Genomic DNA, 72089 nt, shown 5'->3' with positions numbered 1-72089 from the left:
CAGTATCAGTTCAGTCGCTCAGTCATGTCTGAATCTTTGCAACACCAAGGACTGCAGCACGCCAGGCCTCCCAGCATCACCAACTCCCGGAGTTTATTCAAACTCATGTCCATTGAGTCGGTGATGCCATCCAGCTATCTCATCCTCCGTTATCCCCTTTTCCTCCCTCCTTCAATCTTTATAAGCATTAGGGTCTTTTCAAATGAGTCAGTTCTTCGTATCAGGTGGTCAAAGTATTGGAGTTTCAGCTGCAACATCAGTCCTTCCAATGAATATTTAGGAGTGATTTCCTTTAGGAGGGACTGGTTGGATCTCCTTATAGTCCAAGGGACTCCAAGAGTCTTCTCCAACACCACAGTTCAAAAGCATCAATTCTTTGGCACTCAGCTTTCTTTATAGTCCAACTCTCACATCTATGCATGACTACTGGGAAAACCATAGCCTTGACTAGATGGACCTTTGTTGGCAAAGTAATGTCTCTGCTTTTTAATATGCTGTCTAGGATGGTCATAACTTTTCTTCCAAGAAGTAAGTGTCTTTTAATTTCATGGCTGCAGGCACCATCTGGAGTAATTTTGGAGCCCAAAAAAGTAAAGTCTGCCACTGTTTGCGCTGTTGCCATGAAGTGATGGAACTGGATGTCATGATCTTTGATTTCTGAATGTTGAGCTTTAAGCCAACTTTTTCACTATCCTCCTTCACTTTCATCAAGAGGCTTTTTAGTTCTTCTTCACTTTCTGCCGTAAGGGTGGTGTCATCTGCATATCTGAGGTTATTGACATTTCTCCGGGCAATCTTGTTTCCAGCTTGTGCTCCATCTAGCCCAGCATTTCTCATGATGTACTCTGCATATAAGTTAAATAAGCAGCGTGACAATATACAGCCTTGACATACTCCCTTTCCTATTTGGAACCAGTCTGTTGTTCCATGTCCAGTTCTAACTGTTGCTTCCTGACCTCCATACAGATTTCTCAAGAGGCATGTCAGATGGTCTGGTATTCCCATCTCTTTCAGAATTTTCCACAATTTGTTGTGATCCACACAGTTAAAAGCTTTGGCATAGTCAAAAAAGTAGAAATAGATATTTCTCTGGAACAGTCTTGCTATTTCGATGATCCAGCACATGTTGGCAATTTGATCTCTGTTTCCTCTGCCTTTTTTAAATCCAGCATGAACATCTGGGAGTTCATAGTTCAAGTATTGATGAAGCCTGTCTTGGAGAATTTTGAGCATTACTTTACTAGAATGTGAGAGGAGTGCAATTGTGCAGTAGTTTGAGCATTCTTTGGCATTGCCTTTCTTTGGGTATGGAATGAAAACTGACCTTTTCCAGTCCTGTGGCCACTGCTGAGTTTTCCAAATGTGCTGGCATATTGAGTGCAGCACTTTCACAGCATCATCTTTTAGGACTTGAAATAGCTCAACTAGGGTTCCATCACCTCCACTAGCTTTGTTTGTAGTGATACTTCCTAAGGCCCACTTGACTTCACATTCCAGGATGTCTGGCTCTAGGTGAGTGATCACACCATCGTGATTATCTGGGTCATGAAGATCTTTTTGTACAGTTCTTTTGTGTATTCTTGCCATCTCTTCTTAATATCTTCTGCTTCTGTTAGGGTCGTACAATCTGTCCTTTACTGAGCCCATCTTTGCATGAAATGTTCTGTTGGTATCTATAATTTTCTTGAAGAGATCTCTAGTCTTTCCCATTCTATTGTTTTCCTGTTTCTTTGCACTGGTCACTGAGGAAGCCTTTCTTATCTGTCCTTGCTATTCTTTTGAACACTGCATTCAAATGGGTATATCTTTCCTTTTTCCTTTGCTTTTTGCTCTTCTTCGTTTCACAGCTGTTTGTAAGGCCTCTGCAGACAACCATTTTGCTTTTTTAATTTCTTTTTCTTGGGGATGTTCTTGATCCCTGTCTCCTGTACAATGTCACAAACCTCCATCCATAGTTCATCATGCACTCTTTCTATCAGATCTAGTCCTTTAAATCTATTTCTCACTTCCACTGTATAATTGTAAGGGATTTGATTTAGGTCATACCTGAATGGTCTAGTGGTTTTTCCTACTTTCTTCAGTTTAAGTCTGAATTTGGCAAAAAGGAGTTCATGATCTGAGCCACAGTCAGCTCCCAGTCCTGTTTTTGCTGACTGCATAGACTTCTCCATCTTTGGCTGCAAAGAATATAATCAATCTGATTTCAGTGTTGACCATTTGGTGATGTCCATGTGTAGAGTTCTCTTGTGTTGTTGGAAGAGGGTGTTTGCTATGGCCAGTGTGTTCTCTTGAGAAAACTCTATTAGCCTTTGCCCTGCTTCATTCTGTACTTCAGTGTCAAATTTGCCTGTTACTCCAGGTGTTTCTTGACTTCCTACTTTTGCATTCCAGACCCCTATAATAAAAAGGACATCTTTTGGGGGTGTTAGTTCTAGAAGGTCTTGTAGGTCTTCATAGAGTTGTTCTACTTCAGCTACTTCAACATTACTGATTGGGGCATAGACTTGGATTACAGTGATATTGAATGGTTTGCCTTGGAAATGAACAGAGATCATTCTGTCGTTTCTGAGATTGCATCCAAGTACTGCATTCTGGACTCTTTTGTTGACTATAATGGCTACTCCATTTCTTCTGAGGGATTCCTTCCCACAGTAGTAGACATAATGGTCATCTGAGTTAAATTCACCCATTCCAGTCCATTTTAGTTTGCTGATTCCTAAAATGTCAATGTTCACTCTTGTCATCTCCTGTTTGCCACTTCCAATTGGCCTTGATTCATGGACCTAACACTCCAAGTTCCTATGCAATGTTGCTCTTTACAGCATCGGACTTTACTTCCATCACCAGTCACATCCGCAACTGAGTGTCGTTTTCGCTTTGGCTCCATCCCTTCATTCTTTCTGCAGTTGTGTCTCCACTGCTCTCCAGCAGCATATTGGGCACCTACCGACCTGAGGGATTCATCTTTTCATGTCCTATCTTTTTGCCTTTTCATACTGTTCATGGGGTTCTCAAGGCAAGAATACTGAAGTGGTTTGCCATTCCCTTCTCCAGTGGCCCACGCTGGAAAGAGTAGTAGACAAACAAAAAAGATGTCAAGGTCTCCAATGTTCCCACTTATAATCTTCCACCCCTTATTCTGAAATGTAAGAATTTCACTATCTGAGCCTTTCTATCTGGGATAAGTAAGATTAACAATGGATTCAATGTTGATAATCCTATGGAACCTATTCTTTGCTGCATATAGATACCCATTTTCACTTGCTTGCTCATAATAGTTCAAATAACATCATTTAAATTCCTTAGAGATAGCTTAACACCCTTTATGGTCAAGAACATTAGTCTAGCTTCTAAGCTGTTCCTGTCGCATTTCTTGTACACCACCTCCATCAGAGTAAGGCTACTCTTTGGGGAATAAAAGTAGGAGCTATCTATCTTAGTAGTCTCACTTCAGGATGTTAGATTTGACATTACTAAAAATGCTGGCCTGCAAATAATTTCATCAGTACTATCTAGATACCATATGTATGCATTATGCAATATATGCAAAATGTGTTTTTCCCTTTCTGACTTACTTCACTCTGTATAATAGGCTCTAGGTTAATCCACCTCATTAGAATTGACTGAAATGCATTTCTTTTTATGGCTGAGTAATATTCCACTGTATATATGTACCACAGCTTCTTTATCCATTCATCTGTCAGTGTACCTCTAGGTTGCTTCCATGTTCTAGCTATTGTAAATAGTGCTGCAATGAACATTGGGGTACATGTATTTTGTACAATTTTGGTTTCCCCATGGTATGTGCCTAGTGGGATTTCTGGGTCATATGGTGGTTTTTAAAGGAATTTTAAATTTTAAAGGAATTTTAAAGGTGGTCATATTCTTAGTTTTTAAAGGAATCTCCATACTGTCTTCTATAGTGGCTATATCAATTTACGTTCCCACCAACAGTACAAGAGGGTTCCCTTTTCTACGATTCTCATTTTTAAGAGTTAGGCATGGGGTATGTAGCTGGGAAGGGGAATGAATGTAATAAGATCATTTAGAGGGAAAAAACCCAGTAAACAAGCACAATATTTCTTTTACTTCATCCCAACCAGAATTAAATAGCAAGAAACAAACTGCAGTTAATATTATCTTAAAATTATAACCAATATTTTAGTATGATAACTTGAGTAAATATTACTACTTTTTAAAAAACAGTATAACAAGTGACATAAATTACTTTGTAACTTTCTCAAGGTCACACAATAGGTCATAAAGTCGATACTCAAATCCAGGTATTATGAATCTCAATTTTGTGTACTTGCTACTGCACTGCTGACTTTCTAACACTATTAGTAGCTTCTGTTCAGGGCATAATGGTCAAAATGCACATTAATAGATGGCTGTAAGTATATGTTAAAAGGTGGGTTTAATTAAATGTAGCATTTACACAGTATACTCTGGTCTATATAATCATAGCACTCTATGCATACATCTCTTAATGTACTTCTTATGTTTAACTATATCTTTGTGAGATATTTTTCTCACATACTGTGAACTTCTCCATGTAGCAATTGTATCTTATTCTGGCACTTTTCATAGAGGCTTTCACAGTGCAAATGCTTAAGAAATATTTGTTAGACTGCTTGAATTGTAATTGTCATGGCATGTGTATATAGACACATCCAAGGACTAGTTATGGAATCAGAAGACTTACAGAATAATTTTAACTTTCATTTTGAGTAATGATATTGCCTTCTTTCCCATAAAATGAACTATGTTCATGAGTTGAGTTGAATATTTGTACATTTTCAGGTTTAGAAATTATGACACATAGACTTTGCTTTAAATGCATTTATATACAAAGTTCAGGCAGTTTTTGGCATCTTAGTCTTTGTTCTGGGCCAGAAATATTTCACACATTAAATGTAGAAAAGTCATTAAGCTGTAAATACTAAGGAATTAAAACACCTCTCTCAGATTTTCAGAAATGACCAAAAAACATATGGTAATATTCTATTTGATAAAAATATTTGAACAGTTGTTTTTTCATATGCCATAATATCTTGGTTGCTGAAAGAGACCTTTGTCTTTATGGAGTTTATAAATTCATTGAGGTACATGGACTCAGATGTTACAAAACCCTGTGTAATATAGTGCCCAAAGGCACTAATCAATGTAATCTAGCACCCAAAGCTACAAATATAAATTCTATAGAAAGTCAAAGACACAAGATATTTTCATGGTGTTGAGAAATCAGGGAGAATTTTTTGAAATTTAAAAGGAAAATAAAAGGAGTATAAATTGTATAAGAATATATATGGATGGAGGGAAAAAAAGACATGTTTTAAGTAGAAATCCAGCAGTAGTAAGGAGTACAGACAAAACATGGAAATAGAAATGAATATCTACAAAAGAAAATAAGGACTTTGAACTTGTTAGGCTGGAAGATTATGTAAGAAGTTTAGCTGGAGATATAGTTATGCAGAAACCATGAGGGCAGTTTGTAGACATCCTCAGAACCTGGCCAAGATTTTCGGTTTAAATCCTTGAGATGTTTGTCTTTTTGTAGCCAGATCACAAGCTCAGCTCATAGGCTTGCTCTGTAGACCAGAGAGGAAAGGAAAGAGGAGGCCGTGATCATGATTCTCAGGCCTCCCAATATGAGAGAAGGTGCATGAATTTTTCCCAAAGGATATTAGGCTTCACTGAGAAATGGGGAATTGAAGGCAGACAGCTAACAATTAACAACCATCCACTAAAATGACAATCTGCTTATATTCCTTTCAAGTATAAGGAGCCAAATATATGACAATCACAATGGAGGAAGTTCTAGTGTCCCCAGTCTCTCACCCCGCCAGTGTTAGAGGCACTGCAAGTTAGCATTTAAAGACTGTGTTTTTAATTAAGAAGATGACTTAATTACTAAAAGACAGTAATTTGAAATATTTATCTACAATCTGATGGAAATTCTCAGGATAATAAGGGATATTTGTAATAACCCCAAATCATTGGTTGTTATTTAAAGGTATGACATTGTCCAGCACCACAACTGGCCAATCAGAAGTAAGCTGCAGCCATCAATCTATGAAAGGACAAGCAGCTCCGAGATCACTCCTTAAAATATAGTTTGCATTATTGTGGGTGAAAAAAGGTGACTTTTTTTTAATTTAATGATATGATCAAAAATCAATTATGGAAATATTTAAGAAAAAGGACCAGAGTGTTTGCAACTTAAAAATCCAAAACACTCTGGGCAAGGAACACATAAACAAATATGTATAAACAAGTGATAGATGTTGCTAGAAGCATCCTCCAAATCCTCTTTAAGAATTAATTACTTTGGAAAGTGAAGCATACAATTAGAATGAGATAGAGTTAAATGATCTCTATCTCTTAAATTTAAGCTTAAAAAGATGAAGACAAATGTAAAATATTCTATCGATTGATACAAAATAATGGGTTCTATTGAAGATATAAATAGTACATTTTATAATATGTTAACAGTTATAATTTGTTGCTTTTATTGGAGAAGGTCATTGAGAAGACATAATGCTGATTGACATGAGAGCTGGTCACAGGCAGTAGGAGGTTCCTCACCTCCCTCCCCTGCTCTATCTATTGTTCCCACAGTAGGAGTAGCCTTGAGAGAGCAATGTGGTGTTGAGACCCTCTGGACTGTGTACATGACTGAACCCAATTAAGACCTCCATACAGATTTTTAAGATTCTGGCAGGCAGGTGCTGGGATCTGCTTGTTTTGTGGCCATACCAGACAAACTGTGTATTTAAATTCTCTTGCTTATTAATCCTGCCACCTGTTAGTCTGAAGTGGTCTGCCTCTTTCTCCAATCTCTCCTTGCCCTCAGTGTACAAAGGCCAATTTCAGATTTCACCAGGGAAACTCTCAAGGTTTTGAATGACTTCTTTGTAATAGAAGGAGAAAATAGGGCTTTTGCAGCATTCTTGACCACTGATTACAGTATTTTTAAAGATATTTTATATGAAGATAAACTGATTATTCAATCTCTTGATGGTCAGATGAGTACGATGACAGAGGAATCTCTGCAGTTAGATTTGTGACTTCAAATCCCAACTATGCCACTTATTAATAGAGAAGAGTTGGGAATGTTACTTAACCACTTTGTGAAAAATAGAAACTTTTCTGATACTCAATGCTAGAGTTAAGGTGTTGTTTATTTTTATTATATTTTGTGTGTGTCTTTGTGTATGTCAGGGGAAAGTGCAAATGAAATAAGGCATGTGAAATGTTAGGTACAATGCCTTGCAAATAAAAAGTGTTAAAATAACTATAACCATTGAAAAATATTTTCAACAGCCTATGAATTCATAAATGTGCCTGGTATAAATTAGAAAAAAAAAATTGGACAAATGGTCATAAGGAACGAGATATATGACAATCACAATGGAGGAAATTCTGGTGTGCCCACTCTTTCACCAAGCCAGCGTTAGAAGCACTGCAAGTTACGTCATCATTCTCTGGAATATCTCTTCTCCAAAGGTCTGCCCCCTTGATTATCTCAAGGTGACAAAATAATCATAAGTTTCCCAAAAACAATTGTTTGAATATATGCCTTTTCTAAACAAGTTTGTAAGAAAATGAAGTGGGAACTTTAAAACAACTTACTTCATGATACACAAATATAAGATTGCTTTGTTGGAAAGGATCCTGGTCAAAGTTTTCAAATTCAGTGTTACATTGTCAAATGTCTTTAATGAAGAAAAACCTTGTCCAAAACAAATGGTAGACAACCGGATATGTGAAAATTATTCACATATTCATATAATTCACATATTTACAGCTAGATATTAACTCATTATTATTAATTAACTCACTAATATTAAATTAACTCAGGTTGCTGGGAGAAATATCAATAACCTCAGATACGCAGATCACACCACCCTTACGGCAGAAAGCAAAGAACTAAAGAGCCTCTTGATGAAAGTGAAAGTGGAGAGTGAAAATGTTGGCTTAAAACTCAACATTCAGAAAACTAAGATCATGGCATCTGGTCCCATCACATCATGGCAAATAGATGGGAAAGCAATGGAAACAGTGACAGACTTTATTTTAGGGGGGCTCTGAAATCACTGCCGATGCTCAATGCAATCATGACATTAACAGACGCTTGCTCCTTGGAAGAAAAGTTATGACCAACCTAGACAGCATATTTAAAAGCACAGACATTACTTTCCCAACAAAAGTCCATCTAGTCAAAGCTATGTTTTTTTTCCAGTAATCATGTATGGATGTGAGAGTTGGACCATAAAGAAAGCTGAGTGCCAAAGAATTGATGCTTTTGAACTGTGGTGTTGGAGAAGACTCTTGAGAGTCCCTTGGACTGCAAGGAGATCCAACCAGTCCATCCTAAAGGAAGTCAGTCCTGAAAATTCACTGGAAGGACTGATGTTAAAGCTGAAACACCAATGCTTTGTTCACCTGATGTGAAGAAGTGACTCATTTGATAAGACCCTGATGGTGGGAGGATAAGGGGATGACAGAGCATGAGCTGGTTGGATGGCATCACTGACTCAATGGACATGAGTTTGAATAAATTCCAGGAGTTGGTGATGGACAGGGAGGCCTGGCATGCTGCAGTCCATGGGGTTACAAAGAGTCGGACACAGAGCAACTGAACTGAACCGATTAGCTCATTGTTTAATCTTGATGACATGAGCAATTAGTTTAGTAAATTTTTTCTTGCATTTTTGGATCATTCTCTATCAACAACTACAAGGCACAAGGTGCATTTCTTTTGTGCTTAACAAAATTATGACAGTGAAATAAATTTGGATAGTTGAATATACCACTATTGTCTTTAAGCCTATGAGTTACCTAACACTCTTTATGTGTGATGATAATTAAAGCACCAGCAATGATAGAGTAAAAATCATCAATTCACCTTCATCACTAAATATGTCCCTAAGAGGCAAAATCAAACTGATTAGTGGATCAGACATTTTTAGTTTATTTACTTCACAAGTAATATTATGCCAAATCACTTCATTAGATATCTCTCTTGGTAGTGCTCCAACTAACTTCAAAAATTATAATGTTTCATTGAATCCAATGTTTATATGAGTCTCTTTTCACAAACATTATAAAATTAAGCAAAGATAAGAAATTCCTGGATATTGGACTTGTTAGGCCATTTCAGCACTCTTCAATTAAGTCTTTTTCTTTCTCCAGAATGAATGCACTGGAAGCTGCATCACATCTAATGCTGAAGAAGAAAAGTAGAATGTGTTTACTTCTTGCAAGTAGGTCAAAATTTAAGTTAATATAAGCACTGTTAATTGAATTGTTTCCTGGACTCACTAGCTCCTGACATTACGGTTAAATTGAATTTTTTAAAGGAATTTTTAATAATTTTGTTTATTGGCTCTGCTGGGTCTGCAGTGCTACCTGGGCTTTTCTCTAGTTGTGGCGCTTGGGCTTCTCATCGCAGTGGCTTCCCTTGTGGACCATGGTCTCAAGGTTGTGTGGGCTTCAGTAGCTGAACGCAAGGGCTCAGTACCTGAGGTTCCTGGGCTCTAGAACACAGTCTCTATAGTTGTGATCCATGGGCTTAGCTGCTTCTTGGCACGTGGGATCTTCCCCGACCAGGGAATGAACCCATGTCTCCTGCTTTGGCAGGCTAATTCTTTACCACTGAGCCACCAGGGTAGCCCTAAATTGAATTTTGATGAATGCCCAGTGTTTGATGACAGAGGGTCTTTCCCATTCTGAGCACATCACAGAGTGTCTCTAGTTGCTTCTGAGGTTCTTCAGAGTGTTATGTCACTGTGTTCAGCAGCATGTCCCATACATCATTCTTCCCTGAACACTTGTTTAAGCTGACATGTCATTGCCTCTAGTGATGAGAATGCCATCATGTAAACACCACTGTCACCTCTTATGATCACCATGGACTAATTTATCATTGCAAATCAGACATGGAAATAGTTTTTTTTTTCTTTTATGGTCCAACTAACTCCAGACTCAACATTCAACAATATTTTACTAGAGCTTCTGTGATAATGGATGAAAGAAGAGGAGAGCACTCGAGAAAGTTCCCTATTGCTCTATAAGGGCATGTTCAAAAGTCACAGTTCATCCTCAGCGTCACCTAGAAAATAATACTCTGCTAAGTCTCTCCTCTGCCCCTGTGTACTTGGGACCAGGTCTTTTACCACTGAGGATATACCAAATCTATTTGGTCTTTTGTCTTCAGACTCAAGGGACATGACCCAGAAAGTGTTTTTTTTGTTTTTTTTTTTCCAGTCTAAAGTCCAACATCCATTGTTTAACTTCTATCCAAGATACACAGTGTCTTAGAATATTTGACAGAGTTATACTCATTACCATGCAGGGAAGTTTCATGGTCCATGAATGGGAGTGAAGTTTTATATTTCTTAGTGTCAGGAGATAAGAAGATGCTATTAATGTTTCAAAGACTCAACGATGTCAAGTACAGCATTTCTGTCATTCTTTCAGATGCTTTCTCATGGTGGTTGAATAGCTATCTCAGTTACAGAAATATAATTACGTTGAAATCATGAAGTTGCAGGGAATGGAGCCTCTGTTTCTTCTATGAGCAGAGTAAACACATCTCCTGAAGAATCTTTCTGCTACACTTCCACTTATGTCCTATGGCCCTAAACAGCACCATGTGGCCAATCCTAATTTGAATAAATGGAAAGTCACAATCAAGAGGCAGGTTTGCTGGGAATGAGTGTTGAGCAACACAATAGTGTATGAAGAAAACAACAACATGCGTAGAACTTCAATAGCCCAGTGCATGACGAGTTAGAGTCTGCCAGGTCCAGAATTCTAGTCTTGTTTACTATCCTTCTGCCAAGGTGAGGTGAGCATCGATCGCCATAGTCTTCATGTCCCACCTCACAATCTAAGCAATCACTTTAGCAAGAACACACACACCTACATACGCAGTCCTATACATGTAAAAGCATAATTTTCAGGCAAAGTAAAATCTAAATTTTAAAAGACACATTAAAAAAAAAAAAAAAAACAAGAGGCACATAATCTACAGAGACATAACTGACTACAAAGAGAATTGTTTCTTCTTTTATGTTGCCAAGAATGGATTAGCTCCTTGGTGCCACAATTTCACAAACACTGCCATTTCAAAAGAATGTTTGCAGCTTTATAGCTAAAAGCTACATTAAGATGATTATAACAACACAGGAGAACAGCCGTCTTCAGAGTTGAATTCATATCTCTAACTTTTTTGGCACCAAAACTTCTAATACAAGCTAGCATGCTTCTTTACTATTTACTTTGTTTCTGTCCATCATGGTTTTAAATACTGATACTAAATTTCAGGGAGAAAACCAGGTTGTATTATAAAATTAAATTCAGACTTATTGTCCTTTAAAACTAGAAGAGAAGACAATAAAATTGAGGTCTTGCAGTATGCACTTTTAATGCAAACTCCCTAAACCACTGTGGAGTACATTTTCTTTTTCCCCAGGCTGAGGAAAATTTCAGAAAAAGATTTTAAACAATTTGTGATAAAATGCTTTCAAAGTGAACCTAACACCGCAGACTTACAACAGAATTTGTAGATCTTCTTTCACTTGAGGAGCAGATAGGAAGGGAAAGCATATATTGGAAGAGGTCAGTAGATAAAATAAACAGAAGTGAGAATGTAAACTTGAAGATAAAGGAGGAAATATGGAGAGGAGAAGTGAAGATGGAAATAGGACTGGGGTTGTCCACAAGAGAGCAAATTCCTTTCTTTTGGAGAAATGAGACATATGATCTCCTAGGATTGTGCAAAGAATTGAGGACAAACAGTCCCCAAACACAGCCATGACTGGGGTCTATGATGATGCAAAGACTGCACAGCTGTGGAAAGGTTGCAGTGCACTGAATAGTAATAAGTGAACAAAAATTGCCCAACAAAGCACAAGACTTCTGTTTAGGAGTACTATGGAATGCAACAGGAAACTGAAAGTAGCAGATAGTAAATGGGGAATAAGCCAAAGTTGAATATAAGAGAAGTAAAAGCATGGGGAGCAGCATCCCACACACCTAAGAAGTGTTTGCATGGTTGATGATACAGTCAGTTAAAGAGATTAGATTGGAAAATGTGAGAACCAAGTCAGGATTGAACCTATTATGCTGATAAGGGCTTGCTGTGAGGGTGTTGCCTTGGCAAAGTCATTACTCATACCTGTTTGTTCATCTCTACTGTGGATATAGGAAATCCACTGATATGTATCCACACAATCATTACTTTTATGGCCATACATGCTTATCAGAGCCTGATAATGAAACAATCTGTTGTATAGAATGCTAAAGACAGAATGGTCTTTGTAGCTTCAGTAATGAGAAGTTTTCAAACAGCAGGAGGTACTTAAGGTAAAATTTATCACATCAAATGATCCAAGGGAAAGGACATTTAAAATATAGAAAAGAATGTGTGAGGCTGTAGGGCCATAGACTTTCTACTCAGTTAGGGTGGAAGTTCTGTTGAGGATACGTGGCAAATAAAGACAGAAAGATGTGTGATGATGGATAGGAAAGAGTCACATGAGGCTCAGTTGGGTAAACCAGACCAGAGAACAGAACAATTGAATCATCAAGGCTGATTGTAAATGTAAGTCTGAACAGGTAAATACATCCTTCCTTGAGCTTCTTGGTATACATTTTATTTTACTTTTTATTTTGAGTGTCACCATAATATTATTATTAACCTGTACGTATTATACTACTAGAATATGTCTTGGGTGTGGAATCCAGTGATGATATAAAATGATTATTTCTCTCCTCAAATGATTTACATTGCATCTTTCACCATAAGTAAATTATTGTACATGAATAATACTTCTCTGGTGGCTCAGATGGTAAAGAATCTGCCTGCAATGTGGGAGACCCAAGTTTGATCCCTGGGTTGGGAAGATCCTCTGGAGAAGGGAATGGCAACCTATTCCAGTATTCTTGCCTGGAAAATTCCATGGACAGAGGAGCCTGGAGGTCTACAGTTCATGCGGTCACAAAGAGTTGAACGGACTTAACGACTAACACTTTCATTTTTAAAAGAAAACAGAGCAAAACAAATATAAGGCAATAAGCAAACTCTTTTTTTTTTTCCAGAAGAAAGCTGTACCAGAACATTGGGGGTGGGGGGCAGGGAATGAAAAGGAAAAGATTCTGGGTCTATATAGTAAAAGCCTTAACTTATTTCTAGGACAAATGAATAAAAGAAGTTACCTCATGCAAAGAGTTGACTCATTGGAAAAAACTCTTATGCTTGGAGGGATTGGGGGCAGGAGGAGAAGGGGGCGACAGAGGATGAGATGGCTGGATGGCATCACTGACTCCATGGACATGAATTTGAGTGAACTCCGGGAGTTGGTGATGGACAGGGAGGCCTGACGTGCTGCAATTCAAGGGGTTACAAAGAGTCGGACGCGACTGAGCAACTGAACTGAACCGAACCTATCTTGAAACACATCTGAAAGTTTTAGATGTCAAAAGTAAGGAAAGAACTCTGAACACATCCAAGCAAGAAAAATAAATTACCCACAAAGAACTAGGTTAGTAAAAGACTTCAGTAAAACAATAAATTTCATAAGACAAAGAAATAATGTCTATAGAGCTTTAAGGGGCAAAATATTTTAACCCAATAATTATATAGCTATAAAGTCACCTTTTCTGAAAAGTTAAAAGTTTTGATTAGGCAAGTTGTGGAAGGGAAGGACTGATAGTAAATGTAGATATGCATTAAACATGAAAAGATCATATGCCAAAACCATGTACTACATGTAAGAAACTGCTGATATTAATAAACTCAAAGGTGAAAATCCATTTGCTCGTTCAGTAGAAATTTAATGAATACATACTATACGTTGGATAATTTTATTGTACATATATATATATATATATATATATATATATATATATATACACCAGCCCTTTCGTTCCTCTTTTTATATGTTTTTTCCTCCCCCTGGGCCTGCCCTATGTAAATTGGGCTTAGCCAGGAGTGCTGTTTGTTCTACCTGAAGTCCTCACTCTGGTCCTTGTCTTTTAGACACAGCCATTTTGGACTCCTATTTCCTATTCTACCTACCTAACATATATATATCTTGGTGTTGCATGGTTGAGCCAGAAATGTTTGATTGATTAATATATAATTCATAAGTTATTACATATTTATTCTAATTTTCTTGCTCCATTATAGCAAAATCAATCATATGCTTATTATCAAGATTTTTACATAATCTGTGTTCTATTGATAATAATGTCAAATTAATCTTCCTTGACTTTGTAATTCTCTGATAATTTTTAAAACTTAATTTAGAGAAACTTTGGACTACTAGAGTAGAGGCAAATAGAATTATGAACAAAATTCTTAAATAAAACTTGGAAATGAACCAGAGTTTTTACATGGAGTTTTTAAACATTAAAATGAGGTTGCATAAAGTAAATTATTTTTATCATAGCATATGTTATAAAAATGGTAATTTTATCACATAAACTATTGCCATTTATATAACAACTTTTACAGCCTTGTGAAGCAACATCAAGATATCAAAACCAATGTAAGTATAGATATCATGTTTCATGCATGCTAAATCTGGAACAACATAGATTTTAAGAGTAACATGAATTGTTTAATATTGTAAAATAGTCCTCAAGCACCATATGCAAATATTGAAACATCACATTAATTCTTGAGTACCCCTGAAATTATAAATTAGAAGAGAAAGACACAAGGATAGTCAACACTTCAGTAAAATGATACTTCATTTTGTGTAAAAATGTATTGCATTCATGTAATTTCAGAGGAAGAATTTGAGTTAATTAATATGATTCATTATGAGTTAATGAATCAATCTCTACCCAAAGGTTTTCATCACTCAAATTTTTCCATATTCCAAAGCAATGTCTTTTACCCATGAAGGTAAAAATACAATCCATACATCGTCACAGTCCTGGGATGCAGTTGCCTTTTTCTCAAGGATGTAGAGCAAGAGTTATAGAGAAGCATTTTTCTGGGTCTTGCAACTCTAGTAGTCATGACAGAGTAAACTGATGCTAGTCTCTACCACTAGACTATAAAGCTCTGCGCAGTAAGACCTATTTTGTTCACTGCGTCAGCATCATCCATTGATCCAGGTAAGGGAGGCCTCTGCTTTGTGCTCTGTACATCATTGTGTGTCTATTGCTTAAAACAAGTCTGACATGTAGTTGTTACTCTTTGCATATTTATTAAGTGAATAAACAAAGAGGGAACCAAAGGTCAAAACAAAAAAGACATCTTAATTCTCTCTGAGAAATCCAAGCAGTTACCATAGAATGTCACAGGAGGTAGATGGACCAAGGGCAAGTCCTTTAAATGCAATTAACTGTGATATAAATAACTCTTTAATCATGGAAGATGCATCCTGTTTCCTCTCTTGAAATGCATATTGCTAGTTACAATGGATTCTAAGAAGAATATGGATGGATTAATGACCATTAGTTTTAAAGGAAAACAAAAGAAAGATAACCTTCCATTCAAAGTCAGACCATAGATTGGGAAAAGCCATCAGGTTGATTTGTAATATAATCTGTGTGATTTACAATTCACCATAATCTGAACTCTGCAATTTTATAACCATTCATCTGCAAATCTGTAGCTTCTTCTATTGCACTTCAATTTGTACCTCTCAAAAATCATTTTTTTTTAAATTTAAACAACCTAAGGCTCACAAAGCTATTTTCTGCACATCTTCCTTTAACTGCCCCTGAGGCAGAAGAGAGTGCTCCTTTTTCCATTGTATTAGAGATATAGATACAACACAATACATAGCAACATGGATGACACTTGATCCATGTAATACTTTATCTCCCAATATTGGCCTGAAATGTAATGTTTTCATATTTATACCATTGTAATCCTTTTTCAATGTGTAAATATTCAATAGACTTTCATAAATTGGATTAGAAGACAATTGTGTGTAAATCCAGTATTCTTCAGAGGTGTTCTGATTAAAAGTAAGTCAGAACAAATGTCAGGATTCCAATAATATAAATATCCAAGACCTATGTAATTTTTGTAATGTAAGGAACTAAAAACCTCTAGAGGGAATGTATGTTTTGGTTGTAATAATTTAACCGTAAAATCTAGGGAGGAAGAGCCACTAAGGATTCAGCCCAAAACCCTTTTCTTAATAGATGTGGAAATGAGGTCAGAAAGGTAGGGAATAAGCTGAGATTCCTGGGATCCTGACCCTGTAATCCGTGGTCTTCCTATCCAACTTGGTCAAGTTATGTATGTGAATTACTGCCATGGCCCCAAGTTTTAACTTAGCTATGTAATAGTTTGATCTACTTTGGTTTTTTTCATATTCTGATTATATCCTCTAACTTTAATCGATTAAAATCATTGTCTTCAGATGCCTTCTTTAAGTTTTGCAACCACAGAACTTTCTTTGTTATTGTGACATGATCATGACATCCTACATTTTCTGGGAGAGTTATGGCATTGGACAATAGGATATCTTCAAAATCCATCAAAATTCAAAGGCTTTATTTTTGTTCATATTTTAAACTATTCTATTATGTCTAGTTATGAGGAGATTAAAAAACAAAAGGCACATTGCAAAATAGCTTGAAAGATTCAAAATAACCTACTGTTAATTATGTTAAAAATGCCAGGCCTTTGTTAGCATCTCATTAACATCTTATGGAAAGGAGAACAAGCTCTATTTGCTTTAATATAAAAGAATTTTAAAAATTAGATATGTGTTTTTGGCACCTTTAAAATAATAAATATTGATCATAATTAAATTCTCGCTACTACAGTCTTTAAATATTAACAAGTCTTAAATGAAGTAATGCTATATGCCAATAAACTCTTCTGTTATGTCTTAGAAATGAATAATTTCACAATAGAGCTTTAAATCAGTATACCTCAGAGTACTAGATCTGTTGGACAGCTGTTCTATGGGGTCATTATTTAATGTTCCATATAAATTTTTCCTTACACTCCTTCATTTCTAGCCTTGTTTCAGTCTCTATTCAGAGGTAGAACTTAAGTGAAAGTGAAAGTTGCTCAATCATGTCCAACTCTTTGCCACTCCATGGAGTATACAGTCCATGGTATTCTCCAGGCTAGAATACTGGAGTGGGTAGCCTTTCCCTTCTCCCCAGGATCTTCCCAATTCAAGGATCAAACCCAGATCTCTCTCATTGCAGGCAGATTCTTTAACAGCTGAGCCACAATATGTAGGAAAAATAAACACGCTGAAAGAAATTTCTCTATGGAAATTTTCAGTATGTAATGCCCTCAGGAAGCAACAGTTAGAACTGGACATGGAATAACAAACTGGTTCCAAATCCAGCAAGGAGTATGTCAAGGCTGTATATTGTCACCCTGCTTATTTAACTTATATACAGAGTACATCATGAGAAATGCTGGGGTGTATGAAGCACAAGCTGGAATCAAGATTGCTGGGAGAAATGTCAATAACTTCAGATATGCAGATGACATCACTCTTATGGCAGAAAGTGAAGAAGAACTAGAGAGAGTCTTGATTGAAAATGAAAGAGGAGAGTGAAAAAGTTGGCTTAAAGCTCAACATTCAGAAAACCAAGATCATGGCATCCAAACCATCACTTCATGGAAAATAGATGGGGAAACAGTTGCTGACTTTATTGTTTGGGGCTCCAAAATCACTGCAGATGGTGACTGCAGCCATGAAATTAAAAGACGCTTACTCCTTGGAAAAAAAGCTATGACCAACCTAGACAGCATATTTAAAAGCAGAGACATTACTTTGCCAACAAAGGTCCGGCTAGTCAAGGCTATGGTTTTTCCAGTGGTCATGTATGGTTTTGAGAGTTGGACTATAAAGAAAGCTGAGCACCGAAGAATTGATGCTTTTGAACTGTGGTGTTGGAGAAGACTCCTGAGAGTCCCTTGGACTGCAAGGAGATCCAAAGGGAGATCAGTCCTGGGTGTTCATTGGAAGGACTGATGCTGAAGCTGAAACTCCAGTACTTTGGCCACCTGATGTGAAAAGCTGACTCATTTGAAAAGACCTTGATGCTGGGAAAGATTGAGGGCAGGAAAAGAAGGGGATGACAGAGGATGAGATGATTGGATGGCATCACTGACTCAATGGACATGAGTTTGGGTAAACTCTGGGAGCTGGTGATGGACAGGGAGGCCTGGCGTGCTAGGTCCATGAGGTCACAAAGAGTCAGACATGACTGAGCGACTGAACTGAACAAAATGGTAAAGTGATGAAACAAAAGAAAAGAAATAAGAAGAAAATCTGTTCTTTCTATCTGAGGATAACAATGACTAGCATAATTGAGGGGCTTCCTGTGGCTTCGTTAATAAAGAGCCTGCCTGCCAATGCAAGACAGACAAAATATGCAGTTTCAATCTCTGGGTGGGAAAGATGCCCTGGAGAAGGAAATGGCAACTTGTTCCAGTATCCTTGCCTGGGAAATCCCATGGACAGAGGACCCTGGAGGGCTGCACTCCACGGAATCACAAATAGCAGGACACGACTGAGCACACATGCACACACACAGATGCAGAGAACATAACTGAAACTAAAAAGAGGGCAAAGTCACTAAACAAATATTTGGTTCTCTAGAAAAAAATGATTACAATTTTCTGCTCTATTCGAATGTATACAACTTACATGGCATTTGTAATTTCTTCTGAAAAAGTATCTTATAAATAGCTCCTCAATTTTTAGTCATATGGAAATGACTGGTTATAAATCCTGAATTTATAACCTAATCTGCACTTGATAAGGTATAACAGAAATTTCACATGACGTTTTACCTACTGAAAATTTATTATTTTCCTTTGATTTAGTCATTCATTCATTCTTTCACTCATTCTCCAGAGAATTCTGTAAAGTATTGAAGACAGCTAATTTTGCTCTGTTTTTTTTTTATATTTACTCATGATCTGAATTCTTTCTCTTCAAACTCAAGAAAGATTTCAGTCTAAAAAAAGTTTTAGTAATCACTTAACAACTTTGTAAATTCATATTCTGCTAGCATATTTAGGTGCATATATAGAAACTAAAAACCAGAATTCAATTAATACATTTTTGCTTATTTACTTACTCAGTGTTAGCACAACTGTTATCTATTTTTATGAAGTTTTCTCCTCTAAGAACCTATGCGCTTAAAAAACCCTAAAAATATGTATTTTGTCCCAAGGAAAGTTTATCAATCAAGTAGGATTATACCATTTATATACTACTAAAAGTTTTAATTTTTGTGGTCATCCAAAATAACTGTTTTATCTTCAATATTTTAGCATTGTAGAGCTATCATTCCTTTTATTATTTGGGTAAAATAACTTGGGAAGTCTCCCACTTAAAACTATGGGACGTCAACCATCCTTCCCAGTATTTTCATGGATACTAGGGAGAATTTGCTCTTGTAACTTACCTATTATTTGATGCTTCTTATGAAGGAGCCTGGTAGGCTGCAGGTCATAAGAGTCGGACACGACTGAGCGACTTCACTTTCACTTTTCACTTTCATGCATTGGAGAAGGAAATGGCAACCCACTCCAGTGTTCTTGCCTGGAGAATCCCAGGGACAGGGGAGCCTGGTGGGCTGCCGTCGATGGGGTCACACAGAGTCAGACACGACTGAAGCAACTTAGCAGCAGCAGCAGCAGTCCTTATTTATTTTGGACTGTCTTGTAATTGGATCTGTGAGTTATTCTAGATATCTTGGTTCTCATTTGTATTTTTAATAGCCTTTTGGTGGTGTGATTCATACACCATACAATTCTCCCATTTCTTAGTTCTCTTTTTTAATTTATTTTTAATTGGAGGATAATTGCTTTACAATATTGTGTTGGTTTCTGCCACATATCAACATGAATCAGCCATAGGTAAACATATGTCTTAGTTCTCTCTTGATAATGAAAACACGAGAACAATTTTTTTCTCTTTCCCAAAGTCAGCAGTTTCTTGAAGTAAAATAGTCCGTTACACAAAGTGCTAAATACTTTAAAGTCACATGTAAGATGCCAATTTTCTTAAATATCTGTGGTTATTCCTGCTCTAGATTCATCCAAATTGGGGACTCCTCTTTTCTGGAAGTTCTAGCTTGCCATCCTATTAATATATGTGCCTTCACAGAGTCTTAATTCAACAAGTCTGTGAGTCCGTTTTCTTGTTGTTATATTCATTAATTTGTTGTGTTTTATAGATCCCACATATAAGTGATATCATACAACATTTTGGGGCTTCCCGGTAGCTCTGCTAGTAAAAAAAATCCACCTGCAATGCAGGAGACCCCAGTTCCATTCCTGGGTCAGGAAGATCCCCTGGAGAAGGGTTAGGCTACCCACTCCAGTATTCTTGGGCTTCCCTGGTGGCTCAGACAGTAAAGAACCCCCCAGCAATGCAGGGGACCTGGATTTGATCCCTGGGTTGGGAAAATCACCTGGAGAAGAGAACCCCTGGAGAAAGGAACAGCTACCCACTCCAGTGTTCTGGCCTGGAGAATTCCATGGACAGAGGAGCCTGGCAGCCCACAGTCTGGGGTTGCAAAGAGTTGGAGGTGATTGAGCGACTTTCATAATTTATACAGCATTTTTTTTTTCCTGTCTGACTTACTTCATTTGGCATAATACCCTCCAAGTCCATCCATGTTGCTACTAATGGCAAAACTTCATTTTTCTCTTGTGGTTGAGTGGTATTCCATTAGTGTGTGTGTGTGTGTGTGTGTGTGTATCCATTCATCTCTTGATGGACACAGGTTGCTTCCATATGTTGGCATTGTTAGTAATGCTCCTGTGAACATTGGATGTATGTATCTTTTCAGATTAGTGTTTTTTGCTTTTGGGTTTTTTTTTGGTTATATACCCAGGAGAGAAATTTTGGTGTTGTATGGCAGTTCTATATCAGTTTTTTTAGAAACCTCCGTACTGATTTCCATAGTGACTATACCAATTTACATTCCCATCAACAGTGTAGGAGGGTTCCCTTTTCTCCATATACTTACCAACATTTATTATTTGTGTTCTTTTTGATGAGAGTAATTCTGGCAGGTGTGAGGTGATCTCTCATTGTGGTTTTGATTTGCATTTCTCTGATTAGCTACGTTGAACATGTTTTCATGTGCCTGTTAGCCATCGGCAGGCAAATCCTCTTTGGAAAAATGTCTGAACAATTCTTCTGCCCATTTTTTTAAGCTAGGTTGTTTTTTATATTGAGTCGTATGAGCTGTTTACTTATTTTGAAGATTAACCCCTTATGGATCAAGTAATTTGGGAATAATTTCTTCCATGCAGTAGGTTATGTTCTTATTTTATCTATGGTTTCCTTTGCTGTGCAAAATTTTTTAAAGTCCCGCTTGTTTATTTTTCCTTTTATTTCCTGAAAGATCAAAAAAAAATATTTCTATGGTTTATGTCAAAGAATGCCCTGCCTATGTTTTCTCCTAGGAATTTCATGGTTTCTGATCTTACATTTAGGCCTTTGACCCATTTGATCTTATTCTTTAAATGTATGACCCAGCAATTAATTAATTACATTGCATTGTAGTATATTTCATCATGTAATTATTACTCAGTCTTTTATGCAACACTTATCACTCATCTTAATTTTTGAAATGGTATATACAGAACATTATTCATGTAAATGTAAACTTACGTGTATGTATCTCCAAATAGAATGAAAAAAAAAAAAGAAAAGTAAATTCCCTTACCGCTCCTAACACCATGGTAATGTATGTTTTATTTTAACTATCCAAATCTAATTTCTCTGAGCTGTCTCTCTCTATATATGTTGACTAATAAGTGAAAAAGATAGGATTTAGGAGTTATTGTTTTCATATAACCTGTTACTCCTACATCTGTAACAAAAAAATTGGTTTTTATGGTTATTGATATTTATATTTAACTCATTATAGTTTTACCCACTGTGCTAGCACATTGCAGTTAATCACAATGCATTTTAAGGATTTCATTTTTTTGTATACATCTCTGCATTATTACTGTTGTACTTGCTCTAGAGTTTACAGTATGCCTCTTAAACTTCACAGTCTACTCAGGATTAATTTTGGGCAATGTCTTAAAAATGTGAGCATTTTGTAACTGGTCTTATTTACCCTTGTCCTTTATCATCAATATTTTCTTTTTATATGTTAATTGAACTATAGAATTAGCTTAGTTTTCTTTGTATTTTTCTAGTTCAAAGTTTGATATTTTGTTTTAATAGATAAATTTATTTCACTAAATTTGAGAAATTTTTGAGCATAAATTTTTCTAGTATTTGCTCTTTATATTTTTGGCCCACTTCACCTTTGACTCCATGTAGTTCTATTAGACCTTTTGAGATTGTCTTTCAAGTTTCTGAAATACTGTTTCTACTATAATATTTTTCTCTGTTGTTCACATTGTATAGTCTCCATTGATTCTTTTTTAATTTCACTGATTTGTTTTTCTTTTGTTATCTCCATTCTGCTTTTAAGTCCATCTGATGAACCTTTTATTTTTCTGCTCAAATTTATGACTTTTGCATTCATTTCAAACTTATTTTCCTTTTCTTAGTTATAAAAGCTCTTTTAAAGTCCTTGTATGATAAAGACTTTATCCAACATATGGGTATCCCTGGTGTCTCCTTCTTTTGATTATATTTGATATTTAAAATGAGTCAGGAAATTCCCTGATGGTCCAGTAGTTACGACTCTGCACTCCACTCTCACTGCCAAGGGTCTGGGTTCAACCCCTGGTCAGGGAACAACAATAAAAAAAAAATGAGCCACATTTTCCTTCTTCATATTTGAAGAAACTGGATTCTGAGCATGACGTTGTTAAAACTTTGCATTCCACTGTATTTTTCTGAAGGTTACTTCTGTTTTTATTTTGCTAGGTAATTAACTTGTGCTGTGCTTAGTCACTCAATTGTGTCTGACTCTTTGTGACCCCATGGATTGTAGCCCACCAGGTTCCTCTGTATGCAAATTGTGAAACTGATGTTTGGAGAATCAGCTTCAGACTTGGTTTAGGTCTTTTGTCTTTAGCTGAATCCCTCTGATTGTGCTCTGAATATGTCTAGTTCAGGATTCAACTATAGAGTTGGCTGACTTTACACTGACGCTCCTATTCTGGCTGTTTTATGCCCAGCATTGACCCTCACTCTCTGGTGACTAATACCCTGTTTTTGTCCTATGGTTTCTCAGGCCAGAAATATAGCAGAATTTCTTTGGAACTTCAGTCACCATACACCACCCCCATAACTTGTCCTTAAGCCAGAGCTTACAAAACATGGCACAAATTTTTCCTCGAAGTATCAACTGCCCTTCAACGTATTCTTTCATTCATTTTTGGTGAAATTGTCCATTCTAAAGGCCTTTATTACTAGACAATTTGGTAATATGAAACAAAATGTATACTGTGTATATTGTAGCATTCCAACTTCTAGTTAAACTTAGGAGCTAGTATTTAGAAAGATAAAAGATATGCCAAGGTTTCATCATAGCAGCATTTTTAATATTAATTAACTGGAAACCAAAAGGACAGATAAACTAGTGTTATCCACACTTAAAATTGAAAACTATGCAGTTATTAAAGTTTTGATAACAGATATACATTTATTGGTGTTATAAAAATCCATGATATACTGCTGAGAAAAAAAAAGTTTAATAAATACCAGGCATCCTGTAATTCTAATTACGTAAAACAAATGCTTTGAGAGATGAAGACTTTAACAATTAAATGGATACATTTGGTTAGTGGAATATCAAGTGTTATTTTTTTTAATCTCGTTTCATTTTCTTTTTTTTTAAATTTTATTTTTAAACTTTACATAATTGTATTAGTTTTGCCAAATATCTTTAAACTATATTTGTTATATCCTTTTGCAAACACTATACAGCTCATAAAATGTTTTCTCTTCTTATCTTCACCTTTTAAATGTAGTCCCCAATTCTAAGAACACCCTTTTTCTATTTAAATCTTACCCCTTGAAGCCCAGCTCAAATAATACTTCCTCTAGGAAGTTTGCCTTATTTAGGAACTCTATAATACATGTGTTGACATGCCTTTCATCTTAACTTTTTTGACCATCTCTTCTTCTACATCTTTTGAGACATGATCTAAGTATTATTTATCTTTTCTTTCCCTATAGATCTAAGGACTATTTGTATGATAGACAAATTCCTAATGAATTAATTTACAAGTATCATCATGATTTTACCCTGATAATATCAGCACAGAGAAATTAAATACTTTTCTCAATGTCAAAATTCTAATTGAAAGATAACTAGTAATGGTCTTAGTGCCTGATAAGCCACAAATAAGGAACAATAAAAATAATCTTTATAAGATTCAAAACACATGACACCCTTAATTTGTAAAACATGATTAGATAATGGTTGTATGTATCAGGTTAATTAAATAAAAACTGGTGAAGCTAATAAAGAGATACACAATTTGCCATCAGTACAGTTAAATGGTTGTTTTGGAAACTCCAAATGTAATAGTCACTTTTCATAACTTAGGAGGTATGGGCAGGAATGAAGCTTAGTTGTTACATCAACTGTAATCATTTTCCTACCCACACTGTGTAATTTAAACATTTTAAAACACAGATTGAAGCCATCCTAGAGATTATTTTATCATTTATAAAGGGAAATAAGACATTTAGTTGCCAGAGAATAACTATTTCAAGCTGAAGATTGCTTATTTATTTTGTCAGTTTGAGGAGCACTTGCCAGAGACAGAGTCTAACTTTAGTGCCCTGTGATTCTGTACCAGTCAGGGTTCCTGGTTGCAAAACAGAAACTAAAGCTGATTAGATTCAGTATAAAAACATTTATAATGGGGTAGCTCACAGATTTAACAAAAATAGCTGTGTAACAGAGCTAAGGAAATGACTTTGGGGAAAATGACTCGAGTGAGCCAAAAACATAGACTTATACTACCCCAGAGAGTGTCAGAGCTAGTTAGACTGTTTAGCAGGTTTTACTCATGTCAGACATTTTTATCTTTGTGTTTAGACTCCCAGTTCCACTACCACCATGACTCTTGACCAAATATGCTAGATTTCTCCACTGGAATAAACCTTAAACTGTCCTCGTTTTTATGGCTTTTGCCATAAGTAGTGGAACATTCAACTGACAAAACCTATGTAATATGTTTATATGCTTCATGCCAGGGGTTGTGCAGAAGAAGCATAATTTTCTAATCAAGATTGAAAAGGATACATATTCATTTTTCAATCAAGAAGGCTTTAATCTTTGGTAGAAAAATTTCTCATTTTACAGTAATTTCTCACTTTCAAGGTGACATTGTGCTTAAATTTATCAAATCACAAAAATCTTTATGTTTCAATACACAAACTTATTTTAAGCTCTCCTGGAATACACTTATTTTGAAATATTAAAGGTAAAATTATCTTTTTCTGTTTAAATTTATAAGTAAACCATTTATGATAAATGTCACATGAATGACAAAGGTTGTTAAATTTGGATAAGAAAGCTGTGGTACATATACACAATGGAGTATTACTCAGCCATTAAAAAGAGTACATTTGAATCAGTTCTAATGAGGTGGATGAAACTGGAGCCTATTATACAGAGTGAAGTAAGCCCGAATGAAAAACACCAATACAGTATACTAACGCATATATATGGAATTTAGAAAGATGGTAACAATAACCCTGTGTACGAGACAGCAAAAGAGACACTGATGTATAGAACAGTCTTTTGGACTCGGTGCGAGAGGGAGAGGGTGGGATGATTTGGGAGAATGGCATTGAAACATGTATAATATCATGTATGAAACGAGTCGCCAGTCCAGGTTCAATGCACGATACTGGATGCTTGGGGCTGGTGCACTGGGACGACCCAGAGGGATGGTATGGGGAGGGAGGAGGGAAGAGGGTTCAGGATGGGGAACACATGTATACCTGTGGTGGATTCATTTTGATATATGGCAAAACCAATATAATATTGTAAAGTTAAAAAATAAAAAGAAAATAAAAAAGAAAATAAAATGTATGTAAAAATAAAACATTAAAATTATTTGCAGCAAGTATTAAGTGGTTGTCTTTGAGCCATGCGTGCATACTTAGTCACTTCAGTCGTATCAGACCCTCTGCGACCCCAGGGACCATGGCCAGCCAGGCTCCTCTGTCCATGGGATTCTCCAGGCAAGAACACTGGAGTGGGTTGCCATTACCTTCTCCAGTGATAAAGTATGAAGTGAGTGAAATGAGTGAAGTGAAGTTGCTCACTCGTGTCCAACTCTTTGTGACCCTATGGACTGTAGCCCACCAGGCTCCCCTGTCCACGGGATTCTCCAGGCAAGAGTACTGGACTGGGTTGCCATTTCCTTCTCCCTTCGAGCCATAGAACCAGGCATAATAAAGTTTTCTGCATATTTTAATTTTTCAAGTTATATACGTATGCCATATACCTACATTATATTAATAAATTGAAATGGGAAACGTATTCTAAGTGCCTTAATCTTATACTTGAAACACAGGCCATTGGAGAGCCAAGATGATTCACAATAAATATTTTATGTCTTTTCATTGGAAAAAAAAATATAAAATAAATTTTATTTCATTTAAAAAGTATTGAGAAAAAATGAGCTCCATCTGGTAAAAATTCCTCAACATTCTAAGAAAAGTAAAGGCATTAGAAAAAAAGTTATTTAAAAAAATCATTTCTTAATTAACAGAGGATATAACTAAATAAGATAAAATATAAGGAGGCAGGGGGATTGTGGTTTAAAGGAAGCATGAAATTATGCTATTTTATGAGAAGTAAAATGGTTTTGTAATAGCAATTCTTATTAGTTGACCCTTTAAGTATGTGTGTTTAGAGTTCTTAGTTATAAGAAAGTACTATTTTATTGAAAATTAAATCATATCTTACCCATATCTTACTGAAAACTACCACTCACCAACTCAGTGGACATGAGTTTGAGTAAGCTCTGAGAGTTGGTGATGGACAGGGAAGCCTGACATGCTGCAGTCCATGGGGTCTCAGAGTCGAACACAACTAAGGGACTGAACTGATCTGAACTCAAAGGAAATATTTTTCTCCACGCCAATTTTCCTGTCCTGGAAGAAATAAAATTTCTTATTATTAATATGCTGTCCAAAGTACAGAATATAGATGTTCCCCAAAGAAACCCACCAAATTTGTTCTTTGTAAACTTTTCTTTATTATAAGCATTAAAACACATGATAAGAAGCACAGTAGAAACCTTTTGATACCTTACATTCAGTGCTGGAGGTTAGTTAAAAAAAAATAACAATAAAGCAGAAAAAACAGTAATACTATAAACTTAATTTAGAGTATATAATTACATATTTATTGTCCAAAATTTTGACCTGCCAAAGTAATATGAATGAATATAAATATGTATGAATTTTCTGACAAAAGCTCTACATCAGGTTTTTTGTTTTTGTTTTCAATTATAAACCCAGCCATAATCCATTCTGTATAATTTTCAGTGTGGGTTTTCCTCAAAAGAAGCCAGAATATAAAGAGACAAGAAATAATCTTAGGAGAAACTTCTCCCAGATTTTAACTATTTTTTCCATATCTTTTCAAAAACTTTTATATTTAATTTAAAGAAAATTACTACACAATATTGTGATGGCTTCTGCCATACATCAGCATAAATCAACCATAGGTATACATATGTCCTCTCCCTCTTAAACCTCCCTCCCATGTCCCTCTCCATCCCATCATCAAAATTATCTCTGAGCACCCGCTTTGGTTCCCTGTATCACATAGCAAATTCCCACTGGCTATCCACTTTACATATGGTAACATATATGTGTCAATACTACTCTCTCACGTCATCCCACCTTCTCCCTCTCCCATGTCTTTTATATGTATTTCACCTATACCTGGGTTTCCCTGGTGGCTCGGTGGTAAATAATCCACCTGTCAATGCAAGAGACATGGGTTCGATCTGTGGGTCAGGAAGATTCCCTGGAGAAGGAAATGGCAACCTCTTCCAGTGTCCATGCCTGGGAAATCCCATGGACAGAGGAGCTTGGCGGGCAACAGTCCCTGGGGTTACAAACGTGTCAGACACAATTTAGCAACTAAACACCACCCCCTACACCTAAATCAGTATCAATATATTTTAGAAATCTAACTTCATTGAGCCTTTCTAAAGTATTCAACTAATTTCATATAGAAAAAAAGGAATCTGATGCATGAGTGCTTTCACTGTTCTTTATTATTATTGGTCTATTTATTCATCTCTTGCCTAATTATGTGCTGTCTTAACTTAATTACTGTAGTTTTATAATATCTGGCAGAACAGTGATTCCATTTGGCCCATCTTTTAGAATGTCTTGACTTCTTTGGCTTTTGCATTTCTATATAAAGTTTAGAATTAGATCATCATCTTTTTCCCAAACTTCTGGCATTTTAATTGGGATTGTATTTTATATATTTGAGTAGAATTGGCATACTTAAAACAGTTTTGCAAACATAAATATGGTATGTTCCACTATTTTTTCTGTCTTTGATTTTTCATAATAACACCTTAAAGATTTTGTACTGAAGTCTTACTCATACTAGTTTGTTCCTAGAAATTTCATTTTCTTTAGCTGGTATATAGAAATGCAATTGTTTATTGCTTGTCTGTTTTCTTATTCAATTTTGCCCTTACTAAATTGCTAGAATAAGTATTATAAAAAGAAATATCTTTACTACACATATTGAAACTTGTCATATTATATTACATGGACAAACTATTAGCAAATTAATAGGAAAGATCCACTAAATTAATATGAACAGATTACAGATGAGTAATATATCAAACAAAAAGCATGGCTTGTTTTATTATATAAAATGGATGGTAGTAAGATTTAAATAAAATAGAAAAATAATAAAAATAGATCCTCAGATTTCACTCTGTTCTTTGAAAGATAGATTAATTTTAGCGTAAGAAAGGTACTAGTAAGTCCCTTAAAATTCAGTTACGTGAGCTTTTATGTGTTGCAGAATTATTAAATTATCATCTGTGCTTTTGTAAAGAAATTTCAGATCTAAACATTGATCCAATAAGATGTCATAGGGTAAAAAACTTCACAGTGCCACTATCTATACATATTGTGTGTAGAATTCTGAAACAATTTCCTGGAGTAGATTATTCATTCACATATTTTTTTCTCATATTCACAAAACTTTATCTTCTCTGGGTGAAATGATCCCATGGTATCACTGCATATTTATTGACTTCCCCACTTATTTAATCTCCATCAACATGCAGTTATTGATTGCCTTGAATAGATTGGTGAATTAGATGACTTTTAACATTCTTTCCAATGCTGATAGCAGGTGATTTGACAGTCTCTACGGTGGGAAGCTTCCAGAAAGCAAAATAGATAACCTCTCTGACAACGGTTATCATTAATGTGTTACATCTTTCTCCCTGAGGTAACTTGTACTACAATTCACTAAACATTCTCTCTCTGAGTTACCCACCCCCATCCGAGAAGATATATCCCACCTTTGTAGAATGTAGCAGCACAAATGTAATTAACATTTGCCAAAAAGATGTGGCCGTGAGTTTGGTGTGTGATTTGGGGGAGAAGATTTAAAGCCAGAACATGGTTTGCGATTTCCTTTACCTCTGTGTCGTGACCAGATTGTTTTGTCAGTTTGGATCCTGGAGTGCAGATTATGAGGCAGAGACTAGATAAATATCAATGGATGTGTACTGTGTGAGATATACAAACTACTTTTATCTGTCAGAAGCTAGAATTTGGTCGGAGAAAGCAATGGCACCCCACTCCAGTACTCTTGCCTGGAAAATCCCAGGGGCGGAGGGGCCTGGTAGGCTGCCGTCTATGGGGTCGCACAGAGTGGGACACGACTGAAGTGACTTAGCAGCAGCAGAATTAGGTAGTCATTTGTTGTGGCAGCAAAACTTAGCTTATGCAGACTGTTACACTCCTTCCAACAAATGATGAGATGGTTGAGAAAAGGACCATGTATTTGTTCAATCATTAATTCTTTATTCCTTCTAATCTAAGCATCTAAACACTGGTGTATGGTGAATGATAGTAAATGATAGTTGATTAAAGTAATTTGATGAAGTTTACCTCAATCAATATATATATATATATATATATGTATACAAAGAAAGAAATCTAATAAATTCTAATTTCAAAGACCTATACAATTCAGTTGAAAAGATAAATTATACAAATATTTAATTTTTTAAGTTTCAAGTTGGTGTTACTTTTAAAATTCACGTGAAACAGTGGTTAGTCTGCATTGGAATAATCAAGGGAATATTCTCCTGCAAAGTATTAACTTGATCTGGAAACTGGAAACAGCAGGGACAAAGATATTCTGTGAGGAAGGAAGGTAACATTCATATAAGGAAATAATTGTGAAGAAGGATGCAGAAGATAAATAGATTATCTAAAGGAAGAGTATGCAGTTTTTTCCAATAACAAAAGTACACTAAAGGTAAAAAGAATAAAAGTAAAAAGTTATATTTTTCTGATTTATTTATGATTTTGCAGATTTCTAAGAGCTGTGCACTAATAACACACATGAATTCACTGCTAAGTCCTGCTTTTCTAGTATTCATAGTATTTAATTATACAATCATAGGTTTTGTGCTTTAAAATAAGCATCTGATATATGGGCTGCCGTCTATGGGGTCGCATAGAGTCGAACATGACTGAAGCGACTTAGCAGCATATATATATATAATATCAGGGATAACTTTGGAATACATATCAATAATGAGAAACAAATTGCAATGTTTAACCACGTATTTAACTACCTGTTATTTTACTATACACTGCTATTAATGCACCTATGTATCACCTAAAGAGTACACTTTATAAGTATGCTCCTCTCTCACACTAGCCCCTGTGATACATAATCATTTAGAACCCCCCTCTCCTGGTCTCCCATTGCATCTTGCTCACACATACTTCTGTTCTTCTAGTTCTTGGCTTCTGTCTTGGATCCTTATTTTTAACCTCTCAGATTTAGTGTATGTTACAAATATCATGCTTCTAATCCTTAATCATCTTCCAATATAATATTCCAATACTTATTCTCATGTCATATCCATTGTGTATCTTAATCTGAACCAGCCCTATAATCTGGGACACTATCCACGTATGGCCTTTGCAAAAGAAGGAGCTGAAAAATATAAAACTGGGACTTCCCGGGTGGTCCAGAGGTTAAGACTTCTTGCTTCTACTGCAGGGGACATGCAAAACCAAGATTCTGTGTCCCGCAACATGGCCAAAAATAAATAAATAAAAATAACCACACACCCCACCCCTTAAAAAAAGACAAAAAAAAAAACTATAAAACTCATATATGCTTCCCTGACTATGTAGTTTTTAAATTCCATGCACAGTAATACAGAGAAGTGGTCGGAGAAGGCAATGGCAACCCACTCCAGTACTCTTGCCTGGAAAATCCCATGGATGGAGAAGCCTGGTGGGCTGCAGTCCATAGGGTTGCTGAGCGTCGGACACAACTGAGCGACTTCACTTTCACTTTTCACTTTCCTGCATTGGAGAAGGAAATGGCAACCCACTCCAGTGTTCTTGCCTGGAGAATCCCAGGGACAGGGGAGCCTGGTGGGCTGCCATCTCTGGGGTCGCACAGTCGGACATGACTGAAGTGACTTAGCAGTAGCAGCAGCAGGCCTTAGGCTTGGGAATTCTGGAGTCATCCTGAGTTTGATAGCAGTTTTGCTACTTGCCAATTGTGCATCCTTGGACAAGCTACTCAACGTCTCTTTGTTTCTCTCCTTTGGTAAAATGGATATAGTAATATTACTGATCTCATAGGGTTATTGTATTAATTGAAAAATTCAACATAAATTGCTTATTAGAGGAGTCTGACACTTTCATGTATTCACCATTCAAGAGGATCAAGATAACCAGTTTTGATGAGATTCTTTCAAAGCAAAGACAAGCTCATTTGAAGTTTTGAAAGAATTCATCACAGAAAAAAAGATTTATGGGATACACTTAGAGCAGTACATCTTTGTCTTTGATCCATGCTGATATTTTAAAACCTCAGTACATTAGATCCTTTTGACTAAGGATCTAATTTCTGTGCCTTGTAACTAGAACTTTATAGATCCAAAGCATTTTTTCAAAAATATTGTGCATTTTAAGGGATCATACATTGGGAAAATTCAAATTTCCCTACTGAAGAAAGTTAGAGAATGAACAGTTCTGGAAAATTTCTTGTCCAGCTGATTAACTTTTCCCTGAAATAATTTACCTCTTACATACATATTCACACGCTCATTCTGAATTGTCCCTCACTAATCGCTTTTTATGCCCTAATTTTCTAAATTACTAAAATGATAGCCAGCATTATCACAATTACATGTATTTATGGTGCTTCCTATGATTACAATAATCATTTTCATGCTCCTAAAATATTAATATCCCACAATTATAATCATTATTAATTACTACTAACTTCGTAGTCTACCACATAACCCCAGATAGAGTGACATAAAAAGATGACAAAGAGATGGCTGCTCTGGATTCTTTTCTCCAGAAGGTTATTTTAGTGGTTTAGAAGGAAAAACATATGCATGCTAACTGCACTGAGGCTAACTGTTCAAGCTCTCCTAGGGAGGTAATTTTTCATGCAACAATATGTCTATTATTAGTTCTTATACATTAGCCCTTAGTAAATAGTATTTATTCTGTCTGCATATCTTGACAATGACTTCCCCCCACATTTGCAGCCACCCACTGAGACAATCATTGCCACCATTCAGACACACAACAAACTAAGGTTTTATTACTTTAATTTTCCAAACAAATTGCACCATACTAAATTACAACACATGGAAATAATTTTTAAAAGACAAAGAGAACAGCAGATTTTGCATTTTTATTAACTGAGCTATCTGTAATTTCAAATAATGGCATATATTAAGTATTCCAGAAATGTGCTCACACATAAGTGTGTGCTGAGTGAGTCTTGTAGCAAACCTCAAAATTTGCTGAACCCTTTTGAAATTAAATGGAGAGAACTATGTAAATTATTCCTATTCCAGTATTTTTGTAGCTCAATAAGTTTAAAGTAATTTTAAGGAATAGCTGATAATCTCAAGGTGTATGCACTCTCCAATAATATATTTATGTTTGGCAATTTAGAGTCTAACTATACATTCATATATGTATATGCATTACATATGTTGTTTCTGTTCAGTTACTCAGTCATGTCCAACTCTTTGTGACCCCCATGAACTACAGCACACCAGGCTTCTGTATCCTTCTCTATCTTTTGCAGTTTGTTCAAATCATGACTACAGAGTTGGTGATGCTATCTAACCATCTCATCCTCTGCCAGCCACTTCTTCTCTTACTCTCCATCTTTCGCAGCATCGGGGTCTTTTCCAATAGGTCAGCTCTTTGCATCAGGTGGCCAGAGTATTGGAACTTCAACGTCAGCATCAGCATCAGTCTTTCCAGTGAATATTCAGGGTTGATTTCCTTTAGCATTGACTGTTTTAGTCTCCTTGCAGCCCAAGGGACTCTCAGGAGTTTTCTCTGCTATCACATTTGAAAACATCAATTCTTCGGCACTCAGCCTTTTTAATCCTTAATTTCAAACTGTAGGGTGCATTTTTATGCTTACTGCTAGAGCTTCTCACAAAGACTAACAGAATTCATCCTAAGGAATTATTTTCTATTTGAATTGCCACAGAACAATGTTAGATTAAGAGTTCAGATATACTGTGAAGATTAACAGTGGGAGATTACACTAACCTCAAAGAGCTCAAAACAGGAAATATTCTTTAACAAAGTTTCTGCATTTCTCCAGGATTTTTAGTATAACTAAAAAATAGGGCTTCCCTTGTGGCTCAGATGGTAAAGAATCTGCCTACAATGCAGGAGACCCAGGTTCAATCCCTGGGTTGAGAAGATCCCCTAAAGAAGGATATGGCTACCCACTCCAGTATTCTTGTCTGGAGAATTCCATGGACAGAGGAGCCTGGTGGGTTACAGTCCATGGGATTGCAAAGAGTCGGACACAACTGCATGAGTAACACTCCCATTCAAATCTAGAGGAAGATGGCTACGTATAGTGTATACTTTGAGTTTGGAGAAATTAGAAAAATGTTGTCTAACCATTCCAGTCATGCCAATTTTCATGGTGTTTTAAGAAAGAAACTCAGCTTTGGAAACAAAACAGTGGGAGTTTTTTAGGATACTAACTCAAATGCCACCCAGCTGAGTAATGATCTGTTTGTTGTTACCAAACTTATTATTTCCGGGCTGCTCAGTGAATAATGTCACTTGAAATTACTATATCCTCCAGTTCACTCCCATATGGACAACTGCCACTATTCAAACATCGTCATCGAGCTACCAGTTTGGTCCTGAGAAGCTGATAAATTTGATTATTGCTAATTTTCATGTCCCCAGAGTGTCCATTCAGTGGTTGATTTCAGGAAAACCTAGAACAGCTGATCTCAACTCTGGCCCATATCTGGAACCATCTAGGGAACTTTTAAAAATATATTTCACTGGGTTTTAGCCCAAAGCTACTGAATGAGAATTTCCAGGGGTTGTCCCTGTCAAGTTATATTTAAACAGGCTCTCTAAATAATTTTACTGCAGCTGTCCATGGACTGATCTTTGGGATCCATTGACCAAATTTTGAAATCAGCCTCAAGGTTGTGGAAGAGACCAAAGTCTATTACCTATTTCTGGACATGCAACTAGCTTACATTTCTCAGCATATCATGTGGTTAGTTGTGTTCATATGACTAAGTCCAAGGAATGCCTCAAAAGAAATGTGAACCACTTTACAGATTTAGACCATAAAGACCTCCCCAGTGAATGTATAATGATTGTTTCCCCTCTGGCAGGCTAACTAAGATGACCTACAAAGTGACCTTGGAAACTCTATGTTGAGCATGGACATGATGTTCCACAAGATGGACAAACCAGGTTTCCTGAATACTCATGTAGGAAGCTATTCACTAATAAAACTTCATTTGTGTTAAGCATCTGTGGTTTGGGTTTTACCTATTAACAGCAGTTAGTACCCCAAATTTGCTGTTCAGTTTTTTAATTACCTTTTTAAAATAACAGCAACATTTTAAAGATTTTTTTCTCTCTTTACTTACTTGTCTGTTGTGGCATTGTCCTAATTTATCGATTGTGGAAACTGCCAGGAATTTCAGTGCTCATAAGATATGATGAGTACTTTTCAGATTCCTGCAGCAGCCATAAGAACCCTCTGTGTCAGGGGATTGTCCTGTCCTTTAAAGATGAACACGTGCCACCAGGGACCACGCTACATGATCCCAGGGCGTCTCTCCTCAACTTCAGAAAGAGCAAGAAAGATACACATAGTAGATTATGTTTAGGAAATTTATTAAAATCAATAAAGAATACTATACTTATTTAGATTCTGAGGCACTACAAGCATTCATCCTCCTGTATATGTTATCTAAGTTACACATCATCTAGGGTTACGGTTAGGCTTAGGGTCAAAGCAAGGCGTTCAAACCAGGCAATATTAAAGGAGATCAACCCTGAATACTCTTTGGAAGAACTGATGCTGAAGCCGAAGCTCCAGTGCTTTGGCCACCTGATACAAACAGCTGACTCTTTGGAAATGACCCTGATGCTGGGAAAGATTGAAGGCAGAAGGAGAAGGGGATGACAGAGGATGAGTTAATTGGATGGCATCACTGATTCAATGAACATGAACTTGGGCAAATTCCGGGAGATGCTGAGGGACAGGGAAGCCTGGAGTGCTGTCATCCGTTGGGTCATGAAGAGTTGGACATGACTTGGCGACTGAACAACAACATGTGCCATTTATCTATGAATGACTATGAAAAATTGCTCTCAAGACCACAGTGATTACACTTCTCTCTTTGCCATTGCTCTTTGGGATTTTCTTTTCCTTCTCCTCTGCCTGCTACTTCTAAGTGGCCCCTACCTTTATATCAACCCTAATATCCTAATATTATGCAGGGCTGGTCCTGAAGGATGTTACTTTGGGAAGAACAGGATAGTTTGGAAGACAGTATATAAGGGAGAATAAAAATAAACTAAAAAGTATATTCGCAACACCTCTCCTCCCCACTTACAAGTTCTCAGGGTAGCATATTCAATACCCTATACTAGTGTTTTTTTTTTTCCAGTTCACCCATATTCCCTTAACATTTCTCTGCATCTTGCATTCCTTCATATTTGGCTCATTTGATGTCTTCAGTTCAGTTCAGTTCAGTCTCTCAGTCATGTCCGACTCTTCACAACCCCATGAGCTGCAGCACTACAGGCCTCCCTGTCCATCACCAACTCTTGGAGTTTACCCAAACTCATGTCCACTGAGTCAGTGATGCCATCCAACCATCTCATCCTCTGTTGTCCCCTTCTCTTCCTGCCCCCAATCTTTCCCAACATCAGGGTCTTTTCAAATGAGTCAGCTCTTCACATCAGGTGGCTGAAGTATTGGAGTTTCAGCTTCAACATCAGAGACCCTCCAATGAACACCCAGGACTGATCTCCTGGGTCCATCTTAGGATGGACTGGTTGGATCTCCTTGCAGTCCAAGGGACTCTCAAGAGCCTTCTCCAACTCCACAGTTCAAAAGCATCAATTCTTCTGCACTAAGCTTTCATTATAGTCTGACTCTCACATCTATACATGACCACTGCAAAAACCATAGCCTTGACTAGATGGACCTTTATTGGCAAAGTAATGTCTCTGCTTTTTAATATGCTATCTAGGTTGATCATAACTGTCCTTCCAAGGACTAAGCATCTTTTAATTTCATGGCTGCAATCACCATCTGCAGTGATGTCCTAGGAAGACAGAATTCCTGTTTTTCTTCTTTGATGTAATTAATCTTCAGTCCTTTGTATACTCAGAAACTCAATTTAGAGAATTTCTTGATTTGATTGTACCCATAGGAATTACATTGAAAGCCGCAAGTATAGTTCACCCTACTTGCTACCAGATAAATTGTTAGTGACTCTTTGGAAGGCTATGTTTAGAAAGACTTGAGACCAGTGCATAATTCTCAGCAAGAAGGCACATCCTCATCAGTTAGGGATGTGTTTCCCAGTTGCAGGAGGAGAAGCAATGGCATTCATACCAGGAGTTTTTCTTTCAAAAACATAACATGAGTAGGATGAACATTTTTACTGCAAAAAGAAAGTTCAAAGAAGCAATTCTTTTCGTTTTTAGTAGTGGTGAGGTGTGGTCAGGCCTTCTCAAAGTTAAGAAAGAACTGGTCTTCAAGCATACTTTTGAGATCCAAGTTTATTAAAAACCAAGGGAGTACAAGCCAATATTATAAATACAATGATATATTTTAAAAACTTAAATTTAACCATCTTTCAGTCCTTTCAATGTGTTCTCATGACTGTATGCATAAATTTGTTTGGTGATAAAAGTGGAAGTCTAAATTTGAAATATTTCATTCATGGAGACTTTGTCAAATGGCCCTTGAATTCAACCCTGAAAATGAGCTATATAATCAGACTGATTTCTTTCCTCCAATGAAAGACTGATTGAGAAACATTTGTCAGAAGGAAGAATGAAAGAATGAAATAGGCACATCCTAGACCAATGCCTAAAGCAATTGAAATAAGAGAAAGGAGGTGACTGCTAAACAATGTCAAGATAAATAAATGATACATAGATAGATAGAGGAACAGATGTCAGGTTTGAGATCTAAATGAAATAAAATAAAAAAATAAAAAAATAAAAAAAAAAAGATGGAGGCACTTGTTATCAGGGGTCCCTGAGACTCTTAATTCCTTAGACCTTTTCTCTTAAGGCTTTCTTCTTTGATGTTTTCCTCAGGTCCTCTTTCATCAGAGGGTTGACCACTCCAGCTGCTAATTCTTAAATTATCTGCTGAACTCTTAATCCCACATGTTGTCAGTACAAACCAGAGTTTGTACCTGGAGACTTCTTACACCTTATGCTTGATAGACTGAGAGGCTGTGGACAGAAGTTCTTGACCCATTTATTGGGCCCCGAAAGTAAAATTGGCATTGATTTTCTTTCTGGCAACACTTTCAATAATTTGAATAGAGTCCTAAACTTTAGACTCATGATATGAGTTAAATAGATTTTTCTGTGCCTAATGGATAATAAACATTATGTACAATATTGTGTCTATGTGAATATATCTGTCAAATTCCAAATAACTGACTTCCAAAGAACATTTACATCGCACCAATTTGTAATTGGTAAGCCCATTTCCCTGCTTTCCTTTTTTCATTTATATAATGAAATTGAATGAAACAGATGTCAGATCCACATCTCCCCAAACACTCATTTTACCAGCTCAGAGAATAAATAAAGAAATGAATTTAATGATGCTAAGTTACTGACTTGGTTACATGCATCCTATTGGATCCAAATAATTTCTCACAACAATGCATATCTTTTTCACCTTCATGTTGCTTAAGAGGAGACAGAGCCAAAGAGTGCTTACTAGACTGTGAAAGCTGCAAATTTGGCTTGGGTAAGTAGCACAAATGGTGAATGCGTACATTAACCTTTCTTGTTTCATATTCTCAAGTATGATTTTGATGAAAAGGTGACAAAAAGGAGCTTTTCTCTAAATGTACACCATGATTAGGTCTAGCTAGCATTGCCGTCTGATTTTATTGTGATTTTACTTATGATTTTGGAAAACTGAGAAAATGAAGTGCTACTTATGATACAAAATCACTAATTTAAAGCACAAACAATAGAACATGATTATGCATGGTATAGAGATGTATGGTAACAGTATAAAATGTCCACAGAAAGGGTAAATGATGATATCAGGCTATAGTTACTTCTGAGAAGGTGAAAGAATGGGATGCTGGGAGAGGCTTTTGTTATTAGCTGTATTTAGTTTTTAAAGATGAGATGCAAATATGAAATACATATGGTTTGAAAAATATAAGATTGCAAAGTACAAACAAGTTCTATTAACTTTTTAAAAACTTTTAGGCAGTAACTATTATATGTGAACTGAATAAGTCAGTTACTTAATTTAGGTTTAAAAAAAAAAATCCTATTCACTTTTTGGAGCTAATTGTGAGTTGAGTAACCTAACTTTGACACTGTCTTACAATTTTGACTGTACTTCATCTCCCTTAATAGAATTACACTTGTTACTCATGTAAATTTATACATTTTAAATATGAATTTTAATATTTATTTTAGGGTTTTAAAATTTAGAACTAAATGATTTCACTATGAAATATACATGTTAGGGCTCTTCTTCATGTTACATTGTATCAAGTAAGATGACAATAAGGGTGATGAAAGTGAATTGTCACAATTATCTCTCTGCATCATTGGAGAATGATTTTATTTCAGTTAGATTCCATAAAGGAATGGTTATTCCTAACCATTTTCTATGGTTATTTAGACAAAAATCTGAAAAATCCATGAAATGGTTTTCAGTTTCTTTCCTTGAAAACAGACCTTTGACAGTTTACAAAAATTATCTTAAAGTATGAAGAACACATTAAAAACTGGTTCCTTACCTTCTGAGGACAAAAATTATTAATAGAAAATAGAATTAATACAAATGTTACCTTTTCATTCATATAAATGATGAGCCTCCAACTTCTAATTAGCCAAAAAACATTTAATGTTAGCCACTCAGTCGTGTCCAACTCTTTTGCGACCCCATGGATTGTAAGCCCACCAGGTTCCTCTGTCCATGGAATTCTCCAGGCAAGAATACTGGAGTGGGTTTCCATTTCCTTCTCCAGGTGATCCTCCTGACCCAGAGATTGAACCTGGGTCTCCTGTATTGCAGGCAGGTTCTATACCATTTGAGCCATGTATAGTCCATGGAATTCTCTAGGTCAGAAAACTGGAGTGGTAGCCTTTCCCTTCTTCAGGGGATCTTCCCAACTCAGGGATCGAACCCAGTTCTCCTGCATTGCAGGCAGATTCTTTACCAACTGAAATATCAAGGAAGCCTATCTGAGCTACCAGGGAAGCCCCAAAACATTTAAGGAGTAAATAAAAGATGTTTCAAACAAAAATGAATCACATTCAGTCTTGAGATCTAGTAAAATGGTATTTTCTTTTTAAAAAAAGAAATTTTGATTCCAAATGTAACAAACCATGTTCAAATGAAGATTTGCATATAACTTATTGCATATAACTTACATGAAATTCATTATTAGAATTCCACTGATTTAGTGCATTGCTGTAAGCAACTGATCGACATCCACACTGATTTAATAAGAACTTTAATTGCATATGGTCTGTGTGAGATAAAACAAAAAGAAAACCAATTAGAGCAGTTACCAACATCTTCATCATTATGGTTATTTTTATCATAATGATGAGTAACATTTTTTTTTAACTCCTCACACATTGGAAGTGCTTTCATCTCCAGTACCTCTCACATCTCACAGTCTTCTTTACGGTAGGTAGAACTTGTGTGATTTATTCTCCCTAGAGTTGGAAATTCTGAAAAAAAAAAAAAAATACAGAAAAATGAAAACCAGTGATAGCTTATGGTGAATGGTGTCGGATTTGTGATCTCTGAAGAAGATTTAGCTTTGGGACCAGGGACCAGGCTTAATCACTCAAAAGCTTTTGCATAGCAGAGTTTTTTTAAAGTATGAAAAGGCACAGAGAAAGCTTTTGACATAGACATCAGAAGGAGGATGGAGAGTCCCCCCCATTACTAGTCTTAGCAAGGAAGCTAGATACTTTTTTAATTAGTTATTACAGTAAGTCAAAAGAATGTCTCAAGGTTGTAAAGATCTTACCAGACTCACTCCCACAATTTACATTTTAAGATAACAGGATTAGTCAGGTTTTCAGGAGGGAGAAACTGTCATCAAGCAGGATAAACTGTTATATAATTCTTAGTACAGAGTTTAAGCTGAGTTGTTTTGTTGTGTAATCATCAGTTCTGGGCTTAAAGAAATAAAAAGTTTTATGTGACTAAGACTAAGGAATGCAGAGGGGGAAAAAAAAAGACGTTTGTCCTTTCCTCCTTGAGAATTCCAGACTCCTACTTCCTCCTTGAGAGCCCCAGACTCTCACTTTCTCCTTCTCAGGGACTCCAGACTTCTTATCAACCTGCCTAGGAATTGACTCTCTCACCAGTACCAAAAATAAGAAGACATTTATGTTGTCTCTGTGTCAGGTGGCATTTTTAAAAGATGGACGCAGAAGGATCCATTATGGGAGAAAAAAGTCAGGAAGATGTGTTATGAGCTCAACAATGGAATGGCTTAAGCTAAGATGATTCCCCAGAGATCTCTAATGTTTGGTTAGAAACAGCCCAGATAACATTAAAATAGATGGAGAACTATATATCTTAACTTATTATTCTGAAGACATTTGAGTTGTTATAAATGAGAATGTTATAATAGATTTACATGTATCCATCACCAATTTTTCCTCTACATCCCCCGCTCTCTTCCCATATAACCCATAATATACTGTTTTAAAGCTATATAATATATGATGTTATGTTATATCCTACACATCATTTCATTTAGGAAAACGCAAGAATACTTTATGAAAGAATAATAAGTCCATTTGAATTGAATGTGGATTTAAGTAGAAGAAATTATTATTTGTTTAAAATTGATGGGGTTTTTTGAGGTTTACTTCTTTTCAAATTCCTGGATGAATTTGCCCCCTTCTGTGTGAATAATACATTCTACCTGAAATTTCATAGTCTTATAAACTCTTCCTGAGACCAACCAGAAATATTGTACATTTTCTTTTATGTGATCTTTCTGTTGTTCAGTCGCTTAGTTAGCTCCTTATGACCTCATGGACTGTAGCACACCAGGCTCCTCTGTCTATGGGGTTCTCTAGGCAAGAATGTTGGAATGGGTTTCCATTTCCTTCTCCAGGGGCTTTTCCTGTACCAGGCATAGAATCTGTGTCTCCTGCACTGGCAGGTGGATTCTTTACTACTGAGCCTCCAGGGAAGCCCAATTTTTGGTAGATGACTGCAGTAAACAGATGGTCATCTTACTGTTTTAATGGAAAGGAGTCTTATTAGCAAAAGATACTCAGTTTTAACACTTCCTGAAACAACCAACTTTGAGATCTTGAGCAAGTCAGATATTTTTTATGGATCCTTTGCTCTCACTAATACAATAAATGGCCAGATTACCTCTAAAATACATACGTAGCATAGTATTCAACTCTGTTGCATTATTCTGTCTCTGAAGTACTTCACTTCTTACTTCCATTATATACATTCATTCTTTTGAAGCTCAAATCCATGTTCAACAGTGACTCTTACCTTGTTTAAACCCTACATAATGTAAACTGCCAAATCTAGAAAAGGAGTAACGATGGACAGAATGTCAGCAGTAATTACAGTGGTAAATCAGTCTTTTAGGACACAACTTGAACACTGAAAGCAAAACCATTATATCGATGTGGTCTGTAGTATTATATAATTTGAGCTCTCTTGAAATTTGGGTAAAAATCACCCCTTATTAATGTCTCTGGGAATAGCTCATTGTAAACATCTGTGGCATATACATTTTTGAGGTTGATGTGGGCTTTTTTTCTTGCTTTTAAATAGACATTTTCAAATTATTCTCACTGCTGAAATCCAGTGTGAAATATAAACATTAATAATATGGAGAGATTGGTTTTTACAATTACTTTTAGAGATTGTTTTTAGAATATATTGGTTTTAAAGCATCTATTCTGTGGTATAATACACATAAGGAAAAGCCACCTATTGCCTGAAAGTTACTTTCAGGAAAGAGGCTCAGCAATAATGAGTTATGATGTTGCCTTTGATAATGAAAGCTGGAATGCTTCCTGAAGGACTTTGAGCATTCATGTATTAAATATTTATTTAGCATATATCAAAACATTGAAAAGAAATATGAAAAATACTTTAAGTGCCATAAATAATATTAGCTTTCATTCATGTTAGTTCTACTTGAGCTAGTAATCATTTACTGTAAAAATCATTATGTTTTGCCATATTTCCTGTATGTTTAAGAGTCCAAAGGCCAAACCTTATTTCCCCAGAGTTGACAGTAGAGGATATTAAGTTCAGTGAAGCCAGAATTCCTGAAAATACTTCCTACACCTATAACCAAGTACTCAAGAGAAGAGAAATGCTTCCCCTTGGAAACAATAGAGATCCATGCATGTACTCAAATGCATACATGCCAGCATGCACACGCACACACACACACACACACACACACACACACACATTTCTAAGTGCAATTCATTTGGACAGTGCTTTTGTCTATAAAGAGAGAGCAAAGATATACTTCAGAAAAAATATTCTTGGTCTCTGACTTTAGCTTGTCTCTACCATCCAGACATGATACGTTGTGCTCAAAGGAATCACTAGGTAACCTTTGAGAGATTTGAGCATGTACTAAAACAGCTATTGTGGGTAAATATAACACTTTGAGCTCCTTTAATGTAATTTAAATTATAGAAATGTAAGGTATGGCCTTAAAATTTTAGCATTAAGGTGGAATCTTAGGCCTATTGAACATTTGTAGTAAGGATTTAAAAGACTTAAAATCTCTTAAACTTGAATATAAGGACTTGAAGAAAAAGACTTTTGCATCAGATATATGTGTTATCAGTCAGCTGCCTTAATGAATTGCATCTTTGATATGATTTCTTATATAATTTATAAAATTATTTTAGCTTTAGGTATAGAAAATTTCTCTATCAAAAATATACCTTTAGACTGAATACCTGATAGGTAACAAAAGTGAAGAATTATTTTTAAGAAAATTATGAAACCACCTTCTTAAAAAGAAAAAGCAATGTGGGCTTATATTTATGAGATACATTTTTAAAGAAACCCTTTATTCCAGTTATTTCTTTTTCAATTATTAGGTTTAATAGTCTTAAGTGGCACAACCTTGTAAAAGTGATACTACAATTTATATTTATTTCTAATGGGCCTCTGGCTGGATTTTGGCTTTGGTTGGGGTCAAAGCCAGTTTGTTCTTAAGTTGAATTAATTCTGATGCTTGACACGCATACTCCCTTGTCCATTGGAGCCCTACTTCTAAAGGTCAGTGTACCATCTACTGACACGCAAACTAACAATTAAGAGTGGGCTATAAGGGAATATTGTTAATATTTTGAGTGGCAAGAAAAGCCACAGTCATTTTGTCTTTGAACTTTGGATGCTGAAATCATCCTATGGAACATGGCCACATCTAGATAAATGTCAGCTTTTTTTCTATTAAAATTATTTCCAATATCTGTCAAAATGCTTTCTTCCATAGAATGTTTCTGGCCCATAGTGGCCTGTAAAACATGTATTTGGAAGAATATTCGGAAAAAAGTATAGTTTTTTTAAATGAAAAAAAAATCATATCAAAGATGCAATTCATTAAAAACAGTGTATGCTGCTGCTGCTGCTAAGTCACTCCAGTCGTGTCCGACTCTGTGCGACCCCACAGATGGCAGCCCACCAGCCTCGCTCCCCCATCCCTGAGATTCTCCAGGCAAGAGTAATGGAGTGGGGTACCATTGCCTTCTCCGAAAACAGTGTATCTTATAACTCAAATTTGAAATTTCTCCCTGAACTTTAACCCAGACTTTCAGGAAATGAGAATGCATTAAATCTCTCTGAGTGTAAGAACTCTTAATCACTTTATCACTGAAATAACTTGAGGGGAACATAAAAAAAAACTTTTTGAGAATGACGTAGTAAATTGTGGCAAACAAATGACATCCTTTATGATATATATGAAAATTCTAAAATGTTTATTTTATAAGAATGGTGAGAGAATTAGTAGATGACAGTGCTGAGGTATCCAGCTCCAAACCTGAGCTCACAACCCTTGGCTAAGAAGTCTGAGTTACTAAAAGATACACACCTCCTTTAAAAATCCATTGTGTACAGAGCTTTGCAAGGAAAAAAAAACTGTGATGTTAAGTGCTTGGTGCAGTGATAGCGATGCATTGATGGTGGCTTTATGAGTAAGGGTTAAATGACAAAGCTAAAATCTGCTCTAACCCTCTCTGTCTATCAAACATCTAGAAATGAAAAATTGATTGCTGTCAGCTAATGGCAAATTGGGCTTCCCTGGTGGCTCAGACTATAAAGAATCTGCCTGCAGTGCAGGAAACCTGGGTTGGATCCCTGGGTCAGGAATTCCATCCTGACCAGGAATGGCAGGAATTCTCCATCCCCTGGAGAAGGGAATGGCAGCCCATTCCAGTATTCTTGCCTGAAAAATCCCACGGACAGAGGAGCCTTGTGGGTTATAGTCCATGGTGTCCCAAAAAGTCATGCGGGACTGAGCAGCTCGCACACAAACAATGGCAAATTGCTTTGAGTAAATAATGTCACCTCTTGATGACTACTTTTTTCCTTCATGGGGCTTATAAGACCTTGCATCTATCAAGCTTTTCGTCAAGCTTAATCCGATTTACACCATTTTCCCTTTCCTGCGAGTATTTTCTTACCTCCAAAGCATTGTTAAAATGAACATGAAGAGCCGACTACAATCTGGTAAACAAAAAGCAGTAAATAGTCTGAGGGAAATGTGTTCCAGGTAAAACTACCTCATTTCCTTGGACTTGATGCATCCTAGTACAGTTCTCTAGTATTACTAACTGTAGAGCTAACCGCCAGCTTTATTTATTTCATTAAGTCCTTGAGTTAGTTCACTGCTCACCTTGAAAATAACTTCAGTTGACAGACTGGTGGACAGGCCGAACATGCTTCCAGCAGATTGCTTAAAGAAGGCCACCTGTAGAGCTGCCAAAGAAAATAATTAAAATAAGAGAAAAAACTTTAAACTGAAAGTTAAAAATCCACATTATGAAATAATTGAGAAAGGGTAAGGGAGGTATAAATCCTCTTTCTAGAGTTTCTCCCTCTCAGTCTACTGACAGTTACTTCAACCTGTCGATTCTTGTGTGTATATGGACACTCCTTAGGAAGGAATTAGGCACATTTTTCTGTAGCACTTTCTGTTAGCCAGGTGACTTTTGAAAAACATCTTTGAAAAGGGGCTCCTTCCCAGGAGAAGCGACTTTCAGTTCCAGTCCCAGATAGCTAGAGAAAGTAGAGGGCCTGGAGGTTGAGTCAATTGTCAACAGGCAATGGTTTAATCAGTGGTGATTATGTAATGAAACCTCCATAAAAACCCATGAGGACAGGGTTTAGGGAGCTTCCATGTTGGTGAACATTTAGAGGGACTAGGAGAGTGGCTCCTGCAGAGGGCATGGAAGAGCTGTGTCTTTTCCCCTGCCTTGCCCTGTGCCTTTCTTTCACCTGACTGTTCTTGAGTAATATATTTTTATTCTAAACTGGTGATCTTTCTCTGAGTTATGAGCCACTCTAGCAAATTAGTCAAACCCAAGGAAGAGGGTGTGAGGACCTCTGATTTATAGGCAATGGTCAGAAGTACAGGTAGCAACATGGTCTTGAAACTGGCATCTGAAGCTGGTGGGGTGAGGGGGGCAGTCTTAAAGGACAGAACCCTCAACCTGTAGAACCAGATGCTAACTCTGAGAGATAGTGTCACAATTGATTTGAGCGGTAGGATATGCAGCTTGTGCCTAAGAATTGCATGTTGGTTTGGGAGAGCTACATAACATGCACACGCGCGCGCACACACACACACACACATTGAAATTGGGTCTAGGAACCTAATTTGGTTATAGTAAATCAGGTCAGTGGTTTTCACCTAGCCCTTGTATTTTCAAAATGTGGGATGTCTATTTTTGGCTGTATCTGAAATTGACAACAAAAGGCATGGCATTAAATAACAATGACTCACACATTGAGGAATATTCAATTTTCTATTCTCTTAATCTTTTGGTTGGCCTCAGAAGTAGACCTTGTATTTTTTTTTTTCTTTTTGGAATATAAAGTTAACACTCCTTTAATGTTTGCTAATTTTCCATTATAACAATGAGAACAGACCTAAGCTCAGAATGTCCTTCAGGCAACAGCATACAGTTAGAATTTAATACTTCAAAAAATAATTATTTTAGTTACAGTTTTCTATTTATTTTATTGACTATACAAAATCTTCCAAATAAACAGTTTGGATACAGACAAACTGGACAAAGAGTCAAGACTGTGTTGACTTTTCCAAAATGTTGACTTTTTAGTATATGAAATTTGAATAGTATCCTAAAAAATAGAAGCTACCTTAACCAATATTAATTATTTCTTACCTAGAAATTCTTTTATATTATTTTTCAGGCTAGAAATGAATATTTTTAAAGTCTTGTTCTAGTTAAAAACTTCAAGATTTGTAACTTGTACACCCAATGTCCTAAACTTATGCCTGCTACGTTGTTTCAGTCATGTCTGACTCTGTGCGACCCCATAGATGGCAGCCCACCAGGCTCCACCGCCCCTGGGATTCTCCAGGCAAGAACACTGGAGTGGGCTGCCAGTTCCTTCTCCAATGCATGAAAGTGAAAAGTGAAAGTGAAGTCGCTCAGTCGTGCCCGACTCCTAGCGACCCCATGGACTGCAGCCTACCAGGCTCCTGCGCCCATGGGATTTTCCAGGCAAGAGTACTGGAGTGGGGTGCCATTGCCTTCTCTGAAACTTATGCCTATCTGGGTCTAAATACTTAAAAGTCATCCCTCATTTACTTTCTTCATCTGTTATCACTTCCCAGTCTGTCAGCTAACTGAAGTTCTATAAAAAGAACAAAAAAGTTGGGACTACTGGAAATAAGGAATAATTCCAATTCATGCAGTCAGTAATTTTTTTCAATTAGTCAGTATTTATAAATCTCTCTTATAACCTGCTTTATGTTATAAAAGTAACTCAAAGTAAAATATGATATGTGATCTCAAGACTGTAGTTGTAAAACAAGCTCATTTGGTTTACAAATATATTTTGCTTTTTTTCATTTTTTAAAAAACTTATTTAGTTTTTTTTTTTATTTTATTTTTAAACTTTACATAATTGTATTAGTTTTGCCAAATATCAAAATGAATCCGCCACAGGTATACATGTGTTATTTAGTTTTTAAGTATAATTGCTTTACAAAATTGTGTTGTTTTCTGTCAAACATCAACATAAATCAGCCATAGGTATATATATTGTTTGTCACGGAAAGCTATAAAAAAAACTGAATATCAAAGCTTTCCCTGAGGGATGTGCCATATCTAAGTCCATAACTCTCCACTATTTTCTGTTTATCACACCTGAACCTCTCTACTAGTGTACCCACTCTCTTCTTCTAAAGGCATTGAACTGATTATTCCAAGTTTAGAATAGATTGGAGAGTCTTTGTTTCTGAATTCCTTGTTTAATTAAACAAATTGAATAAAATGTTCTGCACAGAGCAGAGAGTTCTGTGGGAACTTGTAGAAGGGCATCCAAGCGATCTTGGTATAAATTAAGACTGAGATAAATTTTGAGAAACAGGTAACTGCTGTCCCAGTAAGAAAGAAAATAAAGAGAAAAATGTTCCCCAGGCAAAGGGAAGAGCACATAAAAAGACATCGGAGCTAGAGGCAGATAATGTTGCAGCAGGGCGCATAGTAAAGCTTTATGAGAACAGAGAGGCAAGAAATGAAATGAAGTCTGAAGGAGAGAGTCTGAAGCCAGATTAAGTAAGCCCTTTCATACCTTAATAAGAAGCTTGGAACTTATCTTTAAAATAGAGGGTGGATACTAATGGTAACCCATATCTTCCCACGCAATAGTTAGCTTAAAGATAATCAAGGGGTTGATAATGATAATATCTACTCCTCTGGGTTCAGTCCTAGCTGGTTTGCAGGGCCAAGTTCCCCTAGTCCTTCATTTACTTGTTGATCCTGAGTTAATTTCATACTCCTCCTGGGCATCTGTTCTCTTGGGCTTCTTTCTTTGGCATCCTTAAAGTGGCATCCATCCCAAGGGAGGGGAGACACTCCAAATAACTAAATCACATATCCAGGCCTCTAAGCTGCTCCTTCACACCAAAGCCCTGGAGGAGCATTACAAAGATTAATTAAAGCTCAAAGTGACTGGGATTCCCACTTTTCCTTCTCTTTATTTTTCTTCCTATTTTCTGTTCTACTTGTTATTCATGGAGGACTAGAAGGATTTTTACTCTATTTTTGTAATCAGCCAAGTGCTCTCCCAAGGTACAGCATTCCAAAAATTGAATTGGGAAAAAAATGAAAGAGCATGCTGTCAAAATCAAAAGAGATGATATGCTCCATTATAAAATAAAATATTCAGAATATCATTTATATGTTTAAATTATTCATTCCAATGACAGAAAATTAAGGTGATTATTTTCCCCCTGTGGTGCATGTCATGTTTCTCACAATAGGTGGAAAATAGGAAAGTCAGTTCTTTCTGTGTCAGGATTGAACTGTTTCTTCTATTAATGGGTTTAATGAAATTTTAAAAGCAGTTGCACTGAGTTTAAGCACCCTAAATAAAAGATTAATAAGAATTATGAAAACTGTCTCTTATGAGTATACCATCACAGCTCCAAAAAATCTTCAAAATGTATGAGCTTCTTTGTCACTTTAGAATAACATTTCATTTGTGTTAATTTAATCTCAGTTTCCACTTCCTGGCTCAAAACCTGTCATTGGTTCTTCATAAACTTCAAGATAGACATCAACTCCAAACAAGACATATAAAGTTGTAATGACCCATTCATTCATTGATTTAGCCATTATTCAACAAGTATTCATTGAATAACTCATATATCTTACTCTTTACTAGTTGCATTCTCCATCTGGTTTCTACTTAGCTTTCAGTCTTTTCTCCTACCATGTTCCCACTTACACTCTTTATGATGGCCATCCTGATCTGCTTGCAATTTCCAAAGCAGGCTTAGACTAGTCACATTTCCTCATCTTCCCTGTCTTATTCCCGTGCCAAGAATGCCATTTACAGCTCAACTTTCTAGCTCAGTGTTTCAACAACATATCTGGTCTTCAAAATCACATGAAAGATTTAAAAAATACATTCCAGATATCCAAATCAAAGACTTGGATTCAGTAGATCTCTCAGTTCAGTTCACTTGTTCAGTCATGTCCGACTCTTTGTGACCCCATGAGCTGCAACACACCAGGTGTCCCTGTCCAAAACCAACTCCCAGAGTTTACACAAACTCATGTCCATTGAGTTGGTGATGCCATCCAACCATCTCAGCCTCTGAATCCCCTTCTCTTCCTGCCCTCAAATCTTTCCCAGCATCAGGGTCTTTTCAAATGAGTCGGTTCTTTGCATCAGGTGACCAAATTATTGGAATTTCAGCTTCAACATCAGACCTTCCAATGAACACCCAGGACTGATCTCCCTTAGATGGACTGGTTGGATTTCCTTGCAGTCCAAGGATCTCTCAAGAGTCTTCTCCAACAGCACAGTTCAAAAGCATCAATTCTTCAGGGCTCAGCTTTCTTTATAGTCCAACTCTCATGTCCATAGATGACTACTGGAAAAACCACGGCCTTGACTAGGTAGACCTTTGTTGACAAAGTAATGTCTCTGCTTTTTAATATGCTGTCTAGTTTGGTCATAACTTTCCTTCCAAAGAGCAAGCATCTTTTAATTTCATGGCTGCAATCACCATCTGCAGTGATTTTGGAGCCCCCCAAAATAAAGTCAACCACTGTTTACACTGTTTTCCCATCTATTTGCTATGAAGTGATGGGACAGGATGCGATGATCTTAGTTTTCTGAATGTTGAGTTTAAGCCAACTTTTTCACTCTCCTCTTTCACTTTCAAGAAAGAGGCTCCTTAGTTCTTCACTGTCTGCCATAAGGGTGGTGTCATCTGCATATCTGAGGTTATTGACATTTCTTCTAGCAATCTTGATTCCAGCTTGCGCTTCTTCCAGCCCAGCAATTCTCATGATTCCTCTGCATATAAGTTAAATAAGCAAGGTGACAATATACAGCCTTGACGTACTCCTTTTCCTATTTGGAATCAGTCTGCTGTTCCATGTCCAGTTCTAACTGTTGCTTCTTGACTTGCATGCAGGTTCTCAAGAGGCAGGTCAGGTGGTCTGGTATTCCCATCTCTTTCAGAATTTTCCACAGTTTGTTGTGTTCCACACAATCAAAGGCTTTGGCATAGTCAATAAAGCAGAAATAGATATTTTTCTGGAACTCTCTAGCTTTTTCGATGATCCAGCGGATGTTGGCAATTTGATCTCTGGTTCCTCTACCTTTTCTAAAACCAGCTTGAACATCTGGATGTTCATGGTTCATGTATTGCTGAAGCCTGGCTTGGAGAATTTTGAGCATTACTTTACTAGCGTGTGAGAGGAGTGTAATTGTGCAGTACTTTGAGCATTCTTTGGCATTGCCTTTCTTTGGGATTGGAATGAAAACTGACCTTTTCCAGTCCCATGGCCACTGCTGAGTTTTCCAAATTTTCTGACATATTGGGTGCAGCACTTTCACAGCATCATATTTTAGGAAGAAGTAGCTTGACTGGAATTCCATCACTTCCACTAGCTTTGTTTGTAGTGATGCTTTCTAAGGCCCACTTGACTTGACATTCCAGGATGTCTGGCTCTAGGTGATTGATCACACCATCATGATTATTTGGGTCATGATGATCTTATTTTAGAGTTTCTGTGTATTCTTGGCATCTCTTCCTAATATCTTCTGCTTCTGTTAGGTCCATACAATCTGTCCTTTATTGAGCCCACCTTTGCATGAAATGTTCCTTTGGTATCTCTAATTTTCTTGAAGAGATCTCTAGTCTTTCCCATTTTGTTTTTTTTTCCTCTATTTCTTTGCATTGATTGCTGAGGAAGGCTTTCCTATCTCTCCTTGCTATTCTTTGGAACTCTGCATTCAGAAGGGTATATCTTTCCTTTTCTCCTTTGCTTTTCGCTTCTCTTCTTTTCACAGCTATTTGTAAGGCCTCCTCAGACAGCCATTTTGCCTTTTTGCATTTCTTTTTCTTGGGGACATTCTTGATCCCTATCTCCTGTACAATGTCACAAACCTCAGTCCATAGTTCATCAGGCACTCTATCTATCTGATATAGTCCCTTAAATCTATCTCTCACTTCCACTGTATAATCATAAGGAATTTGATTTAGGTCATACTTGAATGGTCTAGTGGTTTTCTCCACTTTCTTCAATTTAAGTCTGAATTTGGCAATAAGGCATTCATGATCTGAGCCACAGTCAGCTCCTGGTCTTGTTTCTGCTGACTGTGTAGAGCTTCTCCATCTTTGGCTGCCAAGAATATAATCAATCTGATTTTGGTGCTGACATCTGGTGATGTCCATGTGTAGAGTCTTCTCTTGTGTTGTTGAAAGAGGGTGTTTGCTATGACCAGTGCTTTCTCTTGGAAAAACTCTATTAGCCTTTACCCTGCTTCATTCTGTACTCCAAGGCCAAATTTTCCTGTTACTCCAGGTTTTTCTTTACTTCCTACTTTTTCATTCCAGTCCCCTATAATTAAAAGGAAATCTTTTTAGGACATATTTTCACCCTTTTAAATTAAAAGTGAAAATACCCAGCAATATTAAATGTTGGGAGATGAGGTGGATCTCATAAGACAGCTCTACTTTTTGGAGGAGTGGGGAGATAACTTGTCACAACCATTTTGGGGAACAATTTGGCAATTTGTGGAATACTTGAATATACTCCTCTCTCATAATTCCATTTCCACTGTTAGACACAATTTTGCCCGTATACCTAAGGAGATATAAAACCATTTAAACAGAGTTGCTTAAAACAGTAAAATTCTAAACATGAATAAAAGAATGGATAAACTATTTGAAATATTTAAGATGGGACACTTTAAAATAATTACACAAGTTGGCATCAACCGATGTCGATTTGTTGAAACGTCACAAACAGAATATTGAACAAAATAAAACCAAATTGCAAAAAAGTCCACATTAAGAAAAAATATGTAAAAATTATAATGACTTTATATGCAGAAAAGAAAATAAAAATATGTTTTAGCCATATATATAATAGAATGTCAAATGAATTTTAAGTCTCCTTATACTAAACAACAATAATACATTTAATTGCATGTACATAAGCCAAATATTTTTTGTAACACCTCCAACTCATCCATCCATACTGTGTTTTCAGCAGCACTAATGGAAGCTGTTTTATGAAGAATTCCATCAATATATATATATATATATATTGGTTCTTTCTCAGGTTTGTTGTGAAAAGCAGAACACTCCAAACCAGGAAACTTTTTATTACCATTTTCATTTCTATCTTTGGAATGCCCAGTTGTTCAAGAAAACTAAAACCAAAATAGTGTCAAGTAATTCACAAAAAGTAAAGAAAAACATCATTAATGTGGAGAAACTGTTTTCTTCTTTTTCAGAAGTTAACTATGCATTTTTATTTCTTCAAAAGACTGTTGTTGTTCAGTCAGTAAGTTGGGTCCAACTCTTTGCAACCCCATTGACTGTAGCACACCAGGCTGCTCTGACCTCCACTGTCATGAATTTTGCTCAAATTCATGTCCACTGAGTTGGTGATGGTATCTAACCATCTAATCTTCCTCTACCTCCTTCTCTTTTGGCCTTCAATCTTTCCCAGCATCAGAGTCTTTTCCAGTGAGTCAGCTCTTTGCATCAGGTGGTCAAAGTATCAGAGCTTCAGCTTCAGCATCAGTCCTTCCAATGAATATTCAGAGTAGATTTCCTTTAGAATTGACTGGCTTGAGCTTCTTGCAGTCCATGGGATTCTCAAGTCTTCTCCAGCACCACAGTTCAAAAACATCAAATCTTTGATGCTCAGCCTTCTTTATGGTCCAATTCTCACATCCATGCATGACCACCGGAAAAACCATTGCTTTGACTGTATGGGCCTTTGTCGAGAAAGTGATGTTTCTTCTTTTTAATACACTAGTTAGGTTTGTCATAGAGAAATATAAAATTATCCTTTCCTTTTTTAGTATTTACAATTTTAAAATTAAACTTAGTGAGAATATTATGCTTCTAGACACTTTTATTTTATTCATCTGTATGATAGATTAAATAAGACCATAAATTCTATGTAGCAACTAGTATCAAGAGATGAAGTATAATTTCCCATGTCTAGATTATTGGCTGCCCTTGTGGCACCCTTAACCAATAAAATGTGCTGGAAATTATGTTGTGTGAGTTCAGCAGCTATGGCCTCAAGAGGATTTGTAGCATTTGCCTTTTCTGTATTAAATTGCTGCTCTAAGACCATCGCATAAGGGCAATGGTCTAGCCCAATGAAAGGCAAGAGACAACTGGGAGAAGTAAGTTGTCACCAATGAGAGACAGCACCAACTTTCAGATAGGTGAGTGAGGCCATCTTGTACCTTACAAATGAAGGGTAGCTGAAAAAGCCATCCCCAAATACACACTTTGGTGTATTGATTATTTTGAACTCCAGGCACTTGAAAAACAGCGAATTCAGAGATAGACTTATTCCAAACCCCTTTTATCTGTTTAAACCTGTTTTAAACCTGTTTAACACCTGTTTTAAAAGGAGTTCAATTGTCATAAATGCCCTCCTTGGGAGTTTCATCAACCAGGAGAGATTGTTTCTTATCACACAAGAGGAAACTAGAAGTCTACACCATACCTAGAAAAACTGTCACAAACTATCATATCTTCCATCTGTTCTTTTAAGGGTCTGTTTATATTTCCAAAAAGTCATTTACTCTCCCCTAAGAGGACTACATATCTCCTTTCCTTTAGCTCTTAAAATGATCAGTCAATTCAGTCACTCAGTCCTGTCAGACTCTTTGCGACCCCATGGACCGCTGCACACCACGTTTCCCTGACCATCACCAGCTCCCGGAGTCTACTGAAACTCATGTCCATTGATTCGGTGACGCCATGGCCGTAACTCGAGTCCATTTAGTCACAGACAAGAGTTAATGATATATAAGCCTAAATTCTAAGCTACCTCTTTAAATTATTCATTTTTTTTTTCTGGATACCTCCCATGTATACATCATGTATTCATGATGTATACATTTTCATAATCTTATATCCATTTTTTCTCTTGTTAATCTGTCTTTTGTTACAGACTCAGTGATAACTCAGAAAGGTAGGTGAAAAATTTTTTTTCTCCTCTACATAGCCCACTTTATCTTCCAGCATTCATTGAGGTTATCCAAGTAAGTCAGCAGAGAGGTCACCTACCAACCCAGAGACTGATGATAAATGATAAATATTTGTGGTTTATGCCACTGAGTTTTGGTGTGCTTTGTTTTATACCAATAAGCTAATAGTTATAGAAGCTAGTACCTGGAAGTTGGGAGCTACTGTGACAAAAATCTTGAAATAATTGTGCCATTGATTTTAGGACTGGTGACAAGAGAACTTGGAAAAGCAGTGAGAAATATGTAAGCAAAGACAGGGAAGATGACTGGAAAAGGTACTGTTGGAGGCTAGAGAAAGGGTAATCCATGTGATGTTATGGAAGAACAGAACAAAAATACTGACTTCTGGAACTGAGGGTAGAAAATATACAAAATGAACAGGATATGATCGAGGACATCTATGGACAGAAAGTTGAGAATGTAGATAGGTTTTTAGTGTGTGTATTTAGCTGCATATAAGATATTGGAAGGAAAGGAGCTAAGGAAGGAAATGATTTGCAATTAAAATTTAGAAAAAATATAGAAGGCGTAGAGAGCATACTGGGTTGGAAGTGGCTGCTTCCATTCTGCCCAGTAGTAAAAAAATCTTCAACATAAAATAGCCTCAGCAGACAAAGATCTCACCAAGGCTGTGCCTATGCAATTTTTAAGACCTCTTAGAGATTTAAATTCATGCCTTAAACGTAAAGGCATTTCCCTCAGCAGTTTCATACCCTTGAACATGGGCTAATCTCGTGACCTGCTTTGACCAATAGAAAATGATTCCCCGACCTAGCCCTTAAACGTGTTTGCAGTTGCCACTCTCAGCTGCCCCGAGAATCACCATTTAGAGGCCAGTTAAGAATGCTGTAGGATGAAAGGGTACATACAGAAGAATTAAAGTGACCCACCCAAGAGTCGTCACTGACTGCTTAAAAATTGTTAGATCATCTTGCATCTTATAGCCACAGGTAACCCTCCATCTGTATGCAGTTGTTTAAGAGAGCCTGGGAGAAGTATCAGAGGAATCACCAGCCAACTTACAGATTACTATAAAATAATAAAGTGCTATGCTTTTGGTATACAACTGAGGCTTACAGGAACTTTTTATAGAGCAGCAATTGATGGTTAATCGTCTGATATGATCTTCATTCCAAAAATCAATGTTAATGACTGCAAATGCTACAGTGGTAAAGAATCTACCTGCTGATGCAGGAGACGCAGACTCAACCCCTGGGTTGGGAAGAGCCCCTGGAGAAAAAAATGGCAACCCATTCCAGTATCTTGCCTGGGAAATCCCATGGACAGAGGAGCCTGGTGGGTTATAGTCCATGGGATGACAAAGACTTGGACACGACTGAGCATGCACACACGCCATAAGTTAATACAAGTAGTAGAGTTACTGACACTGTGGGTCAGGCCCCAACAAGGGCTTTCCTGCCCTGTGTTTTTGGAGCGAGTAAAATAAGACCAAGTTAGGCTTGGACGCAAAGGAAAGCTATATCCTTCAGTCAAAGAATTAAGAGGTCTGAGCTGAGCTTTAGAACACACTCTCCTGATGAGTAGGGCAGGGAAGGGGTGTTCTGGGGTCAGGGGGAAGGCTCAGACCTGCTGTTTATATCGCCACTGTGCACAGCCCACTTGGCTCCATTGTCTGCAGAACTGGGTGCTGTGCCTAGCACTTTTGCACACGGCAGGAGATAACGCATCAGTGAAGCCATTTCTCACCAGAAGCTCAGGTCTGAAGCGTTGGTTCAGGACCTCTGCCCACGGCAACCTGTGAGCATGCGAAACTGGATGGAGCACAAAGCAAAAACAAAAGGTTAGACTTTATTTTATTACCATATTCTGTTTGTATTTACCGAAAATTTTTAATGGGCTTTGCTGGTGACTCTAGTTCTCGAGTATAGTCAAACATGTCTCCCAAATTAAGGTGTTTAATGACAAATTATATGTTTAAGTGATTAATATAAGATATTTTATATTACTAAAGGTACTACAACAAAAAAGAGTTTTTTGAAAATAGGAGTTATATCACTTATTTACTGCACATTGAATTTCTCTGACCATGCCTCAAGATTTAAATAGTCATGAAGGACTAAAAAAAGCCTTCCACTTCTGTATTTATCTGCTACTTCTTTGTATTTCCTGCTATTATTTTTCATATAAATGATGACTTACTGAGGGAAAAAAACTTCCTTACTATGTACCCTTGTAATTCTGATGATATATCCATTGTGATACAGTAATGCTTTGATTGAATGCCTTTGGCTTTGATTTTGATTGCATTCATACTTGGAAGGCAAAAATCACACCTTAACCAAATTGCACTTGCAACCTTCGCAATATTGTCAATATATTTCATATACGTCATTGTATTTTGTTATAAAATAAGCATAGTAATTCATATACACACTGAAGTTTGATAAACAGTAATCTGGGAAAGGAACAAGCTATCTCTTTGCAGATGTTCAAGTAATCAAACCATTCTGCATTTAGAATAATCTTCAAATTGCAAAGGAGTATGAGGATGGGTAGAGGACTTCAAAATGTTTATGTCCGCCTGCAGGGTGAATTCTGTGTTGTTTTGGTGTTAATTCTATAGAATTTGAAAAAAAATTAATAGTCTTTATAATGAGACATTGAAGTGCATTTTTCGGGAAGGAAGCATTTAAAGATATCTCCTGAGTTAGAGGATAAAACTCCAGGGAATTGTGATTCCCCACATTCTTTCTGTTAGCTTTTTCCTATTATACTTTTGTGCAACATTTTTAGAGAGCTTCATGAAGAATTTACATGAAAAACACTATAAATATTTAAACTGTAAATTTTGATATATTTTGAGATATATATATATATATAACTTATGAAAGGATCACCACCATAAAAAGCATTTACACATTAATCACCCCCAAAAGTTTCAACACCCTTCCCCCACCACCCCCCTGCATAGCCAGGCAACCAATCATCTGACTTTCTCACTATAATGCTTACATTTTCTGTTATAACATGTACTTAACTTTGTCTGGCATTTTTCATTCAACATAATCTCTTAAAGTGATTGTCCTTTCATGTTTCCCATCAGTTTCACTGGGAAGTATGTCCTCGGAGCTCATCACACTGCCAACCAGAAGTGGAACTCTTTCCTTCACTTCTTAACGAATGATTTCCCTTAGTTTTTAAATATGTTTATAGTTGCCTTGTCTGGAGAATTCCATGGAGGGAGGAGCCTGGTAGGCTACAGTCCATGGGGTCGCAGAGTCGGACACGACTGAGTGACTTCACTATACTATACTATAGTTGTCTTGAAGACTGTCCGCTAAGTCAGACACCCGGCCCTCTTACAGACATTTTCTGTTACTTGCTTGTTTTTCTCCCATGTATGGATCTCATTTTCCCACTTCTTTGTGTGTCTCATACTATTTTGTTGAAAACTGGCTGTTCAGATAATATGTTGTAGTAACTCTGGATGCTAATCTCTCTTGTTCAGGACGTCTTGTTGCTTTGCTTGCTTGTTCATTTGATTAGTGTTTGGACTGGATTGTTTCAGTGAAGTCCATTTCCCTGCAATGTGATACCTCTGATATCACTTCTTAGAGAGTGCTGGCTTGGATGTATGCAAAGTCAAAAATGACAGTGTCCTAACAGAGCTCTCTTTGACTCTTCTCCAGTTCTTTGTGTTAAGCTATCTGCCTCTTTTGATATTACACTCAGTTGGCTAGGCTTCCTAATTGCCAGCTGATTGTTCTAATTTTTTGACATTGCCTTGCAGTATAAATTGCTCCACGGTCTGACCCAATCAAGAACAGGCCCCTTTTCAGGAGTAATTTTTGAAGGCAGTTTTGAGGTTTGTTCCAAAACGAGAAGAGGTCATTTTAGCTGTTTCTTTTCCTGATAAATCAATTGGCCTATGTTTTACTTGGTTGCTGTCTTAGAATCTCCAGTCTCCTGTTACATACTAGAACTCCAAATTCCCATTAATTTCACAGGTGTCATTAGACTTGAACTTTCTCTTACTCTACTCCCAGTAAAGTCAGCTCACCTGAAGAGGGCTTTGGAGTCTTCTGGTTTTATGGTCTGCCTCTTCCCATGGGCAAAATCTCTGAGTCTTTTTCCCAGAACTGTAGGAGATGATGGTGGACTATTCTCATGGGGTGACTCCTTTACTTTATAAGTAGGGTGCTGGGTGAGGATGGTAGCCTCTGGTCTCTCAGCTTTCCTCTACCAGCATGGAATCTCTGCCCCATGAGCAAGCTGGGGAAAGGACTACATTTATTAACACATGGGGTCCCATTATTCTCAGTCTGCCTTCCTTGGTAGAGCCTCAATGCTGAAAGTGAGGGCTGAATGAGGGAAGGGAGCCCTCTATTTCTTGGTTGCATTTGTTCGGAATTCAGCTTCTGCCAGATGCAAGACAGAACTTGAAAGGATGAGAAATGCTTGCAGCCTTCTCCTCCTGGGGAGACACTATAGTTTCTGATGAAGATCTGGAGTAAGCTTAGCTACATCATCTTGGCTGCACCTGACCGGAGTGAATTTTCTATTACGCTGAGCTGGGAGAGGAGAAAGAGGAAACAGGGCATGACTCAAGTGTCACAAATGCTCATTGCATAAATAATTATATATTTGCTGTATATCCTTAGGACAGTTTCCAGTGAGCTTAAATGATTAAGGGTTTGGGGCCTTTATCATTTTTATCATCACGGTTACTTCGCTGAGGAACAGGTTCACAAGTCTGTCATTCTGGAAGTCCTGTTTCAGTTTTTGACTATTACATATAAAGTTGTAAGTACATTATTGTACAAGTCTTTTGTGTGGGCATATACTTTTTCCTCCCCTTGGGTAAATATCTAAGAGTGGAATGACTGGGTTATAATGATCCTATAGGGCAGGTATGTGTTTAACTTTTTAAGAAACTATCCAACTGTTTAAGATGTTTGCAGTAGTTTGCGTTCTCATCCGGAGTGTAAGAGTTCCAGCTGCCTCACAGTATCCTTAGTGTCCTCAGTAAGATACCATACCACAGTGTATCTTGTCTTCATTTCAATTTTCCCAATGGGTAATAATGATGAGCACTTTTTTCATGTGTTTATTATGTTTATATCTTTGGTTAAATGCCTTTTCAAATCTTTTGTACATTTTTTAAAGTTGGGTGTCCTATTAATGTATTTTTAGAGTTCAGAGTCTTATTTTTTTGTTCCTATATTTTACGTTAGGTAGACTTTTCATTGTAAATTCTTGCATGCATCATGTAGTTTAAATTTTATTTTAGTCCAATTTAAACTTTTTCTTTCAATTGCTGAGTTTAACACATTTACTTATAAAAAATAAAAATAATACACAAAACAAATAGGAAATCCAGTTGTACAAGTTTGTACAAGATTGCCTGTCCTTGTCCTTTCTGTCACTCTCATTTTTGTAAGAGGCAATGCCTTTAACCATTTATGACTTTAGTTGTAATGAGGAGTCCAAACCTATGGAGGATAGTTTTAGATGGAGCTTTATTTTTATTGACTTATCATTCCTTTGAATCTTATCTATCCACTTCCTGTTGTGTTAGTTGAAAATTTAGCTAACTTTCAAACACATTCACAAATATTGTTCTGTATTCCACCAACTTCCCCAAATAATGTCTTTTCTAGTTTGCATCAACTAAAAATGACGACTTCCTCGTGTAGTTATTTGTGTAGAGTTGTATACTTCTTGGAGAAGGCAATGGCAACCCACTCCAGTACTCTTGCCTGGAAAATCCCATGGATGGAGGGGCCTGGTAGGCTGCAGTCCATGGGGTCGCTAGGAGTCGGATACGGCTGAGCGACTTCACTTTCACTTTTCACTTTCATGCATTGGAGAAGGAAATGGCAACCCACTCCAGTGTTCTTGCCTGGAGAATCCCAGCGACGGGGGAGCCTGGTGGGCTGCCGTCTATGGGGTCGCACAGAGTCGGATACAACTGAAGCGACTTAGCAGCAGCAGCAGTATACTTCTTACTGCCTTTCTTTTTTCTTACTGAGAGAATAGAATAGAAGTAAAGCATGCACATTCTTTACTCTGTTACTAATGTCTTCCAGCTTCTTAATAGTTTTCTCTGTTGCTTGGGACACAATGTTGAAGACATCCTTCTTGGACTCTTGAAGTCAGTATTTTCCTATCATGTGACCAGTAACTTCACAAAATACACATCTGTTTCCTTAAACTTCATAGAGTTTTATGGGTTTTTTTTTTTAATTCAAGGCTTTGCTATTTCTTGATTTACTTATTTTACTTGAGAACTTCAACAAATTTAAAGAAAAAAAGGTAAATGAGAGCCAGAGTAATACAGACTATTTTGGCTATGATTAAAATTAACTCAAATTGTCTAAAATATAAAGGAGAATTATGTATTAATTCAAGGAAATTCTAGGAATACAATGGTTGTGTTCAAGGCCTCAATAATGTCATATAGCTCAGTCTCACTTTCATATTTAGCATTTTAGAAACTATCTTCTCATGATGGCCACTGAAAGATCTGAACTTAACAGCTGTCCAGGCTTAAGTGCAGAGAGAGCTTTCCTCAGCAGTGAGCCTGCTGATAGGTAAAAGTTAATAAACATGTCCCATGGCTGAAGAGGGGCATGTATCCACTTCTGATCAAGTCAATATGAACAAAGAACAGCATCCACACCTCGTGGAGCTGGGACTTGTGCATAGAATCACCCAAACCATTTGAATGGTGCTTGAAAAAGGAGTAGATCCCAGATGAAATTTTCTTTGGTAATATTAGAACAAAGGGGAAATGAATGCTGAGAACACAATAAACTTCTTCCTCACAGGGTAAGGGTCCTTTGAATGTCTGTATTTTCAGTTTTGCTCTGGTGATAAGCAGTCTCGAAGTCTCAGTAACTTACGACAGCATAAATTTATTTCTGGCTCACATTGTATGAGGGCTGTAGATCAGCTTCAGCTCCGCTTGACTCAGCATGCTCAACGTGGCTCAGCAGCTCAATATCTTATTCAGAGCCTCAGGCTGATAGAGTAGCCCCTGTTTAGGATGTTCATTCTCACAGCAGAGGGCAGGGATGCGAGAGTGATATCAGACCAAATCAAGCAGCAATATTTAAAGAATCCTACTTAAATATGGCAAATGTATATCATGTTCATTCACATCTCAATTGCCAAAGCACATCTGCCTGGTCAAAATCTGAGGTCAGTGCCATGGTGACATATGCTCAGAAAAATCACAGGTAGATTGATAGGGATGTATAATCCTGATACAAGGAGAAAGTGAACATTTTTCAGCCGCTATACAATCTACCACAAGAGTATAGAATTTTAGATTACAAACTATTTCCCTATAAATTTTGAAGGTATTTCAGTTTTTTGGCATCTACTTTTACTGATAAAAAATGTGGTTGACCTAATAATTATTATTCTTTTACAGCTTATTTTATTTCCTTTAGAAGTTTTCAGGGTGCACTCTGTCTCAGTTTGGAGAAATTTTGATTTGCAATTTTTATCAGATGTTTTGTTTTGCTTCACATATTTAAGTCTAAATGTTTTTTGTTTTTGTTTTTGTTTTTTTGCATGCGATTTAATGTGTGTATCCTTTCTTTTAGATAATGTGTGTATCCTATATTTAGCTTCGCTGGTGGTGCAGAGGGTAAAGCATCTGCCTGCAATGCAGGAGACCTAGGTTCGATCCCTGGGTTGGGAAGACCCCCTGGAGAAAGAAATGGCAACCCACTCCAGTATTCTTGCCTGGGAAATCCCATGGACGGAGAAGCCTGGTAGGCTACAGTCCATGGTGTCGCAAAGAGTCGGACACGACTGAGCAACTTCACTCACTCACTCATCGTTTATTTTAATTGTTTGCTAGATGCTGAAGCTGAAACTCCAGTACTTTGGCCACCTCATGCGAAGAGTTGACTCATTGGAAAAGACTCTGATGCTGGGAGGGATTGAGGGCAGGAGGAGAAGGGGACGACAGAGGATGAGATGGCTGGATGGCATCACTGACTCGATGGACGTGAGTCTCAGTGAACTCCAGGAGTTGGTGATGGACAGGGAGGCCTGGCCTGCTTCAATTCATGGGGTCGCAAAGAGTCGGACACGACTGAGCGACTGATCTGATCTGATTCTTTTCTCTTGTATCTTTGCTAATTTCAAAGGGATATAGTGTATTCATTGTTCTTTTCTAAATGTGATTATCTCTATATCTTTAAATTATATTGCCTAAGCTTCTCTAGTTATTAGCTACAGAGAGTAAACAATATCCTTTTACTCTCTGCTGTGGAAAATTAAGGACTATTATACCCTTCCCCAACCCAGGTGGCTATGTGGTAAAGAAATCCCACTGCGAATGCAGGGGATGCAAGTTTGATCCCTGGGTAGAGAAGAACCCCTGGAGAAGGAAATGGCAACCCACTCCAGTATTCTTGCTCGGGAAATCCCATAGACAGAGGAGCCTGGCGGGCTGCAGTCCCTGGGGTTGCAAGACAGAGGAGCCTGGCGGGCTGCAGTCCGTGGGGTTGCAAAGAGTCAAACAACAATAACCTTCCCTGTCTGTCCAAGTTTCCCAACTTTTGGCACACTCGGACATATTTTTGCCTGCTGTTTTTCAAATGTATTAACTTTTGTTTCTATAATTAAAGCATTCCATTTGCAGCCAGTTTTTATAAATGTTAAGATTTAATGATATATTTACCTAGATTCAGAATTCTCTTCTAAGCCTTTCACTCCTTGATGTATTGATCCCTTGTTTTTAATTTTGATTCATTATTTATTTGACTGCATTGCATTTGCAGGTAGATTTTTATAAGTAATACTATATATGTTAGATTCTTTTACATTTCAAAATGTCTTTCTGTTTTCTTTTAATGTGAAAGCTACCCTTGTTAAGAGTGTATTTAATATTTTTCCCCTGAACATTTTTTAGATGTTGATTTTTGTTCTCAGTACTTTAATGAGCTGGAACAGGCTGGGTGTACAATGATAATTACATATTATTTTATGTTTAAAACATATACCAGTTTATGTCTTATTCTCAAGGATTCTATATTTCTTTTCTCTTTTTTTGACAGATGATAAACTTTCCATTCACATAAGCAAAATTTGCTTTGCAGCAAATTGCTCCTTCTATGCTTTCTATTCTGTTTGTTCTAGTTGCTTTGATAGGGATATCTCCCATTTGATTCTCCCTTTATATTTGCTTTTCCTCTTTTCAGCACATTTTAATTCTAACACAATTTCACAACATGTTTGAAAAATTAATCTTCTTTGCTGCTGCTAATTCCATGTGAAAGTGTTTGTTGCTCCGCTGTGTCCAACTCTTTGTGACCCCATGGTCAGTAGCCCACCAGGCTTCTCTGTCCCTGGGTTTTCCAGGCAAGAATACTGGAGTGGGTTGCCCTTTTATTCTCCAGGGGATCTTTCCAACTCATGGATACAACCCAGGTCTCCCACATTACAGACAGATTCTTTACTGTCTGAGCCACCGGGTAAGTCCCAAAATAGGTACTAGGGATGGAACCCAGGACATATTTCTTTGGATACCACAAGGATATAACATAGTAATTCAGTGTTACATTGGGAGGGATCATACATGCTACATAGACAAAATCTTTACTTTAGGACTAGGAGGAGTTTGGGATGAAGTTATTTACATATGGCCCCACAGTCTGTGACCTCTGAGCTGGGTTGAGACAAAGACACAAACCAGAAATCATTCAGTGAGGAAAGGAGAGTGGTTCCTTATTATTACCTTGAGTTTGTTCCTTGTCTTCAATTGTCAATACTTATCACAATTATGATTGATTGGGAAGCATGACCTTTTCATATATACATTGTGCATCAAAAAACCAAGTGAATTTTATATAATGAAGATAGCAAATTTATTTCCTCAAAGCCTTAAGGCTTTAAATACAAGTTATCTTAAGTGAATATTGTTAAGAGCTTCTCCAAATTATCTTTCACAATGAGATGTATAATCTAAGTTATATCAAAAAGCCAAGAAACTTAGATGACTCAGGCTTAAGCCGCAATTTCTGCTGCATGTTCTAAACAATCAGCTCTCTAGTCTAGCTCTGATATTTATTAATAATATATTTATTAGAAGGATGTGGCTTAGGAAAATGCTTCTTTCATATTGAAGAATTTTAGTCATATGTGTACCAATTCAGTCTCATAGTTTCCATTAGGATGATTCAACAGTTTTTAAGCATTTCAGTTGTAAGTGGGACTCAGAACTTGTTTTCTTTCTTCAGTTTATGGAGTCAGACAAACTGACACATTAAATAGTAATCCTGAAATTGTTTATTCTTCCTGTGTTCATCAGATAATTCTCCACTGGCTCACTTTAGTGAATAAGTCTTTGCAACACAGCAAGAAAAAAGGAAATGTAGTACAGATAGAGCAAATCTTTCATAATTTAACATCTCTCTATCTATGCTATTTCAAATATATATTATATATAATGTATGTGTGTATATATATATATATATATGGCATGTTACATGTTTGTGTTTCCTCCAAAATATATTTTTAAATGACAATGATATAAAATTTAGTATGTGGAATTATGTATCATTTGGTTTTATTTTTTATTCTTTAAATACCCTAAGAAAGATTGAGGGAAGATAGAGAAGGAGGTGACGGAGGATGAGATGGTTGGATGGCATCACTGCCTCAATGGACATGAGTTTGAGCAAGCTCCAGGAGATGGTGAAGGACAGGGAAGCCTGGCATGTTGCAGTCCATGGGGTTGCAAAGAATTCGACATGACTTAGAGACTAAACAGCAAAACCTAGGAATCAGCAAAAGTGCAAATAACTATATTATGAACTGAACTTATGCCACATAAAATCACTTAAAAGAATTATTAATAATTACTGTTTCTAGAGTACACAGCTTATGAGAAGTTTAAAGAAAGCAACTATTTTTTGCTTTCTTTTACTTTTTTTTTTTTTTTTTTAAGAGAGGCACTTTACATCAATGTTTATTGTCACAAAAGGCCTATTTTATGTTCTGGCATACAGTTTTTTACTTTTTTTTTTTTTTTTCTGTATCACTTTTTTTTTTTAATTTTATTTTATTTTTAAACTTTACATAACTGTATTAGTTTTGCCAAATATCAAAATGAATCCGCCACAAGTATACATGTGTTCCCCATCCTGAACCCTCCTCCCTCCTCCCCCCCCCATTCCATCCCTCCAGGTCGTCCCAGTGCACCAGCCCCAAGCATCCAGTATCATGCATTGAACCTGGACTGGCAACTCGTTTCATACATGATATTTTACATGTTTCAATGCCATTCTCCCAAATCTTCCCGCCCTCTCCCTCTCCAACAGAGTCCATAAGACTGTTCTATACATCAGTGTCTCTTTTGCTGTCTCGTACACAGGGTTATGTTACCATCTTTCTAAATTCCATATATATGTGTTAGTATACTGTGTTGGTGTTTTTCTTTCTGGCTTACTTCACTCTGTATAATAGGCTCCAGTTTCATCCACCTCATTAGAACTGATTCAAATGTATTCTTTGTAATAGCTGAGTCATACTCCATTGTGTATATGTACCACTGCTTTCTTATCCATTCATCTGCTGATGGACATCTAGGTTGCTTCCATGTCCTGGCTATTATAAACAGTGCTGCGATGAACATTGGGGTACACGTGTCTCTTTCCCTTCTGGTTTCCTCAGTGTGTATGCCCAGCAGTGGGATTGCTGGATCATAAGGCAGGTCTATTTCCAGTTTTTTAAGGAATCTCCACACTGTTCTCCATAGTGGCTGTACTAGTTTGCATTCCCACCAACAGTGGAAGAGGGTTCCCTTTTCTCCACACCCTCTCCAGCATTTATTGCTTGTAGACTTTTGGATCGCAGCCATTCTGACTGGTGTGAAATGGTACCTCATAGTGGTTTTGATTTGCATTTCTCTGATAATGAGTGATGTTGAGCATCTTTTCATGTGTTTGTTAGCCATCTGTATGTCTTCTTTGGAGAAATGTCTATTTAGTTCTTTGGCCCATTTTTAAAAAGAATTGGCTTATATATTTGGTTTATACTTAAATATGTCCCTCTTAAAAAATGAGTCTATAACACTATTTTCTTTGCTTGATAAAATATTGTTTTATTGGAGAAAATGATTTGATTCTTATGATTGCTGGACTATAAATTTGAATTATATTTAAGGGTTTTTGGACTATTTAAAAATATTTTAACATCATTCTAAGCTTCTTATTTAAAGGGTTATGGTGATTTATAAAATAAACATCTAGTCAAATATGCTTCAAGAAGATTAATTATCCATTCTCCCAAACACTGTATATCAAAATTTCTATGCACTCGTGTATTTATGACAGTCTTAGTGATCAACTTTTTTACAACAAAACATTACTGTTGCCATGATATTGGATTAATGACTGTGTTTACCTTCACAGTAATGGAAAATATTCAACAATGCAACATTTTAAGCTTGGAGGTCTGACTAATGCTGCAGAACTAGATGAAATTTGCTTAACTCAAGCAGTGTGTCTGAGAAGAATAACAACTCTGAGTCGTGCTATTTGCTGCTCAATGTCAGTAAACATATTTTGTACCAGCGTGACTATTTTCATTCTTCCTTGTGTACATTAATTCTGTATTTTTAGAGAGGGTATGCAATATAAAGTGTAAGGTTTCTTTAGGTATGATCATAGTTGTGAGCACATTTAGATATGTCAAGTCCCAGTAACATGAGCAGTAGGGTGAAAGGGAAAGATTATTGGGTTTGTTTACTATCTGGAATAAATGTGTCCTCCCTTAGCTGGCTTGCTTAAGGGCAGGTTGTTATGATGGTGAGCAAGATCCAAAGGGATGAAAGTTCAGATCTAGTCTAGGCAGGTTTTGGTGCATGAAAGAAAGATTACTCAATCAATTAAAGTTGACTTTTCATATTAGAGCTGACACTCAAAATCACTGGTGATTTTTTCAAGGAGGACCCTAGACAGGCACTAGATAATGGAAATATGACTCAGTTCCTGGGAGTGACAGCTTCTTCTGGTTACATGGTTTTAGGACAGAGTTCTATTCCTAGCATATCACTGAAGGATCAGGTAGAAACATTGAAGAAAAAGTAATAGTCAAATAGATGTGTCCAACAGGTTGGTGAAGGAAGGAATGAGAAGAGGAGAAAGAGAAGCTCCTTCAGTATTTGCAAAGCTAAATAAGAAACTCTGTAGGTAACTAGAATTTACCCAAGATATCGGTTTTACTGAAGAAAGACCAATCCAAGACTATATCATCCGGTTGCTAATTTCCTTTTATCTTGTTCAGAATTGACTTAAGAATTAAGAAAGTCTAATTGAGTAAGGGCTGATTTGAGCAGTTCCACTATGATGAACCTACAAAGTCAGGGGAAAATCAATAAAAATATCCTATCCATTCTTGAATTATCTCATTAAGGGTGGGAACATGATGAGTTATGATTTATAAAACAGCTAAATCTATTTTATAGGCAATGTATATGTAGGTTTGGTAGGATTTAATGAATTATGAGATAATTTTCCAAAGTTTGCCTTTAAACTCTGATATAAAAAAAATAGATTCTGTTCAATATTCTGTAATAATGTATATGGGAAACGAATTTGAGAAAGAATAAATATATGTATGTGCTTCCTTCCCTGGTAGCTCAGATGGTAAAGAATCTGTGCACAATGCAAGAGACCTGGGTTCAATCCCTAGGTCAGGAAGATCCCCTGGAAAAGGGACTGTCAATCCACTTCAGTATTCTTGCCTGAAGAATTCCATGGACAGAGGAGCCTGGTGGGCTACAGTCCGTGGGGTCACAAAGAATCGATCATGACTGAATGACTAACACTACCACTTACTACTAACACTACCACTTACTACTAACACTACCACTTACTACTACTGCTATTACTACTACTACTATGGGCTTCCCTGGTGGCTCAATGGTAAAGAATCTGTCTGTAATGCAGGTGCCCGGGGTTCGATCCCTCGGCGGGGAAGATCCCCTGGAGAAGGAAATGGCACCCCACTCCAGTATTCTTGCCTGGAGAATTCCATGGACAGAGGAGACTGGCGGGCTACAGTCCATGGGATTGCAAAGAGTCAGACATGACTTAGTGACTAAGACACACACACATATATGTATCTGTGTAACTGAATCACTTCGCTATGCACCTGAAACGAACACAACCTTGTAAATCAACTATTCTCCAATATAAAATAAAAAAATTAAAAGTAGATTCTGTAAGGAAGAAAGCTTTGCTATAAAGTATCGGTTTCTTTTTTTGTGTTTTTGTTTTGTTTTGTTTTGTTAGTATCTATCAAGTCTTGGTAACTTTCCATATTTGTACATGCCATTACTAATGACAGTCTCCATGAAAGCCTGTCTTTTTCAACTCAAAACCAAGAACTGGCTCAGAGAAAAAGCCTAAAGCAACATGTGTTAAATCAACAACATCCCATTAACATGCTTGGGGTAACTTAGAATAATAGGACTTATAGGCACTCAATCAAATGTAAGCATCTATGTTAAAATTTATGGTAGCAATACTCCCTTGAGTATGCATAGGTGTCTGCCTCTCCTAGCCTCCATACTTTTAGTATGATACTTAAAGTTTCTTTATCACTGTAAATAGTATTTCTCAAGGCATTAAAATTTTATGGTTTTCATTCAAACTTCTTCACTCCTTTCCTTACTTACATGTTCTAAAGCAGAAATTAATTTGAAATTTAAAATGGAAACAGGCTTATTTTCTCTTTTCTGTACTTGTTATTCTTGTTTACAAATAGACAAGTAGATACATGGAAGCTATGAGCTTTAAGCATTGGAAATATATTCTTCATCTCACACATACACAGAGAATTCATTAGTCTTACATTAAGTAACATGCTTAAACATTTAAAAAGTGTTAAGAAAGAACTGATTATGTCATCTGATATTCCATAGTTCTACTCCACTTTCTATAAATTTCTATTTTGCTATCTGGTCATTCATGGTCAAAGACTCCTTATTAGTAACAATGGAATTCAAAAGAAAAAGTGTATTTACAATGCAAATGCTATTATTTGTTTGACTTTCTTTGACAAGTTGTCGATAAGCTATAACACTTCTAAATAAAAGCAGTTAACGCTCCCTTTTTCTAATTTCTTTAAGAAATCAGTAGAAATGATCATCAGACCTGAATTTGGAGAGTTGATTATCCATATGATGATAAGCTCTTATTGTAATCACTGCACAGCATGTGAGAAGTCATTAGATGAAGTACTGAAGTTCCCAGGTCAGTGACTATAATAAATGTGTACATAATACACACTTTGTTAAGAGAAGCACTGATTACCCACTGTTGCTTCAATAGAGTTCATTCCATTACCCAGATATACACATACTGAAAAACAACACTGTTGCATCTTTCTTCCAGCCCTTACTTGACCATACCACAGACAAATCAATAACTTACCTAGCTTGTAGAATGAGTAAAGTCTTACCTCTCTTGCTCTCAATGTCTGTCTTTCATTCTCTAAACCCATCTCTTCAACAAGTCTTCCTTAAGGAACATAAGACCTCTCTCTTCCTATTCCCCACATGAAAAGCAATGAAACAAGAGCTAATTGTATAAAGCTGTAGTTGTGCAGTTTCCTTGCCTGAGGTAAAATTATGAAGTATTTATAGGAAAACAACTGTGGCCTTCAGTCCAAGCTAGGTTTTCATACTCTGATCCAACTTTCCCAGTTATTTTTATATTACTCTTGTGTCTCTGCCATAATTGGTCCTGAATTCAGAAGAGAGTAAGCTATGTCATCTAAACATCCACACACTTTGATGTGAAAGAAAGTTAAACACTGAAGTATATACAAAGGTTAATTCAATCTCTGCCTTCACAGATTTTGTGATCTACATAGGGATAATACAGTTACCCAGAGTTATTAGCCAAATAGCCACAATATCAGGACAAAAAAATATCTAAAAACATAGAACATGGGTTGTGACAGAGACTGTAAGCTGCCTGCTTCAGTGTCCAATCTCTTCTTTTAGAATGTTTCTGGTCAAGTAGGAAGTTTACATTTACCAACATCCTTTCAGCTAGATGGTGCCATTTCCCTAAACACATGCTGATCAATGAGTTGGAAGTTGCAATATTATATGGAACTTATAGGTGATTAATTTAAAAGAGAGTCAGAATGTAACTTTTGTCTCTCCTCTTTTCTCCTTATTGCTTAGGATGTTCCTTCTGTCAATGAGTCTATTTTGGTCTCGAAGACATGGGTCACACCCTAGTCTTAGTGAAACTTGAAGCTAGAAAGTCACCATTCCCAACCTAGAGACTGCTCAGATTGGGCCTTTTACGAGAAAGGTTTAAATGTTTATCTTTGCAAAGCACCATTTCTATGATTTCTGTTAGGCACATTTTGAGATTGATGACATATGAGATAAGTATGAACAATGAGTAGGAATAATATGTGATGCTAAACTGGTGGGAGAAGAGTGTTCCAGTTTAAGGGAACAGCGTGTGCTAGAGAGCAAAGTGGCTTTTCAGAAATTGAAAAAAAAATAAAAATCATCTAGCTTTGTGGGAGTGGAAAATATGTGAAGAGAGTTCAGGTCTGGAAGGCCTTGAATCCAGACTGAAAAATAATAGATAATTGAGTAAGCAGAGACTGCTACAGGTTTCTGCACCAGGAGAGATGTAACTATTCTGTGCTTTAAGAAGATAAATATGGAAACCATGAATGGATGAAAGTAGAAAGGAAAACTCAGCAGAAAGGTGATGAACAATTGAGGGGTTGTTGCACAACTCAGTAAATATAGTAACTCTACTGACTTGTATATTTTAAAAGAGTGAATTTTATGGTATGTGAATAATATATTAAATAAGCTGTTATTTTAAAGCAAAAGAGTTAAGTGGGTAGACTACAAAGTGGGAGAAGGGCTTTAACTTGGAGATTGGCAGTGAGTGGAAACAGAATATGTATAATGATATCTGACATTATCAAATGTATTAACAGGGTTGTCTAAGCTAATATTTCCAGTCCGCAAGACTCTTTAGCCCATTACAGTTTTGTTCCTGCATGCCACTGAAACTCCTCTTGTTCAC

General features: G+C 36.7%; 1 long non-coding RNA gene across 2 annotated transcripts; it reads right to left on the bottom strand.

The window, feature by feature from the left end:
• Nucleotides 1–40347: 40347 nt before the first annotated feature.
• On the bottom strand, nucleotides 40348–70618 carry LOC129641763 (uncharacterized). 2 transcript variants are annotated; one of them, XR_008709417.1, is made up of 4 exons: nucleotides 70483–70618; nucleotides 56620–56804; nucleotides 45647–45729; nucleotides 40348–40454 (listed from the first exon to the last, which is right to left on the bottom strand). It is a non-coding gene; the product is annotated as an uncharacterized LOC129641763 (long non-coding RNA). The 2 variants fall into 2 exon arrangements; XR_008709418.1 differs by lacking the exon at nucleotides 56620–56804.
• Between the last annotated feature and the right edge of the window lie 1471 nt (nucleotides 70619–72089).

This window comes from Bubalus kerabau, chromosome 1 (genome assembly GCF_029407905.1).
Source record: "Bubalus kerabau isolate K-KA32 ecotype Philippines breed swamp buffalo chromosome 1, PCC_UOA_SB_1v2, whole genome shotgun sequence".
Taxonomy (NCBI): domain Eukaryota; kingdom Metazoa; phylum Chordata; class Mammalia; order Artiodactyla; family Bovidae; genus Bubalus; species Bubalus kerabau.
The sequence above is the reverse complement of the archived record's forward strand: the minus strand, read 5'-3'. Positions and strand labels throughout refer to the sequence as shown.